General features: G+C 40.1%; 1 protein-coding gene and 1 long non-coding RNA gene across 2 annotated transcripts; one reads left to right on the top strand and one right to left on the bottom strand.

Annotated features, from left to right (window-relative positions):
• Positions 1-15,812: 15,812 nt before the first annotated feature.
• Positions 15,813-67,859, bottom strand: LIX1 (limb and CNS expressed 1). Its single transcript, XM_033179044.1, has 6 exons — positions 67,482-67,859; positions 49,056-49,219; positions 31,734-31,874; positions 29,232-29,327; positions 21,326-21,403; positions 15,813-18,953 (listed from the first exon to the last, which is right to left on the bottom strand). Exons 1-6 carry the CDS (start codon positions 67,561-67,563, stop codon positions 18,666-18,668), a joined length of 849 nt encoding a protein of 282 aa, XP_033034935.1. The 5' UTR covers positions 67,564-67,859; the 3' UTR covers positions 15,813-18,665.
• Positions 25,954-28,033, top strand: LOC117064879. Its single transcript, XR_004429722.1, has 3 exons — positions 25,954-26,139; positions 26,267-26,438; positions 27,332-28,033. It is a non-coding gene; the product is annotated as an uncharacterized LOC117064879 (long non-coding RNA).
• Positions 67,860-72,089: the final 4,230 nt, after the last annotated feature.

Genomic DNA, 72,089 nt, shown 5'->3' with positions numbered 1-72,089 from the left:
CCACTTCACTCTAGTCTGGGCAACATTTTATTTCATGACATATAACTATATCATAAACAAAAGAACTCAAAGATTTAAAAAGAAAGTTTGGAACTACTCAGAAGAGCTATCATTGGAGAAAACAAATCAGATTAAAAAAATAATTTTCTAAAAAAGTAGGTTCAGCCTTGAGATCATGGATGCCCCATTTACCCTGATGTGATTATTATACATTGTATGCTTGTATCAAAATATCCCATATACCCCATATGTATACACCTACTATGCACCCATGAAAATTAAAAATAATTTTTTTGAAAAAAGTAGGTTCAGAAAAGTTCATAAAAATAATGGCCAAAACTGCAATTACTTTTGCACCAACCTAATATTAAAGATAATGAAAACTGGGAAAAACAAAAATTTCCCTGAAGAGCAAATAAACTCACTGATGAAATACTATGCAAGACATGGTAACACGTAGGAAGATGTGTGCAAGAAATAAAGTTAAATGATTAAAATAGAATACGAATATGGACACAAGTCAGAGCTAAGTCGATATATATGTAAACATGCTATTAAATGTGAGGTAAAATAGTTTAATGTTTATTAAGCCTACTATGAAAAACACTCAAGTTCAACTTTTTCTTTGGATCTTCATTTCCATGTGAAGGCTCTTGTGTCAAATTACACTTTATTCACATTTCAGAATTAGAGCTTTGGAGAAGTAATCAAAGAAAATTGACTTTGTGGTAATTAAGGTAAATAAATAAATTATTTATTTATATTAAATACATTTGTGTGTTTTTCTCCTGTTGATCTATCTTTGTTAGTTTGACTTTGTTTTTTCAGAACCAGCTAGGGATGCTAAGAGGGTTGAGAAAAACCTTTTCTACCCTTACAATATCATCAAAAGTGATTTCTGTGGCCAGTGAATGCCAACTCAGTAAAATGTATATTCAGAAATCAACCAACAGGAAATCCTGAAACTATATGTTGGCTTTCACTTTTTTTGTTTCTCCTTGAGTTTGTTTTTAATCGTCAGCTTTAATTTAATTTTTTTTCCTGGTGTACATAAACTACAAAAATGCTTGGTATCAATCCAATTTTTATGTGAAAACTGCAAACCCATTCAGGGTACCCTCATCTCAAAAGAGAAGCACAAGACTGCTTTTGACTGATACAACCTTTCTGTGGATCCTCTGGTGGGAAATCTCTCTCATTTTCACACTTTCCTATTGCCCTAGGTTGACCAGCTGGTTACCACCTCTCCTCTTCACCTGATTATACCTGATTACTGCTGACTCGATGGGCAGGGAGAGTCGCTGACTCCTGATAGAATGACTCTGTCACCCCTTACAAGTTACCGGGGATCCTTTTCTGAAGGCTGCCTGCTTGTTCTCTGGGGACTAGTCCTTATTTCCCTTCTGGGATACAGAGCGGAAGGTTATTTGTATTAAGCAAACATCTCTGAGAAACAACCCACTCTGCAACATAGAGACTTCAAGGAAAAGTGCAACATTGAAAGAATAGGGACTATGAATTGTTATGAGTAGAGAGAAATTTCTGCAAATGTATCTCTTTCTTTCCCTCTTAAAAAAAATATTCTACTTAGTGTAGAAAAAGCTTCCTTCATGACTGCCCAATCCCCATCTTCTCAATAATGTTTGGAGCATATTCCTACAAATTTATTTTTTATATGCCTAATTTAAACAAATAAAACAAAGAAACCTGGATTTGTACTTCATGTATTTCTTTCTTTTTTTTTTTTTTATTATACTTTAAGTTCTAGGGTACATGTGCATAACGTGCAGGTTTGTTACATATGTATACTTGTGCCATGTTGGTGTGCTGCACCCATCAACTCGTCAGCACCCATCAGTTCGTCATTTATATCAGGTATAACTCCCAATGGAATCCCTCACCCCTCCCCTCTCCCCATGATAGGCCCCAGTGTGTGATGTTCCCCTTCCCGAGTCCAAGTGATCTCATTGTTCAGTTCCCACCTATGAGTGAGAACATGCGGTGTTTGGTTTTCTCTTCTTGTGATAGTTTGCTAAGAATGATGGTTTCCAGCTGCATCCATGTCCCTACAAAGGACGCAAACTCATCCTTTTTTATGGCTGCATAATATTCCATGGTGTATATGTGCCACATTTTCTTAATCCAGTCTGTCACAGATGGACATTTGGGTTGATTCCAAGTCTTTGCTATTGTGAATAGTGCCGCAATAAACATACGTGTGCATGTGTCTTTATAGCAGCATGATTTATAATCCATTGGGTAAATACCCAGTAGTGGGATGGCTGGGTCATATGGTACATCTAGTTCCAGATCCTTGAGGAATCTCCATACTGTTTTCCATAATGGTTGAACTAGTTTACAATCCCACCAACAGTGTAAAAGTGTTCCTATTTCTCCACATCCTCTCCAGCACCTGTTGTTTCCTGACTTTTTAATGATTGCCATTCTAAGTGGTGTGAGATGGTATCTCAGTGTGGTTTTGATTCGCATTTCTCTGATGGCCAGTGATGATGAGCATTTTTTCATGTGTCTGTTGGCTGTATGAATGTCTTCTTTTGAGAAATGTCTGTTCATATCCTTTCCCCACTTTTTGATGGGGTTGTTTGTTTTTTTCTTGTAAATTTGTTTGAGTTCTTTGTAGATTCTGGATATTAGCCCTTTGTCAGATGAGTAGATTGCAAAAATTTTCTCCCATTCTGTAGTTTGCCTGTTCACTCTGATGGTAGTTTCTTTTGCTGTGCAAAAGCTCTTTAGTTTAATTAGATCCCATTTGTCAATTTTGGCTTTTGCTGCCATTGCTTTTGGTGTTTTAGACATGAAGTCCTTGCCCATGCCTATGTCCTGAATGGTACTACCTAGGTTTTCTTCTAGGGTTTTTATGGTATTAGGTCTAACATTTAAGTCTTTAATCCATCTTGAATTAATTTTCATATAAGGAGTAAGGGAAGGATCCAGTTTCAGCTTTCTACTTATGGCTAGCCAATTTTCCCAGCACCATTTATTAAATAGGGAGTCCTTTCCCCATTTCTTGTTTCTCTCAGGTTTGTCAAAGATCAGATGGCTGTAGATGTGTGGTATTATTTCGGAGGACTCTGTTCTATTCCATTGGTCTATATCTCTGTTTTGGTACCAATACCATGCTGTTTTGGTTACTGTAGCCTTGTAGTATAGTTTGAAGTCAGGTAGCGTGATGCCTCCAGCTTTGTCCTTTTGACTTAGGATTGTCTTGGCAATGCGGGCTCTTTTTTGGTTCCATATGAACTTTAAAGCTGTTTTTTCCAGTTCTGTGAAGAAACTCATTGGTAGCTTGATGGGGATGGCATTGAATCTATAAATAACCTTGGGCAGTATGGCCATTTTCACGATATTGATTCTTCCTATCCATGAGCATGGTATGTTCTTCCATTTGTTAGTGTCTCTTGATTTCACTGAGCAGTGGTTTGTAGTTCTCCTTGAAGAGGTCCTTTACATCCCTTGTAAGTTGGATTCCTAGGTATTTTATTCTCTTTGAAGCAATTGTGAATGGAAGTTCGTTCATGATTTGGCTCTCTGTTTTTCTGTTACTGGTGTATAAGAATGCTTGTGATTTTTGCACATTGATTTTGTATCCTGAGACTTTGCTGAAGTTGCTTATCAGCTTAAGGAGATTTTGGGCTGAGACAATGGGGTTTTCTAAATATACAATCATGTCATCTGCAAACAGGGACAATTTGACTTCTTCTTTTCCTAACTGGATACCCTTGATTTCTTTCTCTTGCCTGATTGCCCTAGCCAGAACTTCCAACACTAGGTTGAATAGGAGTGGTGAGAGAGGGCACCCCTGTCTTGTGCCAGTTTTCAAAGGGAATTTTTCCAGTTTTTGCCCATTCAGTATGATATTGGCTGTGGGTTTGTCATAAATAGCTCTTATTATTTTGAGGTACGTTCCATCAATACCGAATTTATTGAGCGTTTTTAGCATGAAGAGCTGTTGAATTTTGTCAAAAGCCTTTTCTGCATCTATTGAGATAATCATGTGGTTCTTGTCTTTGGTTCTGTTTATATGCTGGATTACGTTTATTGATTTGCGAATGTTGAACCAGCCTTGCATCCCAGGGATGAGGCCCACTTGATCATGGTGGATAAGCTTTTTGATGTGCTGCTGAATCCGGTTTGCCAGTATCTGATTGAGGATTTTTGCATCGATGTTCATCAGGGATATTGGTCTAAAATTTTCTTTTTTCATTGTGTCTCTGCCAGGCTTTGGTATCAGGATGATGTTGGCTTCATAAAATGAGTTAGGGAGGATTCCCTCTTTTTCTATTGATTGGAATAGTTTCAGAAGGAATGGTACCAGCTCCTCTTTGTACCTCTGGTAGAATTCAGCTGTGAATCCGTCTGGTCCTGGACTTTTTTTGGTTGGTAGGCTCTTAATTATTGCCTCAATTTCACAGCCTGCTATTGGTCTATTCAGGGATTCAACTTCTTCCTGGTTTAGTCTTGGGAGAGTGTAAGTGTCCAGGAAATTATCCATTTCTTCTAGATTTTCTAGTTTATTTGCGTAGAGGTGTTTATAGTATTCTCTGATGGTAGTTTGTATTTCTGTGGGGTCTGTGGTGATATCCCCTGTATCATTTTTTATTGCATCTATTTGATTATTCTCTCTTTTCTTCTTTATTAGTCTTGCTAGCGGTCTGTCAATTTTGTTGATCTTTTCAAAAAACCAACTCCTGGATTCATTGATTTTTTGGAGGGTTTTTTGTGTCTCTATCTCCTTCAGTTCTGCTCTGATCTTAGTTATTTCTTGCCTTCTGCTAGCTTTTGAATGTGTTTGCTCTTGCTTCTCCAGTTCTTTTAATTGTGATGTTAGAGTGTCAATTTTAGATCTTTCCAGCTTTCTCTTGTGGGCATTTAGTACTATAAATTTCCCTCTACACACTGCTTTAAATGTGTCCCAGAGATTCTGGTATGTTGTATCTTTGTTCTCATTGGTTTCAAAGAACATCTTTATTTCTGCCTTCATTTCATTATGTACCCAGTAGTCATTCAGGAGCAGGTTGTTCAGTTTTCATGTAGTTGGGTGGTTTTGATTGAGTTTCTTAGTTCTGAGTTCTAGTTTGATTGCACTGTGGTCTGAGAGACAGTTTGTTATAATTTCTGTTCTTTTCCATTTGCTAAGGAGTGCTTTACTTCCAATTATGTGGTCAATTTTGGAATAAGTGCGATGTGGTGCTGAGAAGAATGTATATTCTGTTGATTTGGGGTGGAGAGTTCTATAGATGTCTATTAGGTCCGCTTGGTGCAGAGATGAGTTCAATTCCTGGATATCCTTGTTAACTTTCTGTCTCGTTGATCTGTCTAATGTTGACAGTGGAGTGTTGAAGTCTCCCATTATTATTGTATGGGAGTCTAAGTCTCTTTGTAAGTCTCTAAGGACTTACTTTATGAATTTGGGTGCTCCTGTATTGGATGCATATATATTTAGGATAGTTAGCTCTTCCTGTTGAATTGATCTCTTTACCATTATGTAATGGCCTTCTTTGTCTCTTTTGATCTTTGATGGTTTAAAGTCTATTTTATCAGAGACTAGGATTGCAACCCCTGCTTTTTTTGTTCTCCATTTGCTTGGTAGATCTTCCTCCATCCCTTTATTTTGAGCCTATGTATGTGTCTGCATGTGAGATGGGTCTCCTGAATACAGCAGACTGATGGGTCTTGACTCTTTATCCAGTTTGCCAGTCTGTGTCTTTTAATTGGAGCATTTAGTCCATTTACATTTAAGGTTAATATTGTTATGTGTGAACTTGATCCTGTCATTATGATATTAACTGGTTATTTTGTTCGTTAGTTGATGCAGTTTCTTCCTAGCCTCGATGGTCTTTACATTTTGGCATGTTTTTGCAATGGCTGGTACCTGTTGTTCCTTTCCATGTTTAGGGCTTCCTTCAGGGTCTCTTGTAAGGCAGGCCTGGTGGTGACAAAATCTCTCAGCATTTGCTTATCTGTAAAGGATTTTATTTCTCCTTCACTGATGAAACTTAGTTTGGCTGGATATGAAATTCTGGGTTTAAAATTCTTTTCTTTAAGAATGTTGAATATTGGCCCCCACTCTCTTCTGGCTTGTAGAGTTTCTGCTGAGCGGTCTGCTGTTAGTCTGATGGGCTTCCCTTTGTGGGTAACCCGACCTTTCTCTCTGGCTGCCCTTAAGATTTTTTCCTTCATTTCAACTTTGGTGAATCTGGCAATTATGTGTCTTGGAGTTACTCTTCTCGAGGAGTATCTTTGTGGTGTTCTCTGTATTTCCTGAATTTGAATGTTGGCCTGCCCTACTAGGTTGGGGAAGTTCTCCTGGATGATATCCTGAAGAGTGTTTTCCAACTTGGTTCCATTTTCCCTCTCACTTTCAGGTACCCCAATCAGACGTAGATTTGGTCTTTTTACATAATCCCATACTTCTTGCAGGCTTTGTTCATTTCTTTTTCTTCTTTTTTCTTTTGGTTTCTCTTCTCGCTTCATTTCATTCATTTGATCCTCAATCGCTGATACTCTTTCTTCCAGTTGATCGAGTCGGTTACTGAAGCTTGTGGATTTGTCACATATTTCTCGTGTCATGGTTTTCATCTCTGTCATTTCATTTATGACCTTCTCTGCATTAATTATTCTAGCTATCAATTCTTCCACTCTTTTTTCAAGATTTTTAGTTTCTTTGCGCTGGGTACGTAATTCCTCCTTTAGCTCTGAGAAGTTTGATGGACTGAAGCCTTCTTCTCTCATCTCGTCAAAGTCATTCTCTGACCAGCTTTGATCCGTTGCTGGCGATGAGCTGCACTCCTTTGCAGGCAGAGATGCGCTCTTATTTTTTGAATTTCCAGCTTTTCTGCCCTACTTCTTCGCCATCTTTGTGGTTTTATCTGCCTCTGGTCTTTGATGATGGTGATGTACTGATGGGGTTTTGGTATAGGTGTTCTTCCTGTTTGATAGTTTTCCTTCTAATAGTCAGGACCCTCAGCTGTAGGTCTGTTGGAGATTGCTTGAGGTCCACTCCAGACCCTGTTTGCCTGGGTATCAGCAGCAGAGGTTGCAGAAGATAGAATATTGCTGAACAGCGAGTGTACCTGTCTGATTCTTACTTTGGAAGCTTCCTCTCAGGGGTGTACTCCACCCTGTGAGGTGTGGGGTGTCAGACTGCCCCTAGTGGGGGATGTCTCCCAGTTAGGCTACTCAGGGGTCAGAGACCCACTTGAGCAGGCAGTCTGTCCGTTCTCAGATCTCAACCTCTGTGTTGGGAGATCCACTGCTCTCTTCAAATCTGTCAGACAGAGTCATTCGCATCTGCACAGGCCTCTGCTGCTTCCCCTGTTGTTTTTTAGCTGTGCCCTGTCCCCAGAGGTGGAGTCTACAGAGACAGGCAGGTTTCCTTGAGCTGCTGTGAGCTCCACCCAGTTCGAGCTTCCCAGCAGCTTTGTTTACTTACTTAAGCCTCAGCAATGGCGGGCGCCCCTCCCCCAGCCTCACTGCTGCCGTTTCGGTTAGATCGCAGACTGCTGTGCTAGCAATGAGGGAGGCTCCGTGGCCGTGGGACCCTCCCGGCCAGGTGTGGGTATAATCTCCTGGTGTGCCGGTTTGCTTAAAGTGCAGTATTGGGGTGGGAATTACCCGATTTTCCAGGTGTTGTGTGTCTCAGTTTGCCTGGCTAGGAAAAGGGATTCCCTTCCCCCTTGCGCTTCCCAGGTGAGGCAATGCCTCGCCCTGCTTCAGCTCTCGCTGGTCGGGCTGCAGCAGCTGACCAGCACCGATTGTCCAGCACTCCCCAATGAGATGACCCCAGTACCTCAGTTGAAACTGCAGAAATCACCGGTCTTCTGTGTCGCTTGTGCTGGGAGTTGGAGACTGGAGCTATTCCTATTCGGCCATCTTGCTCCGCCCCCCACTTCATGTATTTTTTTATAATTGTTTTTCAATTAATCTATAGTGGATATTTTTGTATCTATATATAGAGATCTAGTTTCTTTAGTGACTGCATAGTACAGATCAGTGCTATCTAAGAGAAATATAGTGCAAGGTTCAAATACAAGTCACTTATGCAATTTTATATATTCTAACAGCTACATTAAAAGGTTTAAAAGGTGAAATTAATTTTAGTAATATATTTAGGCCAGTATACCTAGAATGTTATTACTGCTACATTCAATCAATATAAAAATTAATGAAATATTTTTACCTTTTGTTTCATATCTTCAAAATTCAATGTGTACTCAATTCAGGCTAGTCGCATTTCACGTGGTTAGCAACTACCGTATTGGACAGCACATGAAAAGATGCATCCTGAAACTAGTTTCCTTATGAGGAACATTCCAATGCTTATTAATATGAACAATTAAATAAAAACATTCTTTTAACATATCTTGAGCACTTACAGCAATGGTTTTCCAGGATGAATTCATAGAGGTGAAAAATGCTGGGCGAAAAGGACAGAACACATCCAATTTTAGTAGAGTTGACTCCAAAAAAGACTCAAAAAAGACACTCTCAAGAACAGTGTTGGAGGATCCATTTCCTCACAGAGTCACCAATGATGGATATTCTTTTTTTCTTTCTTTTTTTTCTTTTTTTTTTTTTTTTCTGAGAATACAGAGTCTCTCCCTGTCGCCCAGGCTGGAGTGCAGTGGTGCGATCTCAGCTCACTGCAAGCTCCGCCTCCTGGGTTCACACCATTCTCCTGCCTCAGCCTCCAGAGTAGCTGGGACTACAGGCGCCCACCACCATACCCGTCTAATTTTTTGTATTTTTAGTAGAGTCGGGATTTCACCGTGTTAGCCAGGATGGTCTCGATCTCCTGACTTCATGATCTGCCCTAGTTGGTCTCCCAGAGTGCTCGGATTACAGGCGTGCAATGATGGATATTCTAATTATAGTTTTCCTATCTGATTGGCAAAAATCTTACCACGGTTTGGCAAGTACTGGGATTGAAAACTGGAATTTCTTCTGTAGAATGCCTGCTGAGCTTGAATTTTTCCCTGTGTTAATTGAACCAGGTAGTAACCCTTTATTCTGTGCCTATGTTCTGGAGAATCCCCTCCTGTTACATGAGGGAGCTCCTCACAATTATACCTGGGGACTGGAATCACAGCCACTGTTCTTCAGCCCAGGACTGGGAATGAGAGCAGTCCTCATACTTTCGGTTCCATATGCAGAAATCAACACTGGCACAGACACTATCATTCCAAATTCCTCATTTTTGTAAAGGTTAGCCGGAAACACAAGGTAACCATCTATCTTTTTTGTGTTCTTTGGATATAAGATACATCTCTGCTACCAAGAAAGAGACTGCAACAAAGCACAGCTTTATTGGGAGTACATGTAAATGAGGAGACCTTAATTACCACAAAGTCAATTTCCTTTGATTACTTCCCCAAAGCTTTAATTCTCAAATGTGAATTAAGAGTAATTTGAATAGAATGAATAGAATGTGTAAATAGACAACAACATGAGAAGGAAATTGAAGGTTGAATCTAGGGAATAAATGGCTCAGGTTAAAAGGAAAAATGAGGAGAGTTAGAGGGGCAGACTCAGGAGCTTCTGTTTCATGACAGGTATGATTAGCCCTCCATGGACTTCCTCTCTTCTTCCCAGAGACTCCTTTCCTTAACTAAGTTCCTTCTTTGAACCCTGGTGTGCTCTTCTAATGGTGTAACTACATACATACATACACATACATATATATATATTGTATTAGTCCATTCTCACTGCTATAAAGAACTACCCAAGACTGGGTAATTTATAAAGGAAAGAGGTTTAATTGCCTCACAGTTCCGCAGGGCTGAGGAGGCCTCAGGAAACTTGCAATCATGGAGGAAGGGGAAGCAAACATGTCCTTCACATGGAGGCAGGAAGAAGTGAGAGCTGAGCAAAGCGGGAAGCACCTTATAAACTGTCAGATCTCATGAGAACTCACTCACTATCAGGAGAATGGTATGGGGGAAGGTGCACCCATGATTCAATTATCTCCACCTGGTCCTGCCCTTGATATGTGGGGATTATTACAATTCATGATGAGATTTTGGGTGGGGATGCAGCCAAAACTAAAATATATAACATATATTATATATTTTACATATACACACACACATATGTAGACAGAGAGAGAGAAAAATCGATTTTAGAAATTGACAGTTTTGGTTTTTAATTTTCTTGCTTTTTAGGCCATTTATTTTAGATCCTGTGAAACGTACCATCAATGTGTGTGACACCTGCAATGCCTGGGACGAAGCTGCCCATGTGGTGAGATGCAGCCTGTCGAAGCCTCTTTTCAGTGGAGTGAGAGCAAAGCCCCCTTGGTTTTTCATAGACAATTGGTGAACAGGGCAAGGAGACACTCTCCTTGGGTGTCTGTGAAAAAAAGAAAAAGGTTGGAAAACATGTTGCCAATAAGAATGTTCTAGATGAAAGGCAGGATGAAGGAAAGTTGTCTTAATTTAAATTCTCTATTTTACTAAACCTACTCTTTAACAAATATATGTATGTGAGGCATCAGAAGCTTTTTTGTTTTGGCTTTTAAGAGAATTAAAATTCCTTCCCCTGTTTTTTCATTTGTTTGCTTTGGTGGCTTTGTGACCAAAAAAAAAAAAAAAATTGTTTTAATCCAAATAGCCACAATAAATAAATGAGCAAACGAATAAAATTCTCAGGTCATCTGAGAGAAAAGATTAACTGAAAAGGTAAAGCATCTCCTCCTTTTTAGTTTCAGTTAATTATAGTGTCAGGACGACTTTTTAACTTACCTAGCAATCTGGAACCTCATAGGGTCACTTGTGTTTTCAAAATTTCCATGTGAAAACATGATTGTGCCAAGTACTGCCTATTAACTCTTAGACATCATCTATAAAATAACTACAGGAAAATATGGAAATATCTGAGAGATACACAGTGGATTGCCTCAGAATAAATCGTTCCCCAAATCATTTTATGACTGCCTGAGTCGGGTCTCATGGGTCAGAGTAGAGTCATAGTTAAGGTTTGCAACTTGCTTAGTAGCAAGAGGAGATAAACAAACCATCCAGGCTGTTGAACTGTCCAGTTTCACTACAACTTTATTTACTTGTTGGGATCAACTGTTTTCTTTCCTATTAAGGTATTAGCAGCCACTGATAATGAAAGCCAGGGCCCACTAGAAATAGACCAGAGGAAATTTCCTGCCTCACTTGCATAACAACAGTTCATCAGCACTGAAGATATATGAAGTGTGACTGCAGAGTAAGGCAAGTGATTAGGTTTCTCTGCACAATAGAACGCTTACAAACAAATGAGCGCTGTCCCCTTCAGGAGAGTCCTCAGGGAACCCGTATGCTTATTCCAGTGTGTGATTTGTCTGGAAGCATTTTTGGATGCCCTTTGGACAGAAAGTGCTTTTGAACACTGTTAGTGGTGACAAAGAGTGTCCTTTGAGGATGGATTAGATTGTTGGAAATGGTACAATGTATTCATAGTATACATCTGTTGTTTTTGTCTACCCAGAAGCCTCTGTCCCAACTTGTGGTCGGAGAGGCTGTGTTTCTTCTATCGTTCATTCTGTCTTTGAAGGCTCTCGAGGAGAAAACAGCTTTTAATATCTCTTGGGAAATGGCCACATTTTCCCCTGGCAATTGGACCCATATTTCTTGAGTGACTACTCCTCAACCAGGTCTAAGTTGTTCAGGTAGGCTGACTTGACCGCTAGTCCCAGGACACAGACATGTGACCAGCCTGGCTACAGTCGTTGATTCAGGGATGGACACACGACTGAAACGGCATGATGGCATTCAGTTCTGGTACTTGGATTTTAACTGTGGGGAGGAGAATTTCTCATTCTGCTATGATATAAGCATGAAGCTACTGGCTTCCACTTGCTGTTACAAAGACAGAGCCTGCTTAAAAATGGAACCAACATAAAAGGAAACAGATTTAAGACATCAGCGATGAGACCCATGGATGTGCACATGTGTGTATATCCACATAATGAGACTAAGTCTTGATTTCTGTGCCTTGATCCAGATGTACTTGGAGCAGAAACTCTACTGGGACTATTTTGTATCATGAGCCAGTAACCTCACTATTTGCCTAGCAGGCTGATTTGGGCTTCAATCTTGCAACCAAGTGAGTCCTGACTAAACCAGCAGAATAGAGCCAGGTAAAGTTCTTCCTCAAGAAGAGAAGAAGGAAGGCATCAAGATATTTATGACAGATTTATATTCAACACTGATCACCTGCTAAGTGCTGGGCCTAAAAGTCGAGATGCTGAGATTAACTAGTCCATTCAGGATGCTGAGGTCTTTTAGCCTAGAAGAGACTGCTTTTCTTCCTTTGCTCACGCAGACTCAGTGGGACATTCTCAAGGGGGAGTTAGTGACAGGAATGTCTTTGGCAAAGACAGCACTCTTGAGTGTGGTCAGAACATGTTATTTATTTCCCAAGGTGATTAATTTTTGAAGAAGACAACAAATAGTTAGGCTATAAATTCTATCTCTGTAAAAATAGAGTTATATTTTCCCCCTGTAGTCAGACCTCCTGTGGAAAGTGAGAAAACAGGAATGTCTATGTATGGAGCAAGGACCATATGGTTAGCACATAATACATGTGTTTATTTCAGAGTTGAGGAGAACTCCTGACCAGCGTGAGACCTAACACTGGAGTGAGGGGGCAGTGGGTGAGGAGAAAGTTAACCCTGCACCAGTCCTAAATCTAGTTTTCTCCACAGCGTTTCTATCGCTTGAAGAAGGTCCTCCTCATGTCATTGTTTTTGGTCTTTTCTTAGGTTGAAAAGAGTGGAATAATAAAATGTGGCTTTGTTCTGAAATGAGTAAGGTGGGTGATACGGTTTGGCTCTGTGTCCCCACCCAATTCTCATCTTGTAGCTCCCATAATTCCCACATGTTATGGGAGGGACCCTGTGGGAGATAATTGAATCATGGGGGCAGGTCTTTCCCCTGCTGTTCTTGTGATGGTGAATAAGTCTCACAAGAGCTGATAGTTTTTAAAATGGAAGTTTCTCAGCACAAGCTCTCTCTCTTTTCCTGCTGTCATCTATGTAATGATGTGACTTGCTCCTCCTTGCCTTCCACCATGATTGTGAGGCCTCCCCAGCCATGAGGAACTATAAGTTCATTAAACCTCTTTCTTTTGTAAATTGCCCAGTTTCAGGTATGTCTTTATCAGCAGCGTGAAAATGGGCTAATACAGTGAGATTTCTTTGGTTGCCAGGTATGTGATCCTTGCAACCAAGGAAAGGTTATTGCAGGGCACATGGGCCAGCAATTCCTCCTCATCATCATGCCCTCCTGGGCCTCATCGTCTCCTGTCTCTGCCTCTCTCTGCATCTGCTCTCAACACCAAGCAGCTTCTTCCCCTTCTATTGATCAGCTTCCTTTGCTGACTCATGGTTCCTGCTTCTTCATCCCTTCCACCTGCAGAGATCACAGCTCTCATGGACAGACTCTTCCCACTTCAGCTCTGAACTCTAACTGGCCAGTTCCTTCTGTGCTTTTAAGTTCACATCCTGAGAGGACAGACTGATTGATCCAGTTTGTGGTTTTGAGCCAAATTACCCAGAATCACTGGCTGGCCTATGGGGTAGCTAGCTGTGATCAGGACAGGGCAACATCACATGAAGCCAACAACAGACAAGCAAGAACCTCAGAGGTCTGGGTGTCTGGGTCAGGCTCCATGACTGGCCTGTCCCACACAGTTTTGCCTTGTGTGCTCATGTCTTTCCCCACAGGCCCTAGTGAAAATAGGATCTGAGAAGAGGCTTAGTGGCTGCCCTTTTCAGGTCACCTGAATGTTCCTGTTTCTAGTGGTACTAACTCAGACACTTCCAAAGTTTTGTAGGAAACACAGGAAAAAAAAAAAATCATCTCTCCTTAGCAAGTCAAAAGTAGAAGAAGCCATGATCAGAAAAGGCAATAGGTCATGGGAGTAGGTGGGGTGTTGGCAAGTTAATCTGTGAGGGGACAAAGAAAAAATAAAGGGAGTGTCTGGAGAACCAGTCTGAAACTGAGAAACACGCTCCAGGGAGGTGTTTCCATATGATGCCCTAAACTCACAGCTGCTCCTTGTGCTGCCTTCCTCTGCCCACTCACAACCCAGAGCTGCATTATGTCCCACAGTCAATGTTTTAGGCACTATATGGCCTGTATAGGCTGGTCTGGGAAACTTATCACCATTTATGACCTTGATCCTACAGAAAAATGTATTATCCTCACAGTTGAACTGACTTACAAATGGACATGTGGAGCCCAGTTGTGGCTAGAATTGGGAAGTGCCTATAAATAGGTGGCAATCTGGGACTTTTGCTTGGGAAGCAACAACACTAGAGAATCAATAGCTCTCAAAAGAAGCTTCTGCTTGCCTTTTTTACCACCTACTTTGCTCCAAGGAGGAAAGTGTTACTGGGACTTAGTTAGATATTAAAACATGACTTTAACCATGAGCTGATAGGTATTTTTATGATTTCTAGGAAAGGGATTAAAAGTAATACCAAATGTTGGGGCCAAAGTGATCAAAGAGTAGGTGCTGCTCATTTGAGAGGTAAATGCAACACATCTTTTTGCCCCTTCTTCTCTCTAGCTTCCAGGAGGGGTGGAGAGGTAACCTTTCACACACTCCCTTATTCCTTTCTGTGCTCTCTCTGTAGAAGCCAGGGCTCTGCTGCCCAGTAAAGGATGTGTTAGGTAGCTTTAACCCAGAAGATCTCAAGCTGAAGTGTGATCAGAAACACCTGGTGAAGTGGTTCATAATCCAGACCCTCTCCTGAAATTTGGTTGCAAGGTCTAAGGTGCAGCCTAAGGAAGTTGTATTTTTAGATAAGTAACCGATACGATTCTGGTGCAGATAGTTATCTATCATGTTTGAGAAAGAGAGCTTGGACCCTGGGGCAGAATCTGGCTCTCCTGCTCAGATGAGGGATGTTTGTGCATATATGCACATGTGTGTGTACTTGCCCTGCTTTAGTCCTGGGTTCCAGGAGAGACCTCTTATCCAAGCAAAAAAAATGTGCTTCTACCCAGCTCAGAAGAGCTCTACATTTGAGTTTGAGGTCAAGGTCAAGTGGAGTAATAGTTCCCAGTGGTTAGGCATAGACCTCTGAGCCAGTACTTCTGGAGCAACCGGTGGTTATCAACCTTCTGCGTGTTAGAACTGCCTGGGGAGCTTTAGAAAATACTGATGCCTGCGCTCCACTCCCAGAGCCTGATTTAATTGGTTTGGGTACAATCTGGATATTTAGGGTTTTTTAAGGTTCCTTGGGTATTTCTAATGTACAGTCAAAATGGAGAACCACTGCTATAAGGAGAAGGATTTTCATTTTCCTAGAGCCTTGGCTAAAAACAATCTTAATGTTACCTTTAAGGATGGACACTATAGAAGAAATCTTGATATTTGCATTTCTGTAAGGCAAACCAACAAAAAAATCAACAATATATAAGAGATAACATCTTAACTAATGTTTACCTTTGAATATAGTATAAAAATATTCTTAGTCCGGCTTCTTTTGTCCTTTGGATAAAAAGAAAGGCATGGCATGATAAAACTCAGAATTCTCTAAAGCATCTCAGCTAGAGATAAAGTCAACTACAACACCACCTCTGGCTTTGAAAACTTTCTCTAAAGAAACAGAAAAGTGTTAAACCTTTATCCTTTTGATTCTCTTTTTCCGGAGACTTAGCTGATCAGATTCATATTTGATACAGGTACAGCATTTCAGGAATATCTATGGTTTAATTATTTTCCTTTTCTAGAAATAGGTAAATAAATTTAACAGAAAAATAGGAGTGAATTATAGCTTTGAATAGACAACCAAATTCTGAACATTAGAGGTACGACTTTATTAAATCTGTACTTTCTGTCCCATTCACCCGAGTTTAGCGACTAGTTTGCTCTAAACTGCTTTTTAAAAAACAATAATACGGTAAATTTGGATTTTGTGGAAATTAAACTAACTCCTGTCAAACACAGTGCAATTTTGGATTTCAGAATTATGACAGTTGTGTTAGAAACAGGCTACCTGGGCTATGTCTGAGTTATGGTGGATCACTGATGTAAACCTTGACACTGTATGTTGTGTTCAAAATCAACAGTTCTAAACAAGAATCTAAGGATCCCCTAGGGCAATCCATGGTCTTTGGGGGGTCCATATATTCTGGAACTGTGTAATGTGAATGTATACATTTTGTTCGATTTTCCTAGGAGATGATCCATAGCTTTTATCAGATTCTCAAAGGGTTTATAACCAAAAAAGGCTAGGATCCAGAGCTTCATGTGTTTAAATAGGGAATCTTCCCCTCTAGTCCCCTTTATCACAGTGTGTTGTTCAGAACAAGATCTAGAAAAGGAAAAACAAATCTGCTTTGCTCTTCAACCTTCTTTTCTCTAGGCTGTAAAGATGTTTATATGATGTACGGACAGCCCTTATGTCTCAGCTGAAATTGATTTACTATCAAATGAGCATTCAAGGAACCAGCAAAGATTCTGACTTTTACGTCTTTTGCTGAAGCTTCCATACCATTCCAAGAAGAATGGGCAGTTTTGACCAGTCAGGAAAAACTGACAGTGGCCAAGGGAAAACCTCTATTTTCAATTTACAGAATGGGTACAGTTTTTAACTTGTAGGACAGAAAGTAAATTTGATATCATACCATCTGATCCCTGTCCCTGCATCTATTTAAGATGGTGTAAGTTTGAGGAAGTCATTGTCAAAGGCTGCTAATGCAGTAAAGGTGTGCCTAACTTTAATCACATCCAACATGGGAAATTGTGGCTTTTTGGAAATGGCAATGTAAAGAGTAATGGCTTTATGAAAAAAATTAAATAGAATGTTTCCTAAATTTTAAAATTTATTCAACATAAAAATGTTAATTCTGATTCCTTTTCAGGAATATAAGGGAATAAAGTTCTTTCCTAGGTGACATTTAGCTTCATTGTGGAAAGGAATGTAACTTTTGTTTAAATAATATTTTAAAATAAAATGTGCCAAAAATTACTATTACCTTTAAAAGATATTAAAGTGGGACAATTATGTAGCTAAATGTTCCCCGGTGTGAGATATGTGATACATGATAATCTTTTATTATCAAGTCTAATTCCAAAATACATGATCAGTTACAGTAGTTTTCATGTGAATTTAAGGAGTGATAGTTACCTTTGTACATACTTATTAGATATGAGGTTAAAATGTCTTATTTTATAAACTTTAATGTAATTATAATGGTTTTGCTTTCAGTGAAGCATGTATGCACTTGCATAAACAAAAGAAAAAGAAATTATTTTAAATTGAGAAAAATATTTTCTTTAATTTGGACTATTGGATAAAATGCAGAATAATCATTTTCATGTTATAGATAAGGAAATACCTATGAGCATTTAAAATTGACATTGCTGACATTCTTAAATTTGAGTGACCAGGAACTATCTAAAAATTAGTTTAGGCCAGCCATGGTGGCTCACGCCTGTAATCTCAGCACTTTGGGAGGCAGAGACAGGCAGATTGCTTGAGCCTAGGAGTTCAAGACCAGCCTGGGCAACATGATGAAATACCATCTCTACTAAAAAAAAAAAAAAATTTTTTTTATTTTCTGATCAGTTGATTGACCCATATAGATGAGTCAATTAGAGATGGCAATGTCTTATCCCTCCTTTAAAGAAGATTCCAGTGACTTAAACTTAATAATGATACTACATTTGAGCTACTGGTTGCTTATGCTCTTGAATAACAAAAAGAGCTAAAGAGTCCTTCTTTCAAATGCTAGTGAAACTAATCAAATGCAAGCATTCTTTGTCACATGCTAATAATTTTTCAAAATGTTTTAACCTTTGCAATGCCATTAATTTTTCTCCCTGTAGATATATGTTTGCAGTGGCAAAAAATAAGAACAAATTAGTTCAGGTTATCTATTTGCAAACTAAAAATGAACATAATTGATTGCAAGACTCATAAAAGTTGGATATTCTTGAGGAATAAGAGTGAGGCTACTTTTCTAGGTGATATTTATCCCCATATATGGAAGAGCATGGGTTTTAAAAAATTATTATTACAAAAGCTTTTAAACATTAATTTTATCTAGTATTTTCATACTATTACTATTTCAAGATCTTTGATGGTGAGATGCCCAGATAAAATCCCCACTGTATCTCTGCAGTGTATCTACTGGGACATAAACTATTGCTTAGCTTACAAAGCTTAGAAAGAGACTCTGATCCTTACATATTTTGTAAAACAATCCGTATTATTTATTTAAACCTAAGTATTTTTTAAAACTGCTATCATGCTACTTTACCTAGTTCTGGCTGCTGTTCTTTTGGGGGATGCTATATTGGACTCTTCTTTGAAACAACACATATAATCTAGCAAGGCACATGTCAATCAGGCTTTAGGTTAGAGCCAGGCCTGGAAATGTTTTTCGAAAGTTTTGTGTCTATCCTTTCATCCTGAGCTGGAACTATTGAGAGTGTGATGGAAAAAATGCATTGAGTGGCTTGTTGGGTCTTGTAAGGGTCCTACAACTCTCATACTCTGTAAATGGAATGTGTGGAGAGGGTTAGGAGAGCCTTCCGGTAGTAGCTAGAGATGCTAGAGCCTCTGAGGACCTCTGCACTGAAATTCCTAATGTCAGAGTCTGGCCTCTGCCATCACTGAGGGCACCCGGGGCTTGGCCTTGCTAGTGATAGCCACACAGGGCTGTAAGGCTCAGCTGATCATCACTGGGTGAGGAAGTGTCAGGGTCACTGCAGATCTGAGTCAGGGCTAAGCTCAAGATTTCTTTCTTTTCTTTGTAAAACCGTAGTTCTTGTCCTGCTTTCCTGGCTTCCTCCAACTGCCTCAGGGCCATTCGTAGCTCTTGAGAGACAATTCCTGGTGACTCCCGCTCCTTCATGATCCAGTCTAGGGCCATGTGGCTGCGCATCTTTTCATCTAGAGAATACTGAGAATAGTAGGAGATGACTTCCTGGGGGCCAAGAAACAAAGTCCAGGGTGTCAATAAAGAGCAACAAAGAAACCTGTCCACATGCCTCCCCCTGCCTCCCACGTCCCCCAACCTCTCTCATGTTCAAAAACTGAAACCAAAACCCCCTGGTTTACTTCTGTAAAGGAAATGAAGGGCTAAGTTGGCCTAGCAAAGCACACCACTCCAGGTTGAGTCAAAACACATCCCCAGGAATGACTCAATAATGTTCACCAAACACAGCTCTGCCACCTCTAGAAATACAAGCCATTCACTGAAAATACATTCCTACAACAACTACTATGAATATGACCTCATTTATTCATTGAACCCTGTTGCCCAGCATTACTTCCTTTGGAAAGAGAGGGAAGTAGCTCTACAGAGGGATTTAGGCAGAATGTCATTTGGTCAAATCCACTGAAGAAAGCAGGAAGCGGCCGGGCGCGGTGGCTCAAGCCTGTAATCCCAGCACTTTGGGAGGCCGAGATGGGCGGATCACAAGGTCAGGAGATCGAGACCATCCTGGTGAACACGGTGAAACCCCGTCTCTACTAAAAAAATACAAAAAACTAGCCGGGCGAGGTGGCGGGCGCCTGTAGTCCCAGCTACTCGGGAGGCTGAGGCAGGAGAATGGTGTAAACCTGGGAGGCGGAGCTTGCAGTGAGCTGAGATCCAGCCACTGCACTCCAGCCTGGGCGACAGAGCGAGACTCCGTCTCAAATAATAATAATAATAATAATGCCGGGAGCGGTGGCTCAAGCCTGTAATCCCAGCACTTTGGGAGGCCGAGACGGGCGGATCACGAGGTCAGGAGATCGAGACCATCCTGGCTAACACAGTGAAACCCCGTCTCTACTAAAAATACAAAAAAAAAACTAGCCGGGCGAGGTGGCGGGCGCCTGTAGTCCCAGCTACTTGGGAGGCTGAGGCAGGAGAATGGTGTAAACCTGGGAGGCGGAGCTTGCAGTGAGCTGAGATCCGGCCACTGCACTCCAGCCTGGGGGACAGAGCAAGACTCCGTCTCAAAAAAAAAAAAAAAAAAGAAAGCAGGAAACTCTTAGTTAAGGGCATCTCAGAGTATCATTTAGAAACCAGGAGAATCAACTGTGGTATTAGCACAAGGGAGACGGTCCAACTGTCTCACAGTAAATACAGAAGGGAGTTTAGAAATGTATGATGGAAGGTAGATATCTCCATTATTGATATCATAATGATACCTTCATGGTACATTGTCTTTTACTTTTGCAAATAATTAAAAATTAGTTACTGCCTGTCAATTCTTGTGTGAAAAATTTGTCAATACATAATAACATCCTATGCAGAGTTGATCATGTGGAGCGAATGCATTGCTTATTTTTATTTTCAAGAACATATGGTATGCATTTATGACCTTAACAAATTAAAAACAATCATGGAAAAGTGTTTATAACCCAACCAGCATATTTCAAAGGCCTTTTGTAAAATCAAAGGAAAAGGAAAAAAAAAACCAAAGCCATTGTCAGCTACTCATTTCTTTTCCATCTTTGACAACTGAAACCTAGACTTTCTAAGCAAAAAACAACTAAAATCTCTAGGGGCTGCAATGCATGGAAAGCTCCTTATACCCACCCTTCCCTTGCTGATTCCTAGAGGCTTTCTTCCTCATACAAATTCCTACTAGGAAATTCTCAGAAATAAACTACCATCTTTCACATTCTAACGGTGGGTAGAGGAAGGATAAATCTTGGAGAACAGCAGGTGAAAACCATTAAATACACAGGCGGGGGTTTACATTAGCTATTTAAAAAGGGGGGAAGGGTGCTTCTCATAAATAACAAAGAAATAGTGAGACCATGTCTCTGAAAAATAAAGAAGAAACTTCTAAACCAAAAAAATGGGGGTGATTAAATGCTGGCTTGTCAGAGTTTATAATCATTTCTGTTGTTTATTGGGGACTTTTGGCAGGAGTAGGAAATACTCTTCTCCTGCCACCAACTTGGCCACTCTCCAGCGACGAGGTTTCAGAAGCATTGCATTTTCAAGTTTCTGCATCAGAAGGTGCAAGAGGGCACACATTCCAAGGAGGCAGGGGAGGCGTATGGAGCAGATCCAGGATTTTCTTTAGAAGCTGTCTGCCTTTATGATCCTTTTGGTTTGCATTCAGTACAGGTACCTAAATCAGTCCTGTGCCCACGTTCTTTTTAGTGTGTATATTTGGTCAGTCCCTGACTCAGTGGGGTTGTTCCATATATTTCTTCATGTGTCCTCTGCTCTTAATAAATAAGGTACCAAATTTATATTCGGAAAAATCCGAATAAAGGAAATCTCCTAGGAAGATGATGAGCCACCTGCTTCGTTCATGTGACACGAACTCAGACTTGATTAGAAAATCTTACCTGTCGGGAACACTTTGTTTCACGAAGGGCTTTTAGGCTTCCATTCCAGTGCAATAGTTGGAAAATGGTCATCAGCTCCTACAAAACCCAGACAACTATCATTGGTCCCAAATCAGAAATGTGCATTGGTGAGAACTGAGCAGGGTATAACTCTTAATTCCCAAATATATCAGGAAACAGAATACACAATATTGTCACAACACTTTGGGACTTTCCCAAGCCCAGGGTCCCCAGGCTTCTGAAACATTCTTCTCTCCCTCCTTTGCTATATCCATAGCATTACATTACTTGTGTAATGAAATGACTAAATATTTGACAAATGTCTTTCAGCATTAAAAATAATACACTGAACAGTTCTACACTCAAGAAGTTATTTAAATATACCAGGACATCTGAGAAATAGTGTATAGGCAAGGCTTTACATTGTATCATTTTTAAAAATTGCTGGAGACTGAGAGCATCTTAAATGGTCACTTTTAGAGGAATGGCTAAAGTATGATATATCTATACTACTGAACACTTTGCAATCACAAAGAAAGGATGAGAATGTTCCAGAAGTTTAAATAGAAAGAATTCTATGACGTGTTAAAATAAAAGCAAGGTACACAACAGTGTGTAATGTGTGCTATTTGATTAAGAAGATTGCTATATACATGTTTGCTTGTAAATGCCTAGAAGAGTTCTAGTAAGATACAAAAGGATCTGGTATCGTTAGCTGTCTCTGGAATGCCAGAGGAATGCCTGGGGGACAGGAGTACGAGGGAGACCTTCTTGTGACATTATTTTGCAAAACTTACTGAGTTTTGAATCATGTGACTATGTTATATCTTAAAGAAAACAATTTAACTCTCAAAAATTTAAGCCCCAAAATAAATATACCCAAATCCCCAAATAAGCCAGTTTTAGCCAGCATAATAAAGAAGTCCCCACTGCTATAATCTTTACAAGAGAAGTAACTATGAAATGACCAATCCATTTTTGTCCTCTGTTTCTTCCTTCTTCAGCCCTTTTCTGCCTAAAGCCAACTTCCTCTGCTCAGCCCATCGGAACACTCATTCTATTTTACAGAAGGAGGTATTACCCAATTCTAAAATTGCAAGTAAAAGTCAGCTAGATCGTTAAACTAAATTTATTATAATTTTGTCTTTTGTCAATATAAAACATATAATGAACAAACTACAGAAACTGTTCAATACTCCTAAATTTATAAATTCAGTCAAGAAAAATGCCTTGAAATGTAGACAATAAGGTTGTATTGACATTAAAACTCACCCATGGTTTCCAAATCCAAGGGCCAGAGCTGAGCATAGCATTCAGACTATCAGCACCATCATTTCCTTGCCTTTTGTGATATCAAGGTAAAGCTAAGGTGTATAAATATACTGAAGATTTTCATTTTCCTAATGCGGTTACAATGAAAAGTTTTCCACTGAAATTATTTGCATTTCATATATAGTTTTTTTTTTTTGGTCAGAGATACATCTATTGTGGATTAATAGCCTGCAGTTATTGAAATTACTGAAAAATAACTCTATACAATTAAGGAGCTTTCATGTCTTAAAAATAGTTATAAAAACTTAACATAGATGTCTTACTGCTCATTCAAAAAAGCTTTTAGCTGGGCACGGTGGTGTGTGCCTATAGTCCTAGCAACTCGGGAGGCTGAGGCATGAGAATTCATTGAGCCCAATAGTTTGAGACCAGCCTGGGCAACATAATATTTTCTCTCTTAAAACAAAACAAAAAAGCTGACTTTAATTAACTGTCTTTACATCTGCTTGCTCGGGAAGAGGTTCTCGTATGAAAATCAGGAGACTCATAGTCAGGTTTTAGGCATCTTAAAATTATTTGGTAAATTTTAAAGCTATCAGATTATTAGAAGAGCAAATAGCACTTCTCTCATGTCTAAAATTGCCATTAGAATGAAATGTTTTTCTTCTTTTCTGTCAGAGATCCAGTTTGGCATTTTGTCTAAGTTCACTGCACAGTAAGCACTCTAAGAGCCCACAGACACCTCAGTAAAAGCAAAACCACTTGTGTCTGCTAATTAAAACACACATGAATACCAGCTGAGCTGCTCCTTCTGCCCCAGATGGAGACCTCCCTGTCTGCACAGGGTCCTGGGTCCGGTGCCCAGGGTTGCTGCCCCCTCCTGGCCCCTCCCCTCCACATCTTCCTGCCCTTGTTCAGATTTTCACTTCATCACATCACTATGCTAAGTTGAAAAAGTGAGAGTGCTTTGTTCTAGAAATCAAATCCTGTCCAATCTGACTGTCACTGCTGTTCTCCTCTGGCTTTCCATCAAAGTAGCCTCATTGGCTGAGGAGGGCAAATTTGTGTTGCCCTTCCTACCATACTAACAAATCAACTCACTGAATACTTTGAAGCCATAAAAATGAATACGAAGGATTTTTTAATATTTGGGAACCAGTCTCTATGATGTAACAGGAATGACAATATTTGTAAATAAGAAAAATTTTTTGGTTTTATGTCTTATAAAAATCCACTCAAATTTTGTATTTGATTGTATATGTCCATTTTTAGAAAAGAGAAAATAAATATTGGCCGGGTGCGGTGGCTCACGCCTATAATCCCAGCACTTGGGAGGCTGAGGCAGGCGGATCACTTGAGGTCAGGAGATGGAGACCAGCCTGGGCAAAATGGTGAAAACCTGTTTCTACTAAAAACACAAAAATTAGCCAGGTGTGGTGGCGGGTGCCTGTAATCCCAGCTACTTGGGAGGCTGAGGCAGGAGAATTGTTTGAACCTGGGAGATGGAGAGTTCAGTGAGCTGCCGTCGCGACACCACACTCCAGCCTGGGCAAGTGAGTGAGACTCCACTCCTCCATCTGACCCCCACCACCCTAAATCTTTACATAAAGTTGAGAACTCAGACACATATATGGGATTTATTTTGTGGCTTCCTATAGCTAGCTATCTTGGCATTGTTCTTGCATCCTTGTGGCCCAGTTTGAGAAACAGCCTATGGCTAACAGGGCTCTTAATTCCATCCTCTGATAATTGTTGTCTTAGAAACATATTCTTCTTCCTCTGGGGTCTTCTGGGCTCTCTGTCTTATCTGTAGACTAACTGCTCTCCCCGCCCCATAAGCGACTATCATTCCACTCTGAAAATCTCCTAAGACTTTAGAATTCACAGCTCTTCTGTGAACAGAACCAAAACCCTTTCTCATGCCCCTTGACAACCTTCATCTTTCAAAAATGTCCCCAAAGAGACTTGAACTGTTTTTGTCTCCAGGATGAAGGCCAACCTCCTCACCACCTCTGGTTTGTCTAAATTTCTATCCCGTCACGAAGCAGCTTTTTTTTTTCCTCTCCAGTAACACAACTGTCTCCTCCTCAGTGTTGCTCTTGTTCTTAAAATTCCCTAGGGAAGATGACCTCCTTTCCAACTTCGTACGTTATATCCCCATCTAGTTTTTGTCCTCTGTGGAGATATTCATCTTGCCATCATTATATAAAGTATATTTAAATATTTTCACATATTTTCTGTCTCACTTCTTTATTTCCCCTCATAAGACCAAATTCACTCTCTTCAAATTTTCCCAAAACTATCTGAGCTCTTGGCTCAACTCCAGAAAATCTTTGCATGCCTCTGACTGATTCCGTTGGAAATCCTTGCATGATTGCAGAGTGGGAAGGAGAGGGCTGCTGTGGAGTTCCGCTTGCCAGTTTCCCCATGATTCTTTGCTGCCTGGTGTTTGCTGGCTCGTATTCTACCTGGAGAAGGTCTGTTACTCTAAAGGAAGTTAGTGTAGCCAGGTGCCGTGGAATGTGCCTGTAGTCCCAGCTACTTGGGAGGCTGAGGCAGGAAGAGTATGAGCTTGTGCCCAGCCTGGGCAAAATAACAAGACTCCTGTCTCAGAAAAAAAAAAAAAAATATATATATATATATATATACACAATTTTTTTTTAAATAAAGGAAATCAGTGTTGTCTTTTCCTGTAGGATCTGTCATACTCCTCACTGAAGTATTTTGGGGTGTGGTGTTTGGTTTGTGAGGTAATTTGGAAGCCTGAGGGGCCCGCCTAGACCAACAGAAAAACAAGTTAGCCTCATAAGGTGAGGCAGATGAGGCAAGATTTAAAGTGAGTGGGGCCAATTATACATATTCATGGTCTTTTATTTATAATTCTGATATTTTGTTTATCGTGAATTTTTTGCATGAATTTTGAGTTTAAAAATAATGCATTATAATATTATTCATCTTGATTATGAAGTTTTTATGCATCCCTTTCAATTTTGTACCCAAGACAAATGCCTCACTTGCCTAGCCCTTGTCTGGTCTCTTCTTGTGGCTATGTCTCAGCGCAAGCCCGGCTTCACGGGCACGAGGTCTGCGCAGCTGTACAGGGCCCCTGCTTTGTTTAGTGCTCTGCTGTCTTGAAATTCTTGGTAATTTTTGAACAAGGGCCCCTAGATTTTCATTTTGCACTGGGCCTGGCAAATTATCTAGCTGGTCCTGACTAGCAGAGTAAATTTAATATAGAACAAAGAATCAAGCTGTGTATTTTCTTTCCTCTTCGGGGAAGATTTCGGTTGCAGCTCTCACTCTGCAGCTTTCCTGGTTTATTTTGTCATTCATTTCATTGAAACAGACAACAACGGGGCTCTGTCCTCACAGCCTTTCCTGGTGTTGCCTCTGTTAGAAACAATGTTTGGCTTTTCAGCTACTTGGTAGAGAGAAAATGCTCACTGCTTCTCTTTGGAACTCTTTCTAGGAGACAGGTTTGGCTCTGTGATTCATCAGAAATAAGAAAAACAAACACTGTAAATGGAGAACTTGAAAAACAGGTGGGCACCATCTCCCCACCCAAGAGAATGGATTTAAGAGGAAATTTGTTTATGGGATGAGGTTTTAAAAGGCGACCTGGAAAATTTAGCAGATGTAAATAAACAACTCTTCCTTGGATTGCATTAGGCTTCAGAATAAATATATTAACCAGCTTCAGTCAACGTCTGCCTAGAATCTGACCTTGACAAGACCCAGTGACTAGTGCTGCTCCCAGCCTTTCCCGCAAACAGCAGGCAATTTTCTCTGTGGCAAAGCTACCTCGAAACAGGCATCCCGGCTTCCCTCCCACGAAGTGAAGGTAAGCAGAGACCTATCATGTTTCCTCTGAGTGCTGGCTGCAGGACGCCCCCACCCGCCTCCCGCCCCGCGAAAGCCCGAGGGCAGTCTGGAGACACCAGCTTGTTTTTACATGGTAGAGTCATCCATAGCTAGATACAAACACACATCTATTACCCACCAGGGGTACTGAATTGCTGTGTTGGCTGCAGAAACAGTCCAGGTCTGTGGGCAATTCCCATTATGTGTAGACACAAGCGGAAGCATTTAACCCAGCCACTAAGGAATGTGCCAGGTCCCAGCAGGCAAGCTAGGGCTGGTGGAAGGAAAAGGCATGCGCTCCACAGGCCCTCCTCCTGGGTTGCCAGTATCCCTACTGGGGAAGGGAGTTTGGATTTTCCCTGCTCTCACATCTTCCTCTTCCTTTGTCTCCGTCCTGTACCCAGACCCTTTAGGAGAATTTATGAAGCATGTCCATGAATGTAGGATTCAAATTATTATTTCACAAATTTAAATACCTTACTACAGACCACACAGAAAACACCTAGCCTATAGCAAAACAATTAAAGTATTACTAAAAGAGGATTGAGTAGAGCCTTTCATAGTACTTGGAAGGAATTTTAAGAATTTTTTTTTAATCTCACCTTCCCCCATCTTTGGCAGACTAAACCAATCACATTCAAAATCATTCTTAATTTTTCCAAAAATAGCGCTAAATCACATACAAGCTACTGTGTACTGGGGCAGGCAATGTTCATTCCATAATAAAAGAACTACAATATGATTTGGAGGGGGAACAGGAATTAAATGAAATTCCTGCTTGGGGAAGCATTATGCCAGATGCTTTATAAATGTTACACTACTTAAATCCCACAAAAATTCTACAAAATGGGCATTATTATTCCTGTTTTATAGACGAGAAAACTGAGTCTCAGAGTGGACAAGGTCACAGATGGCGAGTGGTAGAGCAGTCTTGACACATAGGTCTGTATGATTTTTTACAGTTTATATTCTTTCTCTGAAACAAATACCTCTTTGTAAAAGTATTATTCCTCTGTTTAGTTTTAGATTGTTATGAAAAAAAGGACCTTTTACAGATCGACTCTTTTATCCTACAATAGGGGCCCTGAGCCATTTTGTGCAGGTTCAAATAGAGCTAGGTTAGACAGAGTTGTCAACGGAATCCATCCAGTAGCCTCTGGCATTTCAAGCAAAGACTCCTTCAGAAATACATATAATAATGGTTGTTCATTTTCACTGAGCATTCATTATACCCCAGGCACTCTTCTGGACTCTAGCCATATCATCCCATTTAATCCTCACAATAGCACTGTGAGGAAGGTACTGTTATTCTCCCTGATTTACACCCAAATGAGGAAATAGATTTTGAGGTAAGGAAAAGAGCCAGGCTCGAACTGGCCAACCCACTGCAGAGTCTGGGTCACAGCCACTGAGCTGACATGTGCACCATCCACTAGGCTTAAAGGATACCTTGTTGCTTCCTAACCAAGACAGGCTACGTCAAAGGTCAGTAAGACCATGGCCACTTAAGAATAAAACTGGATGACTAAGGCCAGGTGCGGTGGCTCACACCTGTAATGCACTTTGGGAGGCCAAGGCGGGTGGATCACAAGGTCAGGAGATCAAGACTATCCTGGCTAACATGGTGAAACCCTGTCTCTACTAAAAATACAAAAAATTAGTCAGGCGTGGCGGCAGGCGCTTGTAGTCCCAGCTACTTGGGAGGCTGAGGCAGGAGAATGGTGTGAACCCAGAAGGTGGAGCTTGCAGTGAGCCAAGATCGCACCACTGCCCTCCAGCCTGGGCGACAGAGCGAGACTCCGTTTCAAAAAAAAAAAAAAAAAGAAAACAGAATTTCTAAGGGTGAAGTCTTTTTGTCATATTGCATTCTGATTCCTACCAGCATTGCACGTGTATGGATGTTCAACTGCATTGGAGTTAAGTTTTTTAAAGGGAAGCACATTTCATGTCCAATCACTACTAAAATTCTATCTGTCTAGCCTGATATAGAATAATAGTCAGATGTGTGAGCTCAGAGATCAGACTGCCTGATCCTGAACCCTAGCTTCAATGATAACATGAGGATAACAATATTATTTACCTCATACAGTTATTGTGAGTGTTAAATTATGACACTATTTGTTAAATGCTAAGCATGGGCCAAAGTAAACATCCATAAGTGTCAGCTGTTATTACTATTGTTGTTACTAACATAACAATATATTTTAGAAATAATAGGTAATATAGTTCCTCAGTTCTTGTTATCATTTGTTGGCAGTGGATGAAAAAGAGTTACAGATTGTTAATTTTTTTTTTTATTTCATTGATGATAGGAGGTGACAGAACTTGTTTAATAGAAAACCAGACCCAAGGAGGATTTTGTTTAATATGCACTGCAGGAACTTTCAGAAGTTATAGGACTTGAAAATTAAGAAGCAGATGGTAACAACCAACATATCAAACTGTTTTCATTGGTTTAGGGGGGAGCTTTGTACTGAAAAGCTGGTGAAATATTACAGAATCATAAGCATGTGGTATACCTCACCAATTTCTTAGATTTGTCTTATACTTTATAAAAGCAAAGATTGTTCACCGATTGCGTGTTTGTTTAGGCGTATGAGATGTGGCCGAGATGGGGCTACCATGCTGGATTCCAGGAGGGTTAAATTAAAATGACCAAAAACACTTAAGACCAAAAGATTACTGGGTCAGGAGATGTTAGTGATAAGTGTTGCATTTCTCTTAGGCTTCTGGATTGGATAATCAAATAAATATGTGGCAGGCAGGCAGGTACCTGAAACTCCAGCATGGTCTTCCCCATGTTTGACTCCAGCATGTAGTGATAGGCTCCAACACTGGTGCTGGGGTCATCTGCATCATCTAAAGTGCCCTTGGGAAAGCAAGCAGAAAAAGAAAAATTACTGATTTTTCCTCCTCTTCTTCGAATGGTCACAAATTAATTCTGTGACCACACAGCAAGTCTTCTATTTTTGGTCTAACCTGAACAGACGTTCACTCTACAACCAAGTCTCCAGTTGATTTGAGGGTTTTGTAATCAATTTGAATTGAGCATTTAATTAGAATACTAATTGTTACATACTCGCTGATAGAATAATTTTCCAAAGGAAGACATTTCTGTATTATTGCACAGGGTGTTGTTGGTGGTGGTGTTAACATTTGTATGGCTGAGCTCCGAGGCTGCCTTCATTGATTATTGAAATCTTGAAACACTGACTTTGCTCTGATTCCAATGATAACCAGGCAGTATTATGTAATTGACATGGAAAGAATTTGTCAGTTGTATGGACCATTCATATTTTACTGCTGTGATTCTGAATAGGAGCTTTTCGTAATATGCTGGTGTTTGGCCTGGAGACATGGATCATGGTTTATATTTTTTCACTCCTGTACCGCTTAATGTTTAGGAAACGAGGTGGGTGGGTGATGGGGAGAAATGAAATTCCCTTTCAATTTGGGTGTAGGGAGTGGTGCTAAGAAGCTAACACAACTCTGGTATGGCCTTTGGACCAGCCCTTCCATGTCCTATGGACACGGATTCCTGGGAAGGTGGGCAATGGTGACTTTGTGAGACTGAACAAACAAGTGCCAGCATCAGATAGCAGCAAATTTATAGCTTTTGAATGCAATAACATTAACACACCGCTGCTGAAATATTTATGTTGGCTTTTTAAATATCCCAGAGGAAATCCATCTAGAAGCATGCAACCATATATAATCTGTTTCCTTAGAAATTTCCATTTAAAAAATGATAAATTACTTTTACACTGAGGGCCCTTCCCTACTCCTGAGTAAATTTCACACTTATATAAATCAGGCATAATTTTCCTAACCTCTCTTCCTCAAAAGCACTTGAAATTTACAGGACTGGAAAATAAAGGCTTCCTTTCATCCTCAGACCAGATATAGAACAGAACTCCCTGGCATCTCCCAGCCAAGTCAATCACCCTTCTACTCCTGCTCCTTCCTTATCTCTCCTTTATGTGATAAGAAGATTTATGAGGGGAAAAGAGTCACATCTAGTCTGATAGTGTTTCCTTCATCATCAGCAGCTTCACCAGAATGACGGAGCCTTCCTAGTTAAGGGAAACAGAGAAGGAAATCTCAGGTGGGGTTTATCTGTGCTAAAGGCAAGCCAGAGGTGGCTAATCCCTTTGGTAATGCCAGGTTCCTGCCCTTGAGCACACACAGGGAGATACTCGCCACAGGTGGGGACCCAAGGCTTCTTTCCTGGCTTATAGTTTGGAAGCAATGGGAGTTGGGAGCTCCAAATCATTCATGGGACAAATATCCTGTCCTGTATTGCAAAAAAAAAAAAAAAAACCTATCTAATTTTTAAGATAGGATGTTTTGCTCTTAAAGCACTTTGCATTTAATTGTGTTAATTACAGAAATTTTCAATGCTCTCTGCAGAGGTAATTGATATTAACCATAGTAATTTTTTTTTTTTTTTTTTTTTTTTTTTTTGCGACTGAGTCTCGCTCTGTCGCCCAGGCTGGAGTGCAGTGGCCGATCTCAGCTCACTGCAAGCTCCGCCTCCCGGGTTTACGCCATTCTCCTGCCTCAGCCTCTCGAGTAGCTGGGACTACAGGTGCCACCTCGCCCGGCTAGTTTTTTGTATTTTTTAGTATAGACGGGGTTTCACCGTGTTAGCCAGGATGGTCTCGAACTCCTGACCTCGTGATCCGCCCGTCTCGGCCTCCCAAAGTGCTGGGATTACAGGCTTGAGCCACCGCGCCCGGCGCAACCATAGTAATTCTAATAGCTAACACATATTGGGCATATGGTTTTTCCCATATCTAAACAATCCATGTTTCCTTAAAAATGCAGATTGCAGGGCCACACACTGGCTGGAGAATTCACACTTTCAGTAAACACTTCCGATGATTTTTCATGATCTTTCAACTTTGCGGAAAATGGAGCTAATTTTCCACTAGATTAAAGCAGTATTCCACTGTTTGCGTTCTCAGGCCCTAAAAGAATCAACACTCCTCAATAAGCATGCACTTAAACATATCCAGGTGGATCCAATGATCTACCTTGATTTAAAGCATGATTAATTGTGATCCAGGGAGATTAAGAAGTATTATTGAGATGTGTGAATTTTATGATTTCCAATTTAAGTATTCTTTTTTCTGAAAATTAACAATTTAATGGGTAAAAAATGAATCTACAGAATTCTTAAAATAAGAATTTGCTCATGTTAGCATCTCTCAAGATTCAAATGCTTCAGAATTCTCAGTGCAGCCATCTCCTGCCTTCCGGGGTGGGTACTCACGCTGGTAGAGGCTACTGCTTCCTGAACACTTTCTATAATGAATTCCTTGGTGATCCTGCGAGAGGGCAGCTCATTGAAGAGGGAGTTGATCAGGGCCACTTTAGCTGCATCCCGCCTGGCCTCAGCTCTACTTAAGCAGCACTGGAGAAGGAAAGGAGAAAAGGAGTCATTTGAGAATTTAGCATTTCACCGTTTCACTCCCGCATCAATGGGTCTCTGGACATTTCTATTTATGCATTTGCTGTCTGCATCTATTCTTTTCATATACATTGCTAATCTCCCTGAAGGTCACGCAGATTTTCCTTCAGCTCCAGAGTCCATGCAAATGTCTTGGTTGATCTTCAGTTACTTATTGCCTTATTTTATAGTCTTTGAATGTCTACTATATGTCAGAAGCTTTGCATACTCTGTTAATGAGTAATGATAAATTAATAATGGCTATTATTGTGTGCTAGATAATTTATGTTCATTATCAGGGCCTTCCTCAAATCCCTATTTCAGAGGAAAAGATATAAGGAAAGGAGAAAAGCAAGGAATCTGGAAATACTTGTAACACAATAATTAAGAACACAAATTCTAGAGTCAGACTGCTTTCAGCTCTGGCATTTACTAACTATAAGACCTTGAGTAGGTTAATTAGTCTCTCTGCACCTCAATTTCCTCCTCTATAAAATGGGAATATAGTAGGATTGAGGTTAGGATCAATTGGTTAATACAGATAAAGCACTGGAAATATCTGGCACATAGTAGCACTTATGAGAACAGGCCAGCCAGACATTTTTATCTCCAGGTTAGTACAAGGGTGCTGCTGTCAATATCTATTGCTTTTGCATTTCCAACATTTGTCCCCTACCTTCCTTCTAGTAACAGTTACCTGATTTTCTTGAGGACTAGGCTTTCTCCCTTGCTCTCAATCCATGTGGTTTTGGTGGGACATACTCCATTCAAACCTTCTTGAAGTTAGGGCCACAGGCAGCCTATGATTAGTGACTCATAAAAAAATTCACTCCTCTCAAATATAATGTTGTTCTCCATCCCGCTAGACTGGCTTTCTGTGGCTCATATGGATCTGGTCGATGCATCCTGATTCTTTTCTGTCCTCCCTGTCTCTGAACAACTAACAACTCCCATTTTTCAAGTTCTGGTTTGGCATGGTTCCTGGGGTTGCAGATAGAGGGACAAGTCCCATGAATACTGGACTGTCCCTGGAGCCCACACTTTTTGGAGAGCGCAGGAGTTGATGGCCTCTCTCCTATAGACTCCTGTGGACCCAGGGATAAGTGTCTAGGATCCTGGACTCCTGGGGGGAAACAAGTCCGAGGAAGAGAAGTCCAGGCCTAGGTCAGTGGCTGACTAGTGGGGTAGCCTGGCACCCCTGGCTCTGCTTCTCAGAAACCTAGACCACCTGAACTTTGGGAGCTAATCTTCTCACTGGACAAATAGGGAGGCTAGGCTGTCTGATCTCCAAGGCTCCTACTACCCAAAATGCATGATTCTCAGAATCAGTAGTTCTTGGTGACTGATGGGAAAGAAAAGGAAAAATACCAAATATCACACTTCATTTTGCAGTTTCACAAAGCAAGGGTTCTGTACCACCAGCTGAAGCAAGCCAAATCCCTCTCATTTGCTTTCACAACATCCCCGCCTCCATCCTATCTGCCCTATGTTGACTATTTCTGCACTGTCCCAGGAATGCTCCAGTCTTACGCTCTCGTGTCCTCAAGAGACCTGTCTCTTCTCCCCATCTCCACAAACCTAGTTGGAGTGTCCTGAAGCCAGGTTCCAGGTCCTCTGTGATTTTCCCTCAAACCTTCTAGAATAGTAGTGCCTATATATTGTAAAGATCCTGTCCTCGACTATGGGTAACTTCTTGCCCCACCCCCTCTCCCAGCCTCCAGGTCTGGGAGGAGCCTTCATATACTTTTGTTTTTAAAGACTGATTCTCTTCTGTCACCCAGGCTGGAGTGTAGTGGTGTAATCTTAGCTCACTACAACCTCTACCTCCTGGGTCCAAGGGATCCTCCCACCCCAGACTCCTGAGTAGTTGGGTCTATAAGCACTTGGCACCATACCTGGCTAATTTTTGTATTTTTTGTAGAGACAGGTTCTCACTATGTTGCCCAGGCTGGTCTCAAACTCCTGGGCTCAAGCGATCCACCCGCCTTGGCCTCCCAAACTACTGAGATTACAGGAATGAGCCACTGGCCTCCTCGTATATTTCTTTTTTTATTTTATTTCTTATTTCAATAGTTTTTGGGATACAGGTGCTTTTTGGTTATGTGGATAAGTTCTTTTGTGGTGATTTCTGGGAATTTGGTGCACTTGTCACCTGAACAGTATACTCTGTATCCAATATGCAGTCTTTTACACCTCACCCCCGTCCCAACCTTCTCCCCCAAGTCCCCAAAGTCCATTATATTATTCTTATGCCTTTGCATCCTCATAGCTTAACTCCCACTTACAAGTGAAAACACAATATTTGGTTTTCCAAATATTGTTACTCCACTTAGAATAATGGCCTCCAGCTCCACCCAAGTTGCTGCAAAAGCCATTATTTTGTTCATTTATATGGCTAAGTAGTATTCCATGGTGTACCCCATTTTCTTTATTCACTCATCGGTTGACAGGCACTTAGGTTGGTTTCGTATTTTTGCAATTGCAAATTGTGCTGCTATAAACATGAGCGTGCACGTGTCTTTTTCATATAATGACATTTTTTTCTTTGGGTAAATTCCCAGTAGTGGAATTGCTGGATCAAATGGTAGTTCTACTATTAGTTCTTTAAGGAATCTCCATACTGTTTTTGTATATTACTTGCGCATCCTCCACTAGCTGAGCCAGGCTCAATGCTTGGAGATGCTCGTACATGGTGAGTGTGTTGATGAAATAATTGTAAGACTTTTGAAATGGCGAGAACAAGACGCTGAGGAGAATTAAAACAAACACAAATTAAAAAATAACAAAAACCAACCAAACTAACAACACTTGCCAGGAGACTAACAAAGCAGAACAATTAAGGGCAGGCAGAAGAAGATATTATAAGTTATCATAAAGAGTGATTTTCTTTTCTTTTTTTTTGAGACGGAGTTTTGTGATTGTTGTCCAGGCTGGAGTGCAATGGTGTGATCTTGGCTCACCGCAACCTCCGCCTCCTGGATTCAAGCGTGTCTCCTGCCTCAGCCTCCTGAGTAGCTGGGGTTACAGGCATATGCGACCACAACCAACTGATTTTGTATTTTTAGTAGAAATGGGGTTTCTCCACATTGGTCAGGCTGGTCTCGAACCGCCGACCTCAGGTGATCTACCTGCCTTGGCCTCCCAAAGTGCTGGGATTGCAGGCATGAGCCACTGTGCCCGGCCCAAAGACTGTGGAAAGTAGTTGGTTTTTTTTTTTTTTTTCTTGGTGTTGACACACAGCAAGGCTTTGGGGGAAGCTTTAGACAGCAAGACCATTCAAAGTTTAGACCTCTTCCAAGTTTTAGGCAACTTGTATGAAACCAGGATGGGTTTGACAAGATAGATTGGCTTTGTGTTATGGGCTCAGCTGAAAATTTGTAGGACATTGAGTCACCAGTCTTTCACTGAAGCTTGAGTGCCATCTCTTTTAGGAAGCTTTCCCTGATCACTCTCAAGTCTAGCCTTGGAGGACCACTGTCCAAGGGAGGCATTGACCACACTGCAGTGTAACTGTTTGCTAATGCTTTGCCTCCACCATCTCCTGGCTGTGAGCTCCCTAAAGGCAGAGCCTATGACTTAGTTGTCTCCTGCCTCCTGTGACCTAGTTTGCTGAATAAGCAACAATACAGGCTAGGAAACTAAAAAACAAGTCACTGAAGCACTGGACATAATGTTCAAGAAATCCTCATAAAGAAAAGAATGAAAGATATATACTTTTTATTTTTTTAAATGAGCACAATTTCAATAAACTTCTATGGTATGTGTAACTTAGTAATACAAAAATATATTAATGAATTTCAGATGGGTAATTGGTCATTGCATTCAGACACTTTGAGATGACCATTTTTGCCTGAGAGTAGGGTATGTTTATTATTCTTTGGAAAATCAGTTCCCCATTAAAAAGCAAACAATGTTTTTGCAAGTATTACCTGACATCTGTAGGAACCGCTCATTATAAGAGGAATTTAGCTTTACAAAATCTATCATAGAGCTGTTGGGGTTTTAGAATTTAGAGAATTAGATTCAGATCCAGGCACTCTTCAGAAACAACTTCTATCTAAATAATAGCAATTTAAACCATCTTTTATGGAGAGAGAGACCTAGTAAACACTAGTTAGATAAAAGAAGCTATCTATTTTAAATAAGACCAGTTAAGTACTAGATCAAAAGCACCACATACATTTACAACCAAATGGCACTGCTTGGGAGATCAAAGTGCAGCCCGGCTGAGAGAACAGAAAGAGCCTTTACCCAGAAAGCATGAAAAAGGACTACAGAGACCTAACCAATATCAAGATTTTAAGGCAGACACATGTCTATGCTTATTTTATTATTTCAATGTACAGAATCTTTGCTTAAAATGGGGGAGAAAGTGTTCCAATTAATAAGTACATAAAGTAAAATAAATTCTGAGCCATCAAAGGGCTTTTCTTGCTATTGTTCTTGGCATTTCTGAAAGACAAGTACTTCAAAATGTCTATAATGTTAACCAGCCGCTTTCTTCTAAATTCTAGAACTACAAATCCCAGCCAGTAAGGGCTGCATATTTTTCTCTAGGGATCTTTTAATGGGACCTCTCAACCCATAAGAATCTTTACTTGGGGAAGAAATTTAACCAAATGACAATCTACTTGGTTGCAATCTAAATCAGAATGTGAATGTTGCTGTAAGAACAGGCACTGTTAAAGTTACTATCAAACAGTGGGAAACACTGTAAGAAAATAAAATATGGTAAGTGACAGGACATTTTATGGATGTGTCCAAACCAGTCGTCAAAGACATCGGTTGGGGAGCGAGTGAAGTATGATGTTATTTCAAAGTAACTTCCTGCTACAGTTAGGCTTCCCAGGTTATACAGTTTATTCTTGCTATTTTTCAGCCAGGCCCTAATCATAAATATAGATTTGTAAACCATGTCTTTTCTGTTAACCATTCTTACTTGTTAATATAAAAGACAACTTCTGTCCTTTGTACTTCATGAAAGTGCAGAGCTGGGATATTTAAGTCAAGATTTTACTAAAGTCAGCTGTGAATTTCTCAGGCCTGTGGAGCCACATGCTTTCCGAGTGGCTAGGAGACCTCACTCAGACATTGATCTTGATGTTCAGATGCCTTTCATTTGCTGGTAGATTATAAACCACTATAATCATTTCAAAGCCTCCTGACTCTGATCTAAAATTAAAGTTAAAAAAAAAAAAAAGAGTGACTGTGGCATTGCTCAGGAAAGCTATTCAAAGACAGTGGTAGCCAGTTGGTAAGATTCCCCAGGGACCCCTGCCCGCCGGCATTCACACCCTTGTGTAGTCCTCCCCTACACTGCACCAGAGTTTGTTTGTGTAACCAATAGAATATGGTAGAAGTGATGGCAAATCCATTCCCGTATTAGGTTATAAAAGACACCATGGCTTCCGTCGTGGTCTCACTTGCCATCTCTTTATAAGAGAAGTGGAACCAAGGGGAAAAGTCACTGGCTTGGGCAGAGTCAGCTGCCATGTTATGAGCAGTCCCATGGAAAGGCACATATGGCAGATAACTAAAGCTTTCTGCCAGCAGCCATCTGAGTGAGATTGGAAACTGATCCTCCAGCCCTGATCAAGCCTTCAAATGACTGCACCTCCAGCTGACAGCTTACCAAAAGCAACCTCCTTCTAGAAGACCTTGAGCCAAAACCACTCAACTAAGCTGCTTCCAGAGCCCTGATCCTTGGAAACTGTGCGAGCCAATAAATGTTTGTAAGGTTATAGGCAATATCTTATGCAGCAATAGATAACTGATACAAAGCCTTTGCTCACCACAGGTAATTAAGAAGTCTTAATGAAATAATCCACATTGCTGGCACTATGTACTTGGCACTATGCTGAGCACTTTATGTTTATTATCGCATTTTGTTATCACAACAATCCTATAAAGTTGGTTTTATTATTATCCTTATTTTGCAGGTGAGGAAATAGAGGCTTAAGGAGGTTGTACATCTCCAAGGTCACGCACTTTAAGATGTGAACAAAACAAGATTTGCCCTCAGGTCTGTCTGACTTGGGAGTCCAGATTTTTAACCACTTTGCTATTTTGCTCTTCATAGAAATGGCCACCCACTTTGGAATAAAGAGGATGTATAATTTGCCTAAGGTCACATAGCACGTCCTAAATCAGTACAGTATTTTAGACAAAGCTTCAACTTTGTGCTTTTATGGGTCATTTTGATATAAGACTACAAGGATATCTCCTCCCATGACAAACTTGAGTTCGTTTACAACAAAAGGCCAAGCAAGATGCAGTACACTGTGGGGATAAATGGTACTCATTGAGGATGGGAATATGCTGAAATTATCTCAATATCCTCCTCCCTCCTATTGTTCTCCTTTGGATGCTTTCCTGGACTATAGGGAGAAGGAAAATGGAGATAGAAAGGCCAACTGTGACTAGACCAGAGATCAGATGTTACCTTGTAGGAAGCATCTCATTCTAAACGGAAGTACTCTCTTGATTAAGTACGGGGCCAAGAGAGTTTGGAATGCTACCACACAAGGTTGCTTAACATTTCAAGAAGTATTGATAACTCTTCAAGAGTAAAAGTCATTTAAATGAAACTGCCCTGGCCAGGCACGGTAGCTCATATCTGTAAACCCAGCACTTTGGGAGGCTGAGGCTGGAGGATCACTTGAGCTTAGGAGTTTGAGACCAGCCTGGGCAATGTAGTGAGACCTTGTCTGTACTAAAATTCAATAAATAAATAAATAAAACAAAAAATAAACTTCCCCAGCTCTGATGAATAAAAAATTCCCCCCAAGACTAACTCATTTTGGCCCTGTATTTTATCATAGATTAAGATGACCAACAAGCCACCAGGACCCTATAGGGTACACTATGAAGATTGCTGCCAAGCTTAGGCCAGGAGTTTGGACCAATAGTTCAAAAACTTTAGTGTTCATAGTACAATTACCTGGGAACTTGTTAAACATGTGTATTCCTGGGTCCAAAGCTGACCTACTGAATCAGAATCTCTTCAGCTGTGTCCTGGTGGGGGGTCTGCATATAATAAGATTTGCAGGTGATTCTGACACATGTGGACCCAGGACAACTCTTAGAGGAGTGTTGCTGAAATCTCTGCCCCTGCCACGTCTCATTTCTAACAGGCAGGAGCAGAACCAAGTTTTGTGGGGCCCGAGGCTTACACAATTTGGGGGCCCCTGTTTAAGAAAAACAATATGAAATTACAAGTAAAAAAGTTGGCATTGTGACTTACAAGGAGCCTCTGCAGAAGCTTCATTGTCTTCATTATAAAGCCACTTCTGCTAACACCAGAGATGCTAATTTCTCATTAGAGAAACTGCTTCTACCCAAGAGTCAAGGAAAGTAGCATTCAGATTTTAAAAAGTCCTTTATGACAGTTCTTCTAAAATTAGGTCCTTAGGAAGTACATAAGCACTACTGACTTAACTAACTGAGGTCTCAATTTCATTTCTCTGCTTAGCAGGTTTTATTTCTTCTATGATTATTTTCCAGGGTGTCACCCTATGTAATGTCGAGATTCAACCAAGATTAATTTGTTGACCAGTAGGCTGTCCTGAAATAAAATAATGACTAGTTAACTATTTAGCATTAGCAGAAGTTCTTATATTAATTGAAATAAAATTTTGGTAGTCATGCATGTGTTATAAATAGAAATGCCTAATAAGAAATTAGTTTTTTTCATTACTTATTTGTGAGATACTTTAAAAACTATTTGTAGGTGTGTTACTAATTATAGAACCATTTTCTGGCCAAGCTGAAGCAATTTAGACATGAAACAGTAATTTTCCTAGTAGCCCTCATTTGATTAATGATTTTTTTCCATGCTTTGTATTAGAAAACAGGCAGGATACATGTGTTGAGTAGTTGTTTCTACATCCCAAGGTTTTACTTTACTTACATCCCAACTACAGTGCTTTCTTTAGAAATGTATATGGAAGGACATCGATACAAGTAACTTTCTCTCCATCTTCAACAACAGACTTTCTACAATTATTCATACATGTGTTTTAAAGACATCAGGAGAAAAATTGTCTCCAGTTCTAAAATGTATAAAACACAATTTAGGTGCATTTTTATTGGTGCCTCCCAATGGTAGCCAAGGAGTTGAAACTCGGTCTGTAAGAGGCAAGATTTTAAAACAAACAAACAAAAACAGTAATGTAATAGCTAATGTGACAGATTGTATCTATTTGCAGATTCAAAGCTGAAGATGCTGTCCTCACTGGGGTCAAGGGCAGGTCGTTTATTTAGGTGGCATTCATTCAATAGCACATGGTACCCAAGGTGTTTCCCAAAGCTGGGACTTTGGAGGTGGCAAAACGAAATGACTCTGTGAGAGGTGAGAATTCCTGCCCAAATCCTATCGGCTGTTAGGTCTGTCATTCAGGTGGTTGGGAACATTTTGCTTTTGTGACTTGGAGTCCGACTTTTAGCAAGTGACTTGTGGAGTTTGTGCGTACTGCCTGACAGCTCTGGTCAGTGTCACCAACACCTCGGTTTCATCCTGACAGTAAGCCTTCACGAAGAATGCCACAAACCAGACCCTGTTGGTAACGGACCCCCTTTCAGTGCTTTAAAACCTGGACTACCCTGACCAAAGCACGAACATTTGCATGTGTTCCAATTTATCTAATTGTGGATATATTAGCATTTTTTCTCCTTCCAGATGGTGATGTGAAAAAGGGCAACCGTTAGAACTCAGTCACCCAAGTTAATATCGTGCCTATCTATAGGTCAGGGTGGCTGCAAATACGTTGGGAACAATTTAGAGCTGTGTGTGTGCTGGGGATGGGGGTCTTAGCTAGGTGTGGGGGAGGGGACTGCTCTGGGAGTCCAAATTTCAGAGAAAACTCACCAGTTCCTGTCAACTGAAAGAAATGTTTCATGCACATGTTGGGTCAGAATGTTATTTTTATAATATAAACCACCTGGCCTTCTCCTCATTTACCTCTGCTGCAATGCTATTCTACACACATACCTAGACCAAGGTCCGTGGTAACTATTACAAGCCTATGTTGTGCTTTGCTCCTTGAGGTTTTATTCCTTTTCTTTTTTCTTTTCTTCTTTTTCTTTTTTTCAAGTTAAGGTGTAGACAAGATGAATTGATCAGGGCTCAAGATTTGGGTTTATTTTTGTAGTTGCTTTGATGTGAAAGGACTTGGCTCTGATTGCATAAGAGCGATGGGGGGGAGTTAGGCAGAGATGGAGTCAGGCTTTCTTCCCCACTCAGCAACTCACTGAGCCGGTGAGCATCTTTCTAAAGTTTATGAATTAGGGGCTGGGAGACTCCTGTGGAGATAGTCCAAAGTCCTTATTTACCCTGGGGCCTTTCCTAACCATTTCTTTCACTATATTCTATATTTGGAGGTCAAGAATTTCTATTCGCTTTGTTTAATAAAAAAAGAAACAGATTAAAGTTAGGGAAGGATGCTGGGGAATAAAGGGTTTCATTAAAGCAATATGCACTCCCAATTTCATGGGCAACTCATTAAGGTCTGATAATTAGCTGACATATGACTTTTAAATGGTTATAACTAACCTTCCCATCTTGAGTCTCATTAGTTATAAAACAGGATGCTTTCCTGTGGAGATTTCCACCAGGAAATACCTCCTTTAGAAGTTAAGTTACATTGCATAGCATGTCGTCCATCTGAGTCAAGGTATACCACCCTAGAGGCAGAGAAGAGGTCATGGATAATTTCAAATAGAAATACTAGGCATTAAAACAGCATTAGTGCTGGGCAATAGTCTCAAGTTTATAGCAGGAACTAAATCCCTATTTGGGATATGGAATGTCAAGGCCAGGCCTTATTTAACACTCAGCAAAAAGAGCATTACAATTCCATGGAGTCGAGTGTATGAATTAATCAAACTTTCTTAGTCATTCTCTACTGGGAGAAACTTAATTTTGCAAACTTAGTTTATTGTAATTTAAATGTACTTTTAATTCCATGTACTTTGAGAAGACTCATTTAATGCATGAAAGTATAAAATGCGTTTTTATGTCTGATAATGCAGGTAAAGTATGCTTACTGCCTTAAGTAACTAAAATTAAACAAAATACTCCTCATCTTGTTTAAGGCTGTATGCTCCTTGGAAAAATAGTTTTTCTAGATATCAGCATAGGCAGTGGCTTTGGTTTGAAAACCAGAATGGCATAAAAATCAAAACCCTTCAAATGAATTCATTGCCTTTTAGAGACAGAGCTTTGCAAGGAGCTCATCTGCGCTATGTTTCACCCCGCATCTCACTACTCTACAGCCCTGTTTTGCAACCCCAAACATTGGTTACAAATGGAAAAAAGAAAGGTCAATCAACAGTTTGCCTATGGAAAAACTGAATGTCTCAACTTCATAGAGTGCTTGGCATTATTCAACTAGCCTAAGTACCAGAACCTAGTGCTTAACACCTGTACTTATTTTCTGTGAAGCCATTTTAACAACAAAATAGTTATGTGAAAAAGATATAATGCCCTGATGAGTGTCTCACACTCCAAATAGATCGAGCTATCACATCAATGTCTTTGCCAGGATGCATTCTTTTATTCAATCATAATTCATGCGCATAAATAATCACATGCCCTAGTACTATATTCAAGGAAATTTTTGCTTGTTAGTCAAAATAAGAACGAAATTCATTAATTCAAGTCATTCCAGCAGATGCTATGTGGAAGACCACGTCACTGACTTGAAAGCAAAACTTGAATCACAAACCCTTTAAATCAAAATATAAAATAAGATAAAATACTCAAGTTCCCTTTTGGATTTGGAAGCAAAAACAGCTGCTGCAGCAATGAGTGGCTTTCCTTCTGAGTTCATCAAGAGGAGAGCCAGACGTGGCTCTGATGGCCTTTGCATTGCTCTATTGTAAAAAAATGGAAATTACTGCAAGTTTTCATGGTCATGATATGTGGCTGGGGAAGGATTAACTGCCTAGACAAAAGTGGCATGAAGAAAATATGTCTAGAATACATGAAATACTTAATGCTTGTAATATTAGAAAATGATTTCTTTTATAAAAGATCCAACAAGTACTACTGTGTTTCAATACAACTTTCGGAAAAAAAATAATTTTTAATCAGTAGAGTATTTTATTTATTGTTTAGAAATGCAGAAATGAAATTATATTTTCACATCTCTTTTTCTATCCTGTAGTAGTTTATGAAGGCCTAGTCTAAAGGCAGGGCTATGGCTGCTTTCTCTCTCTCTTTCCTTCTCACTCTGTTTCTGTTTTTTGTAGGTTGTGGTGTCAAGGCTAACTGAAAATTCTTTAATTAGCTTTCATGGACACAAGCTTCCCATTTACTTCAGTGAGAGGCTTCTTTGCATAAAAACCAGTGGTTTGTGTCCATCAGAGCCTTTGTCTGGACTGCTTTCCTTTGATTAATGAGAAAACTAAAGTTCAGTCTGAATACTACTTTCCTAAAGAATGAATGAGCATAATCTCTTACAGCTTTCATGAAACTGCCTGAAACCAGAGGGATTAGTCTCACAATCCGGTCCCATACTCCACTTCAAGTATTTTCAATTACTTGGCACCATTGGTGGTGACGTCCATGGCTCAGTAAGAAGGCTACTGCTGGCATAATGGTTTCTCCATGTTTCAGCACATGGTCTTGGCATTAATAATCCATTGTGAAATGATTTGTAATGCACAGGGGTGACATTTGATTATGTGAAAGGCATTGCAGGAATGAGCATGTAGGCTCTTACAGTCCAAATCCTGGCAAAAACATGATGAAATATTATATGGTGAAAATAACATTTAAGATGGTTTCTGAACTGACAAAGAAAAGTGTAAGCACATTACTTTAGGAGAAACGTTCTTTCTTTTTTCCCGCCTGGTTTTCCTTCTCAAGTCATATTTTGGAGGGCCAAATGGGTGAAGGGGCCAGATTTGGCAGCCAACCACCCAAACACATTTTCAAAACATACTTGATTCAGGAAATTCTGGATCTTTTTAAGCAAAGATGTTAACAATCCTCCTGAGAACCTTAAAATATGATGATTTAAACATCAGGAAAAGGGGACCCTAAAATGATCAGAGAAATCACCAAGAGACCTCCCTGCTGAGGTGTTCAGTTTTTCGTTTTGTTTCCTATTTCTTCTTTTTTTTTTAAGACCACAGAAGGATGTTGAATTTATTACCTAAGGGAAGTGCTATCATTTTGGGTCAAAATTTATGAGATGATAGGAAAATTTATACTTCTCCGGGTAGCAAAAACAAAAACAAAAACAAGAACACTAGAATTTCTTACACTCATATCTTCTAGATCCATTCACCAATCTGTCAAATGCATTATATTCTAGATAGAGTATAATGAATGTATGAACTAATATAACACATGCCTGGGTGTGCGTACTGCCAAATCTTGGTGATTTATGGTCCTGAGAGTCGGGTGGGGAAAAAGTTGCTATGTATAAATTAAATCCGGAGAGAATCACAAGGTCTTTTTAATCAATACTTTGAAATTCATCCATTTTCAAAACTTTAACCACAGATATGAACAAAATAATATCAGCTGATTTTACTGTTACTGACTTTTCCTCCTTAGCCCACTATCTTGCAGACTTAGGTAAATAATCTTAGCTATTGGTTACATACAAGAATGGACAAACATTAACTTCATTTATTCATTGGATTTATTATTCATTCATTTGGCTATTCACTTAACACAATTTATTAGGCACTTTATGCACTATATGCAAAACACAGTGCTTGAAGTCATGGGGAACATAAGGATACACACCCCGTCCCTGGAACTTACATTTCAGTAAAGGGAAAGAACGTGCACATAGGTAACTTGAGCATACAGTAGAAAACATTGAGACTAGCAGAGAAACAGAACGCTGCTTTGGGAAATCACAGGAGGCAGAGAGTTCCATCAGGGAGATTCAGAGAAAACTTTTTGTGGAGTCCTGGGAGATGGTCAAGGTTTAGATATGAAGAGAAGGTGGCAATAGCATTTCCTAAGTAGTTCTCAATCTGAGTATGGGAATGGTTAGAAGAAGTCAAGACATGCATGAGGAACAGTTAGGTAGAAGCATCAAGTGTCAGAAAAGGAAATCAGGGAGATAAAACTGGAAGGGAAAGTTGGACCAGCTGTAGAAACTTTATTGCCAGAGTAAGGAATTTAGGCTTTAATAAGAAAGTAATAGGGAGCCATTGAAGCCCCCATTTTTTACCTTTTATTTTGAAATAAATGCTATGTTTATAGAAGAGTATCAAAGATTGCAAAGAGTTCCCAGAAAGTAGTCCATATCACCTAAGTTTTCATGTTTCAATGAATAATGATATATAGTATTCTTATATTACACTTCTATGATTATATCCTCTCTTTCATGCTTAGTGTGGTGTGTCTTTTTTCCTTAATCAGAAATGCCAAAGATCTGTCTTTCTTATTTGTCTTTTCAAAGAAACAGTTTTTGATTTTGTTAACCAAGTTTGCCAGTTTTTGTCCCATTTCATTAGCTCCCCTGAAGTTTCCCTAAAGCTATGTATATGTTCAATCTAATTTTAAAAACAGATAGTGTACATATGCAGTGTCAAAAAAGTCCCTTGATCTACCTTTTAAGCAGAATGCTGTCTCTAAGTCCCACATAACCACAGAGCTGTGCTTTTCTGTTATGATTCTGCTTGGACCATGGTGGGCCATTTCAATTTGACAACCTATGCTTTTCTTTAACTCAAAGAAAATTTCCTCTGTTATTTATTTCCTCCCCTCTATTTCCTTTGTCTCTTTCTAGAGCTCTTACTAAATTGATGTTTACCTCCAAAATTTATCTGCATGTCTCCTGTACTGTCTTCCATCTCTGTCTTTTTGCTCTAAGTTCTAGAAGACTTTACTTAGTTATTTCTTACTAATTTGGCATCTATGTCTGCTCCTCTATTTGTTCCTCTTTAATTCTTTATCCTTATTGTTCTAATTTGGCAATCATATTTCATTTTCTTACTCCCTGCTTGCTCCATTTTAATAGCTGTTTTAGAGAGAAATATCCTTTCAAAATTTTCTTTTTTCTTTTTTTTTTTTTTTTTTTTGAGGCGGAGTCTCGCTTTGTCGCCCGGACTGGAGTGCAGTGGCCGGATCTCAGCTCACTGCAAGCTCCGCCTCCCAGGTTTACGCCATTCTCCTGCCTCAGCCTCCCAAGTAGCTGGGACTACAGGCGCCTGCCACCTCGCCCGGCTAGTTTTTGTATTTTTAGTAGAGACGGGGTTTCACCGTGTTAGCCCGGATGGTCTCGATCTCCTGACCTCGTGATCCGCCCGTCTCGGCCTCCCAAAGTGCTGGGATTACAGGCTTGAGCCACCGCGCCCGGCCCAAAATTTTCTGAGGATATTAACTGTTATACTCTTTTACATTCTGTGCTGCTTGAATTATTTTGTTCTTTTGTTTGCTTGCCTTTGGTCTTTTTTCTTATGCATTTGGTTTTCCTCAAATGTTTGGTGATCTTATGTTCCTTGACATACATGGACAAACAAGTACATTAGTTTAGGTGGCTGACAAAACCTTCCTCTCTGATTGAGAATGTCTGTTTCCCTAGAGGGGCTCCCCTGAATGAGAGGACTGCCAGGTGCTTCGTATTGAGTGGGGTGTGTTGACAGGCAGACTTCACCTTAGGATGCTCGATAACGGACCTGCAGGCGCATGTGGGTTGGAGAGCCTCTTCGTCAATGGCTGCCTTTCTTGCCCCTTTGCTGCCTCTCATCCTTGTCTTTGGTGTCTGGGGTTACATCAAGCTCTGTTCTGAGGCTTCTATACTCACATTCAAATCATCCTCATCAGTCAATTCACTTTCATTTACCAGAGGTAAAAACATACTGCTAACTACTGTTCGGAGTGGGGAAGGCAACATGTCACTGGATCAATGCGTCTGAAGTTTTGAAAGCAGTTCTTTGAATAGCCTTGAAATTACCCCAGGACTGCCTCCTGCTCTTTGCATTTGTTCATGTGACCCTGGAGTTTCTCTAGCTCTTCTTTATTTTCACAGTACATTTCTCCTATATATATATTTAGACTGTGGCATCTGTGCCCCTAATAATTTGATTCGACTCTCCCAGAATTGCCTCCAAAGTTCATCTCTTCCAATGGCACCCTTTCTTCCTGCCTGCACTATTGTGAATTTACTTATTTTAAAACATGTCTTTGACATTTTAGGGAATTTCAGACTAGAAAAGAGTTTGAAGAATGTGCTAAGTCCACTCCATCTTGATTCAATCGTGAGATTTTTTATTTTTAGTTTATATTCTAAGAGCAGTTCATCTTGTTGATTCTGGTCCATCTTTGCAGGCTATTTGAGAACTGTCAGAATATTCAGTGGCTCAGTCTTAGTTGTCCTTCCCAGCTTTAATCATGGCTTAGATGTCTGGAAGCCAGTGATGTCAGTTTGACCAGAATATGCTTTGTCACTGGACAATAGGCAAGGTTGTCCTATTTTCACAAGCAGTGCTGACCACAAGAGTAGGAAGGAGCCCTCTAAATCCTTACTGAAGGACACTGTCTCTACTTCTAAGCCCCTATTTTACTGTAACTGTAATTTACTGTAATCTAATTCGTATCCCATTTTCTCCATTGACATTACTTTCTGGAAGGTTGATAAGGATCTCACATTCATCACAGTCAGTGGAAACATCTCATTGGACATCCATCCTGTGGCTAACCCCTGCTCACTTCATCCTCAGTCTCAAGGTGTCACATCTCTTGGTTTCCATAAATCCCCTCTTCTTGTTCTTTGTCTCTTTCTGGGAAATCTCTGGGCTTTTTAGAGAAATCTTTCTCCTTTTATTTCCCACACTAAAAGTGTTCCTAGGAGCATTTCTTGATCATCTTCTTATACCACACATTCTCACGTGGCAGTGGTACCTGTAGCTATGGCTTCAGCTTAGAAACATAGGAGTTCAAACCATATCTCCTTCTTGAGCTTCAGGTCTTACTTTTTTTTTTTTTGGATAGGGCAAGGCGATTGCTTTTCTCTGTTTGGCTTCCAGGCACTTCATACTGACTGTGTCCTCACCTTTCACATACCAGCTCCACTTCCTCCTGTGTTCCCCACCCAGTAGCTAAAGTCAGGGCTGACCACTGGTAAAGGTGAAGGTAAAGAGACTTGATTAGGCATGAAAGTATCATCCCAACTTTCTCTTAATGAAATCCCTTCACCTTTAGCTCCTGAACATGCTGTGTGTGCAGCTCGTCTCCATGGGCACTCGTCACTATCAGCCTCTCGGCCATTTAAATCATTTAAATCCAAAGCATCTTCATGCTGTGACCCAAGTAATCTTTCTGAAGTACATTTGAATACATCACTCTTCTGGTCAGAATCCTTCAAGGGTTCTGATTTTATACAGGATAAAACCTGTACTGCTTTGCAAAGTATTTACATCTCTTATGGTTTGATGTGAGTGCCTACCTGTCCTCTCCCAATAGTTCCTTGCCACACACATTGACCCTTATGTTTCCCTCATTCTGAAAATGCTGTTTCCCTATGCTAAGAATGTCATTTTCCCTTTTCCCATTGGCCAAGACATCATCAACTGAATGCCTCAGTTCACGTTTATATTCCCTGTGAATACTTCTTTGACTTCCCCTAGGCAGCAGAGGTTTGTAAGTCTGTTTATTAAATTATACCCTTCCCTCACTCAATGAAGGATTTGAAACCATGTAAAACAGATACACCTGGTAACAGGATACAATAAATGAGTGAGTTAATAAGTTCAAAGGGAGAGTAAAGGTAAAAATATAAACAGTATCAGGTATGCAGTTAGTGTTAAAAATTATGTGATATTATGTTCTGTAGACTTACACTACAAAAAAACCCCTGAAAATTTGCCTTTGGGCTTTTTAGTTGACAAACTAAGAGAGAAACTTGATTGCTTATGAGTTACACGGTATCCATAAGCAAGAAATAAAACATCTTTGCCAGTTATTGAAAATTGAGGGATAATTTACTCAATTAAAAGGGTATTTATAAAGGATATTGGCAAAATTAGAAATTCCTTTCCCTTTGTCTTCATTCATAGAATATGGTACAACTTTGTTCACTATTTCCAAGAAAACTTACAATGTAACCATTTTACAAAAAGGTTTACTTTACTTTAACCCGATGAACTTTCACTGACAAATTAATGGCTACTTCTTACCTGAAAGTTGCCAAAACAGCTTCCCCCTGGGAGGGTCACATAACTCACAAAGGGAGGCCCAGGAGCTGGCAGTGACTCATAGACCACCATGCCTTCACTTGGGAATGCAGCCCTCTGCTGCTGCTTGCTTTCCCAAAATTCCTGTAACATTGACACAACGTTCACTGAAAGAGATAAGAAACACCATCAGTCTTTTTTTGTTTTTTTTTTTTTGAGACAGAGTCTTGCTCTGTTGCCCAGGCTGGAGTGCAGTGGCGAAATCTTGGCTCACTGCAAGCCCCGCCTCCTGGGTTCATGCCATTCTCCTGCCTCAGCCTCCCAAGTAGCTGGGACTACAGACACCCGCCACCACGCCTGGCTAATTTTTTGTATTTTTAGTAGAGACGGGGTTTCACCATGTTAGCCAGGATGGTCTCGCTCTCCTGAACTCGTGATCCGCCCGCCTCGGCCTCCCAAAGTGCTGGGATTACAGGCGTCAGCCACCGTGCCTGTCGAAACACCATCAGTTATTAAGGATGGACATACTCTGGTACAAAACCAAACTTTTATTTGCAAGCTGGATTCTGTAGCATGACAGTTTCAGTTTAAGTAGAGCTGGGTATGTGAATAGTGGGGTGTGGGGGCTTTTAGCTGTGAAAGAATATACTTTATTTAAATATATTTAAAGTATGTTAAAATATAGAAGTTAACAAATGCAAATGTGTATATTTCTTAATGAGTAAGGCTCAAGAAGTGGTTTTGGTACCCTAATTAAAACAGTATAGCAGTATTTCAAATTTACTCTATAAATTAATTTTTAATATAAAAATTAAAAATCTCATTCTGCTTTGAGCATTTGTCTTAATAGACTTTATCCAAAGCTGTGATTATCTATGGTCCTCTTTCTCATTTCTCATAGACTCTTAAGCCTGCAAAGATTTAAGAAGAGAAAGTCAGAAAGAAGGGAACTTTTTCATGCTCCTTCTACCCCAATCTAAACGAGAATGAAAGGCAGTTGTGGAATAAGCAGGAGGCTGGAAAAATCCATGAGTGAAACTAATAACATGAAGACCTTGTTAAGAACAAGGTCTGTTCGAGTATTTCAGAAAACATAGTAATGGCTAGAGCCATATGTTTTAGATTAAATGACCTGTGATAGCCTGCAGAAGTTCCAGATCAAATTAGGTTGGTTTGTTTATCCTGTACTGCAAATTAAACTGTAGAAATTAACAAGGATAATAGAATTGTAGAGTCAAAAGTGACCTTATAGGTCATGTAGGCAAAGCCCTGCCTAATGCAGGAATTCCTTGCCAGCATTCCTGACAGTTGCCCATCTGGCCTGTACCTGAACATGTGGAAGGACCTAGTACTTGCTACAACCTGAGGCAGCCTATTTCAACTGCTAATGATTCTGTAAAAGGTCCTTTTAAGAGTGAACTGAAATCAGCTTTCCTGTAAGGTTCATGCAGAGGGTCTACTTCTCATTTCTGAGGCCTCAAAGAAGTTTATTTCCTTATCCACATGAGAGCCCACCACATGTCTGAAAGCAGCATAGGACATCTGTTGTTTTGCTTGCCTGGCATTCACTTCCCTTCTTGTGGAAATAGCACCGAGATGTTCCTTGAAGAATCATGTAGTCTCTAGGGGTGCAGGTGGGAATCTGGCCATATCCAACCCATTTAGGGACAATGAATGTGTTGAAAATGTTGAAAGTTTCCATTTTTCAGTGGGGTTTCTGGAGCAGTAGGAGGTAAGCATGGCACTGCCTGAGCAAGAAGAAAATCTGGCTGAGAAGAAATTCAGCCCAGAGAATGGTTCAGTAAAGAGAAGGAGAAAAGCTAAGTTCTGACGACATAGTTTGAGCTCCTGGTTCCAGTTATGCCCATAATCCAGGATCCCTGATTGGACTTGAAGTTATCTAAACCACCCCATCTGCTTTTTCCTTAAGCCATTTTCAACTGGCATCTCTCACTTGCATATGAAAAGTACACTAAACAAATAACACTCATGTTTTTTCAAGTTCTAGATTAAATAGTTTTTGCTCTTTCAAATATGCTTCATGTAACATGTTATCTATGTACTTTGCCATTATCCTGAATATATTCTTGGATCTGCTTTAAAATTCTGGACAGTGACGTTTTTCAGAGAGTCTGGAATATCTCAGAGTTTGATCTGGAGGCAAAATCATTGTATAGCCACTTTCTAAGCTGTTTACTAGAGCACTGGGTGTCTGTACCTTCTCTGTAGGTCACTGATCAGCTTCATGGTATATAGTTCAGGCAAATTCTGGCAACTCCTAAGGAACTGGTTGCCTGTGTATATTTAAAAACTGCAGTGTTTAGTAATTTAAGAAGTGATTTGGGGAAGAAATCAGGAGAATGTTAAGAGTAGTGAGGGGATACTTGAATTAATCAATAAAATACACATTGAATGGTCAAGTTGAGAATTGGTCATTACAGAGCTTTTTAATTTTTTTGAAAATATTTGAAATAATATTTTCTACCAGTTGATATAATTCAAACTAGAATTAGAACTTTTATTTTCTAAACTATTTTTCTGTCCCCCACTCTTCTCCTTTTCCTCCCACCCCTGAGGAAACAAGTATCTATGAGCTAGCTGACTTGAGTCTCTGCTTGCAGTTGACCTCCAGAAGTCAGCAGAGATGTCCTGAAGATTGAAGACTGTAACTAATGCCAGTAGCCTGTTGCTCTTCTTGTCGACAAGGACTATTAGCCTCCTACTTTGTCAGTCAGTTGTTGACTGGTGTTTAGCTGAGAAGTGGAGCAGGAAGTTGAGGACCCATGATAATCTAGGTAAAATGCCTGACAATCTGGGGAAAATGAACACAAGAATTTTTGCATGTAAAGCTCTTGGGATTAAGGAGTTTGAAGGTATGCACTAAGTCAGATTTCTGTGTGAATAAAAGTTGAAGTTTTCAAACTTTTCATTCTGCAATTTTGTAAGATTTCTCTGATGATCCCACAGATGTCATCACCCGCCAAGAGTGCAATATATATACATACAGACACACAATCCATCTTTCTATCTCTATCTCTTCTTGTCGACTCAAAAACCAGACAAATGAAGTGCAGAGGGAAGAAGGCCAGCTTGCCGTTTGGAGTTCCAAAGATATACCAAAGATTGGTATATCAGAAAATACTCTATTTATGAAGCACATGCTCCTTTATTTTGGGGGGTAGCATCAACAAGTTTTGTGGACAATTTTAAAGAAAATATGAGCAGAGGGTCAAGAGCTGCTGAAGAAAATCACCCAAGTTTGAGAACAGGCGTCAATCAATACATAGTTAATCTCTAGGTGCAGTTGCACCTTCATTGCCCAGCCAATGATCCTGCCTTCCATGTTACAGAATAAACTTGAGCTACCAAGTGTGCAATATCTACCCCTATGTCTAGGGACCCATCTGCACAAATGCTCAGCTCCACCTTTTTTCCTACAGTCTCAAATGAATTTGTGCTGCTTTTCCTGGAAATTGTTCTCTTAGTCACTCCCATGGCCTATTTTTAAAAGTTCCCTCCTTATTCACTCTTTCCCAGCAGCCAAAGCTGTGCTCAAAACAACTATTAAATGAATAAATGAATGAATCAATCAATTAAATGAAACACTCAATCTTGGAACTATGTCTGGCTACTAGTTATTAAAATGCTCCCAATATAGCCAAACTGCTAGAAAGAATATTCCACATTGACTATCTCTGCTTCCTCATATTCCATTGATTTTTAACCCACCGCAAGTAATATAGGCTTTCCTCTACATTATTCCACTGAAATTCCTACAAATAGTACCAATTCCTGGTTTTCAGTCCTTATTTACTTGACTTGTTAGCTGTATTTGACAAAGCTGATAACTTTCTTCCAGAAACCTCGTCTCCCTAGGCTTTTCCTCCTCAGTCTGCATCTCTTCCTAATCATTTCTCCTTGGTGTCTTTTGTGAATTTCTCTTCCTCTGCTCACTACTCATGTTGACTAGTATGGAAATCCTCTCTTGTCTCCTCTTGCTTCTCTTCCAGCTATTCTCCTTGAATGACAGAACCTACCATAATAAACACACACAGCTCCCAAACTATTCTCCTGCATCTCCAATTTATTTTATCAGACACTGCCATTTGGATGTTGCAAAACCTCAACATATTTTCAAACTCAACTCATTTTCTTTTTCATAAACTCTTCTCTTCCTCTGAATTACTTTTCTTTCTCCTGAGTTACAAAAAAAAAAAAAAAAAAAAAAAAAAAAAAAAAAAAAAAGTGATGTTATCATCTACCTAGTTACCTAAATCAGAAACTGGGCATAAACCTTAAACTTCATTTCCTCTTTCAATATCTAATAAATGCCCAAGTTTCTCCGGGCACGGTGGCTCACGCCTGTAATCCCAGCACTTTGGGAGGTCGAGGCAGGCAGATCACGAGGTCAGGAGATCGAGACCATCCTGGCTAATACGGTGAAACCCCGGCTCTACTGAAAAAAACACACAAAAAATTAGCTGGGCGTGGGGGTAGGCGCCTGTAGTCCCAGCTACTCAGGAGGCTGAAGCAGGAGAATGGTGTGAACCCGGGAGGCAGAGCTTGCAGTGAGCCAAGATTTCACCACTGCACTTCAGCCTGGGTGATAGAGTGAGACTCCATCTCAAAAAAAAAAAAAAAAGCCCAAGTTTTGTCAGTTTCATATCCTGATGTCTCCCATCAGCATCAGTTTCTTTCAGTCTATACTGCCATTACTGCATTGGTTCATGCTTACTGTATCTCATCAAGCATACCACAATACCCTCCTGACTCCAACCAGCCTCCCATCCCACCTATACTCCCACTGTTTTCAGGGTAATATCACTGAATCTCATAGCTGATCAAATCACTCATATCTTCAAATCCTTCTGTGAGTCCCTTATTAACTATGGAATGAATAACTCCTTGGCAAGGCATAGAAGACCCTGTGTCTCACTATTCTCTCTTGTCCTAACCTCCTCTCAAGTTCACCCTCCGGGTTCCTCACTCCATATGCTTCTTATGCTTCTCAAAAGCCAGTACTTCCATTCATCCTCCTCGAATGCCCTTCAATCCACTGTCTATCGTCTTCTTGAATGGTACCTACTCTTTTTCAAGACTTGCTTCCAGCATCAGTTTCTCAAAAACAAAAACAAAATAATCTCAAAGCCTTTGCTAATGAAAGTGTACCGCCCACCCCCAAGAAACATCATGGATATCACTTGGGAACTTGTTAAAAATGCAGAATCTGAGGCTCCACCTAAGCCTTCTGAACTATAATCTCCTTCTTAAGATTAAAAAAAAAAAAAAGCAAAAAACCTAATGCATGTTAAAATTTGAGAAGCCTTGCTGTAGGGAGTGATGATTCCTATCCTCCTTATGTACCTATTATATGCATTTTCCCTTTTCATCCTTACAGCACCCCCTTGAAATAGGTATTATCATCCACAGCCTACAAAGGAAAAAAAAAAGGAAGTTGAAGGTGTAATCACACAGCTACTAAGTCTTGGACCTAGGATTTTTAACCTAGTTTTGCCTCTACAGTCCATGTCCTTGGTTCATCCTGAGTTACTCTGTAATATAATAGAACTTAAGTTATTTTCATGCTGTCTGTCTGTAATATAAACAATGCTCATTAGAGAAAGAATTATATCATTTCCCCCACAACCCCTGGAACATAGTAGAAACATAATAAATGTTTGCCAAGTATTTGAATATTATCAAAAGTATAGAAGATGGGCTGCATTTGTCAGGCTGTTGGTAGTGTAGGTATGGAAGACTTCCCCAAGAATTACTTCATTTACCTTTTTCTGTGGGCCATTTTCCCGACACTTGTTCTTGACAAAGTCAAATGAAAGAAAAGACTTTATTTGTACATTTTCAAACAAGTCATATGACGTGTTTCCAGCTTGGAACTGTCCTTCGTAATGAGCAGTCCATGTGCATGTAAACACACATCCGTATCATCAATCTTCAACCAACTGCTCTGGTTTAAGCAATGGTGTAAATAACCACAGACTGGCTCAGGAGGGGCTGTGACTGAGCCTCTCATTCCAGCCCTTTCTTTCAAGGAACAAAGGAGGGATCTCAAGAGAAATAAGAGGCAATGACAGAGACTGCTGAGGGGCTTGGTTTCCCCGGTAGAGGGACATGAGCCTTCTGGCAAGGCCAGGTCTCTACCTGATTGTGCCTCCCACCTCAGGGTCAGGAAGCTACAGTCAAAAACATATTATCTTTGGCTTTGCATTATTTCTCCAAAAGTTTAGTAAAGTTCTTTTTGAAATGTTTCTACTCTCTCCCAGTGGACACTAAAGGGAAGGGGCTTTATCCACAGCCAGGACAAGATAAATCAGTCATACAGCGAATCTAGACACTGGACACAGGTAGCAGTGACTCCTAAGCCAGAGCTCTGGAGAAAGCCGAGAGGTAGCAGTTGGGCTGACGCTGAATTAAGGATGAGCTGAGCAACACTTCTGGTTCTGCCTTTAACTTTCACAAACCATCTTTTGGGTTTGCTTTTGTCAAGGTAACTGATGTTTAACTGATAAAGTTACAATAAAGAAGCAGAATATCAAATCCCTTGCTGAGGCAAGGGACATAAGAAGTAGAAGGAGAGAGAACTGTTAGGAGGAGTATTAATAATATCATGAAATCCAGTTCCTTTTTGTGATTTCTATCAGCTTATAACTGCTCACAGTAAAGAAAGCAGTGTACCTCTGAAGTGACTTTGCAGATCGAGATTCTTAATTCATTCTACTGCCCCTCATTGCTTTCACTAACACAGCGATAGGCCCCTGCAGGAGTTTTAAATATTTTGGTTTTCAATAACAAGAAAATGTACTATGTAGTTTATAGACATTAGTGTGGCTACTTTCTTCTTCACTGTGTTTTGAAATTCGAACACAACAGTTTTCAGAGTAGTATTACATCCCCAAGCAAGTCTCTTTGTAAGTGAGGTTTTCATTTTCCCCTTCCTGAAGCTTCCTTTTTTAATTATAAAGTTCAGCATTGAGGCTTTCCCAGTTAACTGATGAAGACATCCAGCAACATGGAACACCTTGGTTATCTAACCCTTGACCCTCTCCAGCATAAATTCATGATTGGCTTCAGCCTGGACAGTCTCATTACACCTCCCTGCACACATGTTGCTTATTCGTTATCTGTACCTTGGTTCAAGTTCTCCCTCCTATTTTGTGTGTTTGGTCCCTCCCCTTCCTTCCTTCTATCCAGTTTACTCCCACACTTCAGGGGAAACGACACCTCCTCCATTGTGCCTCACTCACTGGCTCCTTCCCACTTGCACCTCCTTTTCTGAACTCTTATTCCGTGAGTGGCCCTATGTCTTAGCACTTAATCTCCTATAAACCATGCTAATAAAATGGATGTGGTGCTCCTGGCTAAATGTATCCAGTTAGACTTGGCTGTACTTTCTTCTGGCCAGAGGAATGAAATGCCTTGTGTTAACAATTCTTCTTATAGAATACAGTTTTCTGTTATGTAACTCACAGCAGACTGGCATTCTAGAGGGTAACAACTCTGGCTCATTCTTCTCTGTAGCCTCCTTGATATCCAGCACAGGCTGGATACTCACCTAGAAGCAGTCATTGAATTCATCTGGAATCCAAGAAACCTCGACATAGTCTAAAGAGCTTTAGTGCAACTGAATGAACATGTAGAAAGTAAGTGAAGTCCCTGTGATCCACGGTGCGGTCAGGACTTAATTCTGGAATAGGAGGTTTCATGGATAGATGACCATGGTGTTCACACAACATGGGTGTGTTGGTGGCAATCATGTCTCAGCTGGAGATGGCAAAGTGGGTAGAGAGAGATGAAGCCTGGTCAGGGTAGAAACATGGTTGCTGACTGCCTACTCATTTGGGTTGTGAGTAGGCAGTCAGTTGTACCTTCACAAGAACTAGTGCATAGGAAAGTCCTGAACAGGGATAATAAGTCTGTTTGTCTTGGATGCCAACACTAATTGATTTACGTACACTGCCTGAAGCACTCTGTTGAAAAGAATTGAAAAATACCATATGGGATCAGTGGAACAGAACACCATAATTAACCTGCGATGTGGCATTGGCATGTCTATATGCTGACTCTGACCTTGATGCTATGAAGTAATAGAAAAATCCAAGACAGGTCTCGGCCCACGGAGATTTACAGTCCAACTGGAGAAATAATATATTCATCATATAATTAGTGAACAAAATATTAGAGTGCTAAAGTGTGGAACAGGGACGATATTAAAGTGACGTGTAAAATGTAAAATTTAGGCAGAATAATTAAATAAATGCAAAGGGAAGAGTAGATGAATGTGGGCTGAAAAGGTCAGGAAAAATTTGTGTAGGAAAAAGGCCTAAGCTGAGCCCTTCTCAGAGGAATGAGGTTGAGGGAGGGATGGGGGAAGGGAGAGAAATAATGATACTCCCACTGAGGAACTGTGTAGGGAGCAATAGGAAAGAGTGCCAGTAGGAAGGGATATGATTTGACAAGAGACAGGGTGAGAGGACTTAACTTATTTTAATAACTGGATGTGAACCCCATTGCCCTGGTGCCCCAGCTTTACCCAAGCAGGTGAGAAGGGTAGGAACAGAGTCCCTTGTCCTTTGCCCTTGCCGAAGGTGCTGTGCTGCCTGTGCTGGCTTCATCCATGAAGAGGTGGAGCCAGGAGGAAGGGCCTGGATCTCCAGAGATAATGTGCGGTTGCTCTCGTATATCTGGGTGAGCCCAAGGTAGGACATTTCTCTGAGAGGGGCCTGGGCAGAAAAATCCACTAGAAGTGAGTAGGAGATGAGTAAGCAAAAGAGTGTTCCTTCTGCAGCCTGGAAGGAGATGAAGCCCCTTCAGAGAAGGACATCAGTAATTGGACACCCAGAGGGCATCATCAGCAACATTCAGGGCTTATCATGTGTGTATATAGATAATTATATTTTTATTCTCACAGATTGGACACAATGCAGATGCCAGTAAGGACATATAATCTATGTTTTCATAGGGAAAGTTTGAGATGTAGAGATGTAGAGAGTTTAAATGCTCTGTGGATTATAGGGTTTGTTATAGAAGAGTCCTCAAATACAGGCATGAGTTCATTACACAATAAAACATGCACTGAATCTTGTCTCTCCACTTTTTATCAACAGACAGGCAGTTTCCTTAGTAGTTAAAAAAACTGTTCTCTGAAGCTAGACTGTCTGGGTTTGAATCCTGTTTCTATCACTGCAAGATATCTAACCACCCCATGCCTCAGTTCTTCATCTGTGGAATGTAGTGTCTATATCACCAGGGTGCTGTAAGGCTTAAAATGGAAAATGCTCAGAAAAGAACTTCACACATAGTAAGTACTAGAGTGTTAGCTATTATTTGTGACTGGAGGAGGTAAAGGAAGAAAAGAAAAGGCATGAATATATGTTTTCATATTGCATCTTTGAAACTATTCCTGTATTGGAAACTAAGTCATTAAATAGTCTAAAAATAATCTACAACCTGAGGATTCTCTAATTGAACACATTGTGCTATTTATTTCCAAGATAGGTGCAGAGTTCAGGGATAGAAAAGAGAAAGATATTTGGATAACATTTCACTGGTAAAGTTTGAACTCCCTGATAGCCAGAAAATAATGGATAAAATGCTACATGTCTCAAAATTTGAAAATGTGGATTTTTTTGGTCCCAATTTTTCACTTTCCAATGGATGCTAAAGGCAATAGACCTGCTCCTAGCAAAAACTACCATGAGGAGCTAATCTTATTTTAAATTAATTTTCATAACAGTGTATGCTTCAGGAAAGTAGAAACAATATAGTTCATTGCTCAGTTCAATTACCTAATATGACACAAGTCCTGCATAGAAGACAGTCATTTGTTCACAAAAAGGGATCTTAAAAATCCATTATAAATTTGATAGAAAAAAAAGAACAAATTTCTTTAAGACTTACATGAGGAAATATTCTAGCTGGGTAGAATTTCCCTTGTCAAAAACAAAGACAAATTGGAAAGGCTGCCATTTAAGGATAAATCATTAAGAGGCTTTCAAGATGATTACCATATTTCTTTCTTTTCTTTTTTTTTTTTTGAGATGGAGTTTCGCTTTTGTCACCCAGCTGGTGTGTAATGTCACTTTCTCAGCTCACTGTAGCCTCCACCTCACGGGTTGAAGTGATTCTCCTGCCTCAGCTTCCTGAGTAGCTGGGAGTACATGCGCCTAACACCAACCCAGCTAATTTTTGTATTTTTAGTAGAGATGGTGTTTCACCATGTTGGTCAAGCTAGTCTTGAACTCCTGACCTCAGGTGATCCACCCGCCTGGGCCTCCCAAAGTGCTGGGATTACAGGCGTGAGCCACCGTGCCTGGCTGCCATATTTCTAAATTGATTCTCTGCCTCTGAACAGATGGATTTATGTTATGTAATATTTTAATATAACCTTTAATTAAATTATCCCTAGCAGGCGATATTTTAAAATAAAGTTAATTAGTATTTTGTATTTTAGCAATCCAATCACGTGCAACTTGTTTTTACCAATGTTACTTCCTAGTTTTCTTGAGGAACAACAGGAAAAGGACCCCTACATAATTTAAAGGGTAAGCTCAATATGTGACACAAATTTACCATTCATCAAAATGAGTTGAAAAATGCGGTACCTTTGGGTCTTGCGCTGGTCTTAGCTGAACCCCAGGACACTGACAAACAGAGTTGCTGTCTAGTTGTTTATAACCATACTCAGCCTTCGCCAAGTTTTGGCCAGGCTAATGGAATCTTGTGGACACACAGGGTACAACATGTAGGAATCACCGGCCCCTTTTCTTTTGTGTAGTCACTTTTAAAGGTAGCCACAACACACAGCAGGACTGAGACAGCTTGGAGTCTTGCTTTGTTCCCAGCAGAGGGACTTTCCTTTGGTAATGCTCCCAAGTCAGAGCTTAACTCTTCAGCAACTGGAAAGCTGGTTGTGTTTCTTCTTTTGTTTGCTTTTTTTTTTACTTCTTTCATGCCCACCCCTTACCCCAAACATTTTCCTGAGGAAATCATGATCATTCAGGTTGTTTTACAAAGTTAACCTCTCAGGAGACTCTGCAAAACATGCAAAAGGGATATCATTCTTTTTTGTTTAATTTTCACCTTTAAAATTTAAAACCAATGAACTGTAAATCCTTTTAGGGGAAAATTTAAATAACACTTATTTTATGTATATTCGGAAGCATGGGGTAATTTTTTGAGGAGGGAGGGGAAAATTAATGAAGATGTAAGAGGGAATCACAAAGACAAATTAAAGTAAAAAGTTATTAAGTATCCCATAGTTAAGCAGCACGCCTGATTTCACATGTGTGGTTTATATGTGCACATTGGGTCAGATGATGTCATCCAGTCTCAAAAACTGCATAAAATAGAAGCCTGATGTACCCTATTTATCCAATCAGAAAGTACACATCTTTCTCACATTCTATTGGATAATGACATTACACTGTATTTAAAAGAAACTTTAGGGGACCAATGATTTTAGACAACCAATAAAGGATTAGTCACGCTGGTTGCTCTGCTGATCAGTTCTTCTTAGTCAAAATGGTCAAATAAGTGTAACTGTGGCTTTGTATAATGCATCTTCCTTCCCTGGAAACAGTCATTAGAAGAATGCTCAAGATCCTGCCACAGCTATCTAACCAGGGTCTATGTACAAGGCACAGAGTTTGGCTCTAGAGAGCATGGTGCATGCATGGCTTTGGTGACTCACAGTTGGGGGTAGATCCAGTGGATGAATGTAAGAATGGGCAATTTAAGCCATTGTGCCAACATGGCATATGGAATGATTCTGAGAGAGTGTGATAGGGCCAACCCATGGCAGAGCTCTAGCCGAGCGGGTGTGTTTGTCTTTGGAGCCCTGACTTTCTTGATGCTCTGTTCTCTTTCATCTGACTGTCGGCTTAACCCTGCATGTAATTAGCCTGTGATAATGGAGTCAGAGGATAAATGACCTAAAAGGGTCTTGGCACAGTTTATTTCATCGTAAAGGAGAACACCTGACAATGGGGAGAATCATCCCCCCTTTATTGGAGGAAGAAAAATCAACCAATTGGCAATCCAAAAATGTCTGATTGTGCACCTGCTAGGTGTGTGTCCCTGTGTGAGGTACCTGGGGGTTACAGGAAAGTACAAGGTACAGCTCTGCCCTCCTGGAACTTACAACTTAGGTGTGGACAAAAACACCCCAGTGAAGCCGTAACACTTCGTACAGAGCCACATGAGGGAAATGTAAACTAAATAGCACAGGCCATAAGTGCCAAAGGAGTGGTGCCTAAATGATGGTTTCTCACAGCTGCTTAACGGGATGAGATCAAAATAGGGATCAACTGATTATCATTGCAGGAGGAAAAAAAAAGCAAAACCATAATTCAAACATTTCATGGACACCAGAGAAAAAAATATAAAGAATTATGGGGAGTGTAATAATTGTCTATTTTGTCAATATTAATCTTTCAATAGGATTCTTTTTTTTCTTTTTCTTTTAAAATATAAATGTTTTAACTACCTTGACAGACTAAACTTTTATGGGCATTTGAACATGGAGGTAAAGAAGTAAGAGCTTTTGGGGTTAAAACATCAATATGAAATGTATTACAAAAAGAAGATTCTTTTATGAAAGGCTTCTAAAGTTGTCCTACATTTCTTAAATCAATCTGTAGCACATAATCAGTAAAACCGTGTCATTTAAACAGAAGATCATAACTTAGAAACTCAGCCTTATGCATCTGTATCGTATTATGGGCTGTAACTTAACACATGAGTTTCAGAAGTTGTTAAAATTTAGTTCAGACTAACAAATCTTAACTGTTAAAAACAACAGCAACCACCACCAAAAACCTCTGGTGAGATGGGAGAGCAGTCAATGAAGAAGTCCCGGATTTGATCTCGCAGAACAGGTGTCTATCATATTTGATTTTGATCTGTTAAATCTCACTTATCTATGATAAATAAATGTACTAGGACAGATATGGCCATAAAGTGATCAAGAAGCTACCTATTTTTTCCACTTTAAAACCTGTCTTCTGGGGTTGAGACTTTTATACATTTGACTGTAAACTCTGTCAAATGTATATTTACTGAAAAAAGAAAAAGAACCAGCTCTTATGCCATTGATAGTTATACTAAAATTTACATTTTTCCCTTAGTATAAATTCAAATAAAAATAGGCCCTATAATAAATCAAGTAAAATTCGCATTTGAATAGGCTTCAGACAAACAGGCATCCATAGTTTAGATGCTAAAATTAGCAGAGTTCAAATTACTGTAATTAAGATGCACTCATTATTTTAAAATAAGCTACCAAGCACTATAAGGTTTATTTTTGTTTGGCTGGTTTTTTGTGGTTTTAAACTGTATTTTTTCAGGGGTGGTGGAATGCAATGCAATATGTATAGGGATTTTACTACACAATAATCTTTAGCCTTTACATCCTACTTCATTCCTTTCTGTGAAATGTGAAAACTATAAATTTATCAGCAAATTTATTGATTTCACGTAATGTACTAAAAAGCATGGGGTGGATAAAGTACTTGACTCCTGAGGATTCTTGCTCTCTCATGCTGCATATAGCTAGATTCATGATTACTAAGATGTTTTTAATAGCCCTGTAGTCTGGTCCAGTTTTTCCAAAGGGTAAAAAACGTACTCTTTGAAGTAAAGTATTCACCTATCTGATATAAATAAAACCTTTCATGCAGAAAAATGTTCTCCCAAATGGAAGAGTTAATGCACCTCAAATATGTGAGAAATTTGCTTCCAATTTTTCAATGCTTACTAAAGGATCCATCTTACTTTTTCATTATAAAATTTGGGAAAAAATATCAGTGAAATCTTACACGTCACTTCATAAGTCAGTGCTAGAAACCAACTCATTCTCATGGCTACAGTGACAATGAAGATACTTTTTAAACAATCTTTTTGAGAAAGTTTGCCCTGATTTTGGCCTTCAGTCAGTGAAAGTGGTTTCTCCCCATAGGCATGTTTGACATTCACAAATCTTGCATCTTATCTGAGTTGGCAAACGGTTTCTTGCTAAGAAAAACCTGCAGTTTTCCCTAACTTAGGTATCCGGATGTGTACCTCCAACCAATGTCAATATAAACTTTTCCCCAATGCAATATAAGGCCATAAACTTCCAGAACTAATTGAGGATCACTGTTAACTCCAGTGGCTCCCTATTGCAGGCATGTCAGCATGACCCAACCTGCCTCCTCAGTCTGTCACTGCCTCCCCCACCACACGGTTCTTGTATTGCCCAATTTGTCTTTGGACAAGCTGTGCTATCTCATCAAAAATTATCTTCCCCTCGGCCAGACGCGGTGGCTCACACCTGTAATCCCAGCACTTTGGGAGGCCAAGGTGGGTGGATCACGAGGTCAGGAGATCGAGACCATCCTGGCTAACATGGTGAAACCCCCTCTCTACTAAAAATACAAAAAAAAAAAAAAAAGAAAGAAAGAAAGAAATTAGCTGGGCGTGGTGGCTGGCGCCTGTAGTCCCAGCTACTCAGGAGGCTGAGACAGGAGAATGGCGTGCACCTGGGAGGCGGAGCGTGCAGTGAGCGGATATCGCGCCACTGCACTCCAGCCTGGGCGACAGAGCGAGACTCTGTCTCAAAAAAAAAAAAAAAAAATTATCTTTCCCTCTCCACTTTCTTGTCACACTTCTGTTCAAATGTGATTATTTAATGGACTCTATCTATGATCCTGGTAGAGTTCCTTTTTCTCCCCTTTGTTTTCGTAACAGACACAAGTCGAGCATCCCAAATCCAAAAACCTAAAATCCAAAATGTTCCAAAATCCAGAACATTTAATTGCTGACATGAGACTCCAAGGAAATGTTCACTGAAGCATTTCAGATTTCAGATTTGGGGTGCTAAAGTATATATAATGCAAATGTTCTGAAATCCAAAAATAATCTGAAATCTATAACACTTCTGGTCCCAAGCATTTCAGGTAAGGCATACTCAACCTGTACTGGTATTACAACACTAATGACATGGTAACTAGCACTTGTGAGAGGCAATGTCTCATAGTGTTTCAAGGTGAAGATTTGGAAGAGAGAATTTGATTCCTGGCTCTATCACATACTAGCTGCGTGACTTTGAGCAAGTCATTTTAACCTCCATGTGCCTCAGTTTCCTCACCTCTAACAACAATAGTACCTACATTGCTAGCTTACTGTGAAGCATAAATGTTTCTAGTACAGTGCCTAGCACATGATTAGGACTTGACATCTTAGCCTTACTATTAAATGGTTGAAGGAAGAGCCCAAAGATGGCAGATAAACGTATTGTGCTCTTGTAATATGAAGAGTTAACATTCAGATTAGGATCTGAAAGCATAGCTATCTTGAGGTCATATGGTGATTTCTTTTGAGAAGGTAGGCAAGGAATTGTCAAACAGCGGCAAACGAGTAGTAAGTTCAAACACTTCTTCAAAAGAGTGGACAGGGGCTGCTTTTAGGATAGCTCAGCTTCGGTTGTGATGCATGACACATGAAACGAAATTGGATATTGCACAAAGCCAAGAATGGAAGGCAACATGGAGACAAGATATACTTTGCAGAGATTCTGCCTGGTAGTGTGGAGACTTCCAGTGCTACTTGTTTTAAAAGAGAGACATTTATGCAGGGAAGAACAGTCCAGTGTCAGCTTAGATGAACAAATTTCAAATTGGGAGTCCACTTTATTTGAAACCTCTTTCCATTATTTTTCATATGAAATGTGAAACAGGGAAAAGAAAAGAAAGTGTTATGGAATTTATTTCCTTCTAGAAGAGAAAATAAAAAAAGAAATCACAACTATTGCCAGATGAATGCCTTATATAAAATAAAATGACAGATTTAATGTATTGCAAAATACCATTTGAAGAGCTTCCTTGTCTGAAAAAGCATTTGAATTTTATTTCTTTAAATGAACGTAACTATTCCCATGTGCATCTGTTTCATACCAGAAAACTCTCTGGGTGCTTTCTCTTGAAGAGAAAATTCAGTTACTATTGCTTGTTTTTAAGCAAATCAAAAGCCAACTGAGGGCAATAAATGAATTGCATGATCATTTATACTCCCTGCATTATGTATAACCAAAGAGTGAAGAGAGAAAAACTGTGTTTGCATTCATGGAATTGAAATTTAGAAAAAATTTAAAAGTGTTTTGTGTGTGCATGTGTGTGTGTTTGTGTGTTTGTGTGTGTGTGCTCTTTTGTTCAAATGGGCTGAGTTTTAAAAATTCTTTGATCAGCTTTCATCTTGTAGGAAAGTAAGGTAGCAATTTTTCTTAAGGAATTGGCAGTGATGTGCTCAAGTGCTCAGCTCTTTCCTTCTGGCAGAAAGAGCTTGGAGCGGGTTAGAGTAGAGGAGGAGCTGGGAGTGACTAGGAGGAGAGGGGACTGCTCAGAACCTGCCATTCAAGGCTGGTGGCAGCTTTTTACAGGCTGCCAATAGGAGTGTGGTGGCAGCAACTTATGGGTATGCCAAAAATGGGTCCATATGCCAAACTCTGGCGTGTGCAGCACCTACAGCTTGCCAGGGCAATGGCATAGGCTCCAGACAGACTTTTGATGTCCTGTCCCAGAAAGTAAGCAAGCCCATTCTCACTTATTCCACAAGATTGGTAAGTGATTGGATGTTTTACAGTTAGGAAAACTCCTGGTACAGAAATGTGCCATTTGGCTTACTGTCATTTAGTCATTTTGCAGATTAGAAAAGAAGGGAGAGAATCAGCAGTTTAATATTCACATCTATTAAGCCATGCAAGCAGTTGCAGAGTAGCAGTCCATTCTAGGGTAAACAGGAAATGCTCTCTGGTCAAATTTAGGTTCTGTGTTAATGAATGAAATATATAAAACAGGACACTTATTTGTTCTCCTACATAAAAGAAGTCCTGCGAAGTCCTCGGTGACAGAACTTAATGTATGCTTTATTGTAATCCTTTTTCTAGTCTATCTTCTCTTCTAAACTGTAAACAGTCACAGCAATTTAGTTCATCTAAAAAATGAGCTATACAATTTCACATTTGAACTTATTAAGTTTTTCAATGAACCAGTGAAAAATGTCCCCCTATTTTTTTAACTGCTTCCCCTATTTAAACCCTCAGCATAAGAACCCTGGTCCTATACAATTTATCCAAAGCTTGGGCAGCCCAAGAGCCCTTTTATCCCGCACTAGTGAATTCAGTTCTATTGTAGGAGAGAGACATTCTTTCCTTCCCTTTTTGCTTAAAAAACATAACAAACCTGAATAGACTCCAGGCTAGAGTAGTGGAGAGAGTGATTTTTATTAGATCTAACATAGTTATTGGCAAATGCTTAAAGACAATATTTAAAAAGAGAGAGAGAGAGAAAGAAAAGGCTTTCACTTTATGCCTTAAAGGACAGATTGGTTACAATTTAACATCTAAGAGGAAAAATTTATAGAATTAAATGGCCCAACATTCCTCTTTCTTCAACATATGAGAAATCTAAGCTAAGAGGACATCTGGAAAGGAACATTATTCAGCAATCAGAAAGCAAAAATTCAAACCATTGATGTTTTGATGGAGACAAACATAACTAGATTCACAAAGAGGAAAGCTGCAACCTATTGAAGTTAAAAAAAATTCCATATGCATTTTACCTTTTGGGAAGTTCCATAGCAAAGTTCTATTTCAGAAGCCCTTTGTAATATGAAACCCACTGTAGATAAGATACAACATGAAGATAGTCTGTTTTGCAGCAGCAGGAAATCAAATTGGTTCCAGAAACGAAGTTATATGACAAATGGTTTAATAGTATTGCTAGAATTGGAAATCTTGACTGAATTATTTTTAAATCATTAAAAAAAAGATTTTAAAATAACTTTGCCATGCTGTATAAATTGGTGGGGGGGGGGTCCCCACAGCAAGTGTTGCTGAGGTTGGGAGGCATCTCATTTTATTGGCCTTTTAACTAAAGCATTATAATCTGTTATCAAAATTTAAAAGCTCAGTGGTGATTTACTGTTAATTCTGGTTTGCAACAAAAATTTTCAGACAAACACGATACTTGAATTAACATAACTAATATGTGCTGTGGGGTATTAAACAGGTTAACAAATAATGATATATTTTAGTATCATTTCCAAGTTATTTTTAGGTTTAATTTCAGCATCAATCAGTTTTGCTTTACTTAAAAAGCATCAGAAAAAGTTCATTAGGTCTTAGGCAGGTATTGGATTATAGAAGAGACTTCTAAATAGTTAGCAAGATGTATCACTGACAAAATAACCCAGTGCCTAATGCCTGTAGGTGAAATGAAATCGTTCTTCTGACTGAAGTCAGGAACAAGTTAAAATATCACTTAGAACACAGCATACGACTGCAGAGATTTAGGAGAAATCTTACTTAAATAGGATGTGACTTGACGTTTAGGACTATTTTCTAAAAAGTCAAAAAACTTTTCCCCGTTCAGTACTTACAGTCTTTGAAGACTAGAGCCGGATCTCTGTGAGGCAAGACTTGGGCAATGATGTGTCTCAGAGATTCCAAGGTTCTGTCCATCTTGGGTCTGCCTGTGTGAGCCTCCTGTACAGAGTGTCCTCATGCCTGAATTCTTGCAGTCCTGGGCTGAATTTCTGCAGCTCATTGATGCACTGGATTACCAAAGAATCCCTTTTAACATCTGCCAATCAGACATTTCCCAGAATCTAAAGACCCCTCAGGGGGCCCTCTTCCCAGGCTCACTTATCTTTGTTGTATGCTGAGCTAATTAGCTCGAAAGGCTAGCTGACAGGCGGGTTCCCATTGCTTTCTTCTGTTAAACACACCCACCTACAGGCTAGCTGGGGAAGCTCTCTAAATTATGAAAATGGCTTTCCTCTCCAACCAGATTTTGTCTGAATGCTGTGCAGCATTCTGACTTGAGTATTTCTTCTGGCCCCTCCATCTTCAATTGTGTTGCCCCCAGGAATATGGAATCAGGAAGGTTATTTCTCCAGGAAATTTCCTGAATGACAAGGGAGCTTCCAGCTCAGGACTGCCAGCTATGGATTAACAGTATAATCTGTATAAATCTAAGTTTTCAGTATAATTCTTCTTTGGCAAAGGAGTACCATAAAGATTATGGCGCTGGGCGCAGTTTCTCATGCCTGTAATTCCAGCACTTTGGGAGGCTGAGGCTGGCAGATCGCTTGAGCCCAAGAGTTCCAGAGCAGCCTGGGTAACATGGCGAAACCCCAACTCTACAAAAAGTACAAAAATTGGCTGGATGTGGTGGCACAAGCCTGTGGTTCCAGCTACTTGGGGGGCTAAGTTGGGAGGGCTTGAGCCTGGAAGGTTGAGGCTGCAGTGAGCCCAGATTGTGCCACTGCACTCCAGCCTGGGTGACAAAGTGAGACCCTGTCTCAATTTTTAAAAAAAATCTTTTAATAACCACCTTAAAAAACATATATGTATTTGCTTGCCCTGTTTCTTTGTTTTGTTTTTCTTTTTAATAGAGTCTCATACTGGCATCCAGGCTGGAGTGCAGTGGCATGATCATAACTCACTGCAGCCTTGACTAAGGCGAGGGGCTTGAGCTCTGGGCTGAAGCAATCTTCCTTCCCATCTCAGTGCCCCAAGTAGTTGGGAGGCACGTGCCACCACACCTGGCTAATTTTTAAATTTTCTCTAGAGACGGGGTCTCACTTTGTTGCCCAGGCTGGTCTCAAACTCCTGGGCTCAAGCAATCATCCCGCCTTGGCCCCCAAAGTGCTGGGATTACAGGCATGAGCCACTGCATCCTGTCCTGAAATTTTTAATAACTATTAAATGAAAGGAAGTGAATTACATCAGAATTAATTAAAGTCAACCTTGGGAATGATTCACTTTGAAGGGTAAATAGGGAAACAGATATTCCCAGGCTAGCTGTAAGACTGTCCGTCAGGTTTTACTTGCCTCTGCCCAACAGAAGTGACTAAAATCTGGAAGCCTTGGCTCCTGAATTCAAATACAGGGCTTAATTTAGTCCCTAGCTGTATCGGTTTTTTTTTTTTTTTTTTTTTGAGACAGAGTCTCACTTTGTCATGCAGGCTGGAGTGCAATGGCGTGATCTGGGCTCACTGCAGCCTTGACTTCTCAGTCTCAAACAGTCCTTCCACCTTAGCCTTTCTAGTAACTGGGACCACAGGCCCACGCCACGGTGCCTGGCTAATTTGTGTATTTTTAGTAGAGAGGGGGTTTCACCATGTTGCCCAGGGTGGTCTCAAACTCCTGGCCTCAAGTGATCTGCCCATCTCGGCCTACCAAAGTGCTAGGATTACAGACGTGAGCCACCATGCTTGGGCTCTATGGATCTTAAGAAAACAGAAATTCTTTTTTTACCTATTCATGATATATACTACCCGTAACACTTTGTTAAATAATCTTTCCATAGAAGGCATAAATATAAGTCACGAGATTCCTTTTCCATAATAAGGATTTATACCAGATATAAAATAACTAATTTTAGTGGCTATAACCTATATTACTTGTTGAAGGAGGTTGTTGAGGATTGTCAAATTTTTATTTAAAATATTTTTCCAGGGTAGCCACAGAGATTGCTTTTCAGTGTTTCTTCCAATTTTCAGATTCCATAACTAGGTTGTATTTTATGATGAACTGAAAGTAGACCATTAAAGACTATATAAAAATGAAATACCTTCCATGTGATCAGCTTCTTCAACTAGTTTGTAGAAGAGCAGGCTTCATAAAAGGAAATAGATGGAATGGAACTAGAATAATAATAATTCCTATTATACTGACTGTATTAGTTCATGCTGCTAATAGAGACATACCCGAGACTGGGTAATTTATAAAGGAAAGAGGTTGAATTGACACATGGTGCAGCATGACTGAGGAGGCCTCAGGAAACTTACAACACGTCCTTCTTCACATGGCAGCAGGAAGGAGAAGTGCCAAGCAAAGAGGCAAAACTCCTTATAAAACCATCAGATCTCATGAGAACTTACTCACTATCATGAGAACAGCATGGGGATAATCACCCCCATGATTCAATTACCTCCCATCAGGTCCCTCACACCACACATGGTGATTATGGGAACCACAATTCAAGATGAGATTTGGTTCCAGGTGTGGTGGCTCACACCTGTAATCCCAGCACTTTGGGAGGCTGAGGCAGGTGGATCACCTGAAGTCAGGAGTTTGAGACCAGCCTGGCCAACATGGTGAAACCCCAGCTCTACTAAAAATACAAAAATCAGCTGGGTGTGGTGGTGCATGCCTGTAATCCCAGCTACTTGGGAGGCTGAGGCAGGAGAATTACTTGAACCTGTGAGGCAGAGGTTGCAGTGAGCTGAGATTGTGCCACTGGACTCCAGCTGGAGCAACAGCGTGAGACTCTGTCTCAAAAAAAAAAAAAAAAAAGGATGAAATTTGGGTGGGGACACAGTGAAACCATATCATGACCATCACTTAGCAAATGCCCAGAGGGAGTATATGCCACACAGAATACAGACACAGGGTTGTCCCAGAGTGCAAAGGCATTGTATAAGATGAGAACTTGAAAGAAGTAGCCCGCATGTTAAGACATTTTCTTTAAATAGGGTCCCAAAGTGCACTTTACATGAGCTGTACCAAACAGGAAATTTTCAATGATCTTGCTGTCCAGGAGTTTATAATCTAAAACAGAAATTAGATGCTCTATGGACAAAAAAGCTATTATCTATTGATTGGACACGAAGTATAAATAAAGTACTTTCAATGTGATATTGTATTGGAAACCAAGATATTTAATATCACCACTAGAGAACTAAGAAAATTAATACAGACTTCTCAAAGAAGTAAGCCTGATAATATTAAAAAAGAAAAAAATAGAAATGTTTCGATTTCAGTCAATAAATGGGCATTTCTGTATGCTCAAATATAATTCCAGCAGTATTTAAAAATATTTTGGTTGCATTTTGGTGAAAGCAACACTGAACGTGGGATCATTAAGACCTAGGGTCTGATGTTCATTATCTATATAAACTTAAAGAAGCCACTCATCTTTGGACTCAGAGTCCTCTTCTATAAAATTAAGGGATTAAGCTGGATGCTCTCTTTCAGTTCTAACGTACATTTTTCTATGTCTGTATTACAAATGAGCACAAATATTATCACAGACATTTTAGCCTTCTGTAAGTTCATATATTTGTTTCCTAAGGGTGCAATGGTCTTCAAACAAATCACTTCTATTCCCACAATCAATCTGATTGTTATCCATTCATCAGTATGAGAGACACAAATCAATATAGGAATTCAGTGATGTTCACTGCTAATGTTAATTATAATGAAAGATAATAATTTGTTGAGAAAACTAATTTTCTTGCCGGGTGCAGTGGCTCACACCTATAATCTCAGCACTTTGGGAGGCCGAGGCAGGTGGATCACCTGAGGTCAGGAGATTGAGACCAGCCTGGCCAACATATGGAAACCCCATCTCTACTAAAAATAGAAAAATTAGCCGGGCTTGGTGGCGCATGCCTTTAATCCCAGCTACTCAGGAGGCTGAGGCAGGAGAATTGCTTGAACACAGGAGGCAGAGGTTGCAGTAAGCTGAGATCGTACCACTGCACTCCAGCCTGGGTGACAAGAGTGAGACACTGTCTCAAAAAAAAAAAAAAAAAAAAAAAAGAAGAAGAAGAAGAAGAAGAAGAAAGAAAGATAAAAAGAAAACTAATCTTGGCCGGGCGCGGTGGCTCAAGCCTGTAATCCCAGCACTTTGGGAGGCCGAGACGGGTGGATCACGAGGTCAGGAGATCGAGACCGTCCTGGCTAACACGGTGAAACCCCGTCTCTACTAAAAAAAAAATACAAAAAACTAGCCGGGCAAGGTGGCGGGTGCCTGTAATCCCAGCTACTCCGGAGGCTGAGGCAGGAGAATGGCGTAAACCCAGGAGGCGGAGCTTGCAGTGAGCTGAGATCCGGCCACTGCACTCCAGCCCGGGCGACAGGGCGAGACTCTGTCTCAAAAAAAAAAAAAAAAAAAAAGAAAACTAATCTTCAATTTCCATGAGGTTTTTCTTTAAAAACCAAACTATGAGCATCTTCATGGAGAGCTCCAAAACAGC

Source organism: Trachypithecus francoisi, unplaced genomic scaffold (genome assembly GCF_009764315.1).
Source record: "Trachypithecus francoisi isolate TF-2019V2 unplaced genomic scaffold, Tfra_2.0 Lachesis_group2, whole genome shotgun sequence".
Taxonomy (NCBI): domain Eukaryota; kingdom Metazoa; phylum Chordata; class Mammalia; order Primates; family Cercopithecidae; genus Trachypithecus; species Trachypithecus francoisi.
Note: the sequence above shows the minus strand (reverse complement) of the source record. Positions and strands in the feature narration are given on the sequence as shown.

Coding starts and splice junctions, on each gene's coding strand:
- LIX1 (XM_033179044.1), bottom strand. CDS start 67,563: ATGGACAGAACCTTGGAATCTCTGAGACACATCATTGCCCAAGTCTTG. Junction 49,220..67,481: donor GGCTCTAGTCTTCAAAGACT/GTAAGTACTGAA, acceptor TATCTCTTTCAG/TGAACGTTGTGTCAATGTTA. Junction 21,404..29,231: donor AGACCATGCTGGAGTTTCAG/GTACCTGCCTGC, acceptor TGGGTTTTGTAG/GAGCTGATGACCATTTTCCA.